Here is a 72,089-nt window from a genome sequence, read left to right on the forward strand (position 1 = left end):
TTGAAGGGGGACAATCTGCTGGTTTTCTGTTTTATTTGAAGTGCTCATTCTTCTGAGAAATGGGATCTTTGTAACAAGCACTATTTAATATAAGGGATAGCTGAGTAAACTAGACTGTTGTCCAAGACCTGAAACTCTAAAAAAAACATTAAAATGCAATTAAAATCCAACTTGATATAAAATGGGAAATTATGTAGTGATCTACTAGTACAATAATGGTCTCATTCAATACAGGAGGAAACAGTAATGAAGAATTTTGGGTAAATTGGACTTAAATTTCCCTTACCAATCTGTTGTAAGCATTTGCTGAGCTCTGATTTAAACATTGCTTGCACTGTGTTCTTGCTGTCTGCTGACAGAGTGCACAAGTAGCACTAGAGAAAAGTTCTTTGCTCGCCTCGGGTAGGCACTGGTATGAAAACTAGATATATATTTTAAATTTACTGCTCTAAGATCCTATTTTATAATTCAAAGTACCAATGTAAATGCTGTGCTTAAAAGCAGACCATTTGATTGCAGTGTTGTTTAGCCCACAGGTCATACAGGACTGTGCTGCCCTGGTCAGTCTGGGTGAAGAGCACATCTTGAGCAGTCCAGATGTGTGCTTTGTGGTCCTAAACTGCTCAAAGTCTACCTCAGTTCAGTGCTATGCTCTGCAATATGACCTCCTTTGTTGTCTGCCCTACAGATAATGGGTATTTTGTTTACTTTAGGGACCCAGTGGGTAGATCTGGACTGCACTGAGTGTGCATTGCTGCACAAATCCCTTCCCTCTGGCTGGCAGGGATCTCCCTGCACACCCTCCTGAGTCCTTTTACCTCTTCAAAAGCAAGTTGCTTTAGAAAAGCCATGTGTTGGTATTACTGCTCGTGCAGCTTAGTGACAAATTCAGGCTCTGGTACTAAATACTGTGATGTGACCTGTGATTACCCACAGTCTGTTGTCAGCTGCTTTAATTCTGGGCTTCAAATGGCCTGTTTTGTGTGTACAGATCAGAGAGAAAGTGATGTTTAACACTTTCCTCCAGCTTAGGGGGAGAAATCAAAGATGTACAATGCAAAGGAAAGCTGGGGAAGAGGGAGAACAGCAGCTACTATGGGCTTGTCTCAGAGAGGGAGAAAGACACTGGATGTGGAACACGGTCCAAGGAATGAAAGACCAGAATTCTAGCCTTCAGCTCTGGTTTTCCTGCTACACTGACCTGAAACTTTGTGTTCCTCAGTTTCCTCTTACATAAAAAGAGGGTGACACTGACCTACCTCACAGGGATGTTGTGAGGGCTAATTCAGCATTGGTTGGGATGTGAGATTCTTACACACCAGATGCTCAAAGCAACAGGAAATCCTTACAAGCTGCAATGGTTTTAGCTGTTATGAATGTAACTTTGCTAGTAATGCAAACTGGTGTTGCAGAAAATCTATTTAATGTATCTTATTTCTTTAACAAATGAAATAAATGAGACTTTAAAACCAAGTGTGAATATCTTAATCCTTTATTTTCAGTAGACTCACTTTTGCCTACTTACTCTTTTTCTTGGACTTCCATGAAGAGAAATGATGTTTGATATTTTCAACTGATGCATCTGTTTTGTATCAAAGAATGTTTGATTGTTCACCTTCAGTTCCATAGAAACCTTAAGTTATAGTAGAATGGTCTAAGTACAGATAAGTCCCTCCTAAGTTTCTGGACATTTTCTTTAAATTCTAGAAACAACTATTTTTAGTCTATGTTGCAGTTCTTCCCATCTTTTTGGATTAACAGCTTCTGCTTCAGCTTAATCCTCTCACTTAAATTCTAACATATTGTATATCTTGGATGGCTTCTTGCCCACTCAGAGTTAAATTATTGTCATTAATTTTATATCCCAGTTAAAATTAAGAAAAAATAATTACATGAAGAGATATTTTAAAATGTAGAAGGTCTTTCAAAAGAACCTTACACATCTAATAGCCTGAATACATTTTATTAGGGACAAATTTCAAATACCTTCCTGCTTAAAATGTAATGAATATTAATTACCATATCAAGCTACCCCTGTACTGCTGCATTAATATTAGTGCTCATGTTCACAGAGCAGGTCACTGAGGGCTATTTGCAGTGTTTTTTCTCATTTGAGGCATGTAAGTAGGCCTCTGTTCACTCAGTCTCTCACACTTTGGACTTGTACACCAAAACTCTGTCCAGTTTTTCCCCAGCTAGAACCACTTAGTCTAATAAAATAAAGTTTATTTAACCCCCAAAAGTGTCCCTTCTGTGACCTCAAACACAGTACTTAAGCTTCTTTGAGGGTGGTTTAGTCATGAGCAACAGAAGGATAATGTTTAGCTCACAAGGCTATTGTAAAAGCTTAGCTATTGTAAAGAGCTTTAAATGCTGAACTACCCCAAGGTGTTCAGTTCCAAGGGGAAACTGAACTATACCTTCCTTCAGAAATAAATTTTATTTTACTTACAGGGGTTTTTTTTCAGTTGTTGGAATGAAGAACATGATCTAATTTTGACCACGGTGAAGGAAAATGTAAAAGGAGGCATTTTATATTCTTTGCTGTTTCTTAAGACCCTGATCATCCAATAAAAAAAGCACAAATATTTCAGTTCTGTATGGTTTTAAAGCTATAAACTCCTATTTAATGCTATTTACTGCTTTTTATTTTGAGATTGAGCAATTCTAGAACATGTGCTGTGCTTACCTTTTACCAACTGTGTTGAAGGAGAACGAGGGTTGACTGTAACTACACCAGCAAGGCTTGGCTTAGCAAGGGATGGCAGCTCATGACTGAGGGAACAGGAGCTCTCACATTTAGGACAGTGACTGAACTTACCCAGCTGTAAAAACCAGATTAAAAATGCCACCTAGTGGCTCTCTGTGTCCATTTATTGCCACAATGCTTCAAATTAATTTTGAGGCAAATTCAGTCAAAATACAACAGATGAGAGAATTTAACTTTAATGATAATAATTTTTTGAGATAGGAGTGTAATTGAAAACCTTGTGCTGGCCCTATGTATGTAGTCCTTGAAACTCCTCTGTCAGATAAAAATCAATCTTACAAAAGAAACTCGATAAACCAGTTATAATTTTTTGTTCCTTATTTCCCTTCTCTATCCTCTGCTTGGTAAACTGCACACTACCTTAATTTTAGCTTTCAAAATTTAATAGCTGTAGTTACAGTTCAATTTATGGGTTTTTTCCGCATCCTCTTGCAAGCAAAAGGATTTTTAGGCAGTTTCAGTATGATCTAGCAATTATTTATAATGATAAATTCCATTATGAGTGTTAATTAATCCAAATATAAGCATCAGGGGAAAGGTTTTGCAAGGTACCTCAACACCAGCTGGTGCATTTGGAGGAGTTCAAAGGTCAGAAAGGTAAAAAAAGGGGCATTTCAGGAAAAAACAGAGATAAGCCTGAAGAAAATAGGCTGTTATACCTCAGGTTATCTGTATCCCTCTCTGAATTCCTTATGCATGCACAAGGGACCATTTAGTAGTGGCAGGTTGCTCTACACTGGTGCAAGAGCGGGGGGCTCATGGTTTTTCTCACTTACCCTGAGGCAAGTAGAGTAGATGATGAAGCCTGACTGACTGGAACAGAACTCTTCCCAACTTGCATGGCTGTAAGGCAGAGAATGTTCATTCCTCTGATGTTCCATTCCTACTGGTACTTGCATTACATTTGAAAGTTAGTCAAATTTCAGTGCCTTCCTCCAACACAGCAATGCAAATCACCATTTCATTTCATATTAATATAGTGGAGTATTAAATCATAGAATCATAGAATCAACCAGGTTGGAAAAGACCTCTGAGATCATCCAGTCCAATCCTTGATCCAACCCCGCTGTGGTTCCCAGCCCATGGCACTGATGCCACATCCAGTCTCACCTTCAACACCTCCAGGGATGGTGAATCCACCCCTCCCTGGGCAGCCCATTCCAAAGGGAGCAATTCAGACCCTGTTCATCTGTTGGAGGAGAAGAAGGTGGAAGGAGGAGAGGGAGGAAAGAAATATATTTACTTTTTTACACATGAGCACTTCTTACCAAGCCAGAAGACTTTCCTGCTAATGAAAGCTGTCCCCAAGGAATTTGAACTTACTTTTACAGTGGTGCAGAGCCTTAATAAACACGTATTTCTGTTTAAATCAAACCAATTTGTAAGCAACATCCAGTAAAAATTATGTATGTGGAGTTCAGATCCCATTACAGCAACTAGAGAGACCTTTGCACCAGTGCAATTCCATGAACTCAAACTGGGCCATCAGATTAACCCCTGCAACCACAGACACCCTGCTCAGCCTCTGCTGCAGCAGCAGGAGGGAAATGGAGCTACAGGGTTGAATGGCATTTGTCCTACAGTTGTTTGTTGTGTTTACCTCTGTTCCATGATGTTTCTTGCAGCTTGTTTTCTTTCCTAGCATTTATTTTAGACTGGATAGGAAGATCATGGACTGGAATTTACTGTACGCAAACTAGGAAATACAATTACTTTAACAGACCTAGAGTCTCCTTTTTTGTTGTTGTTGGTTTTGGTTTTTTAGGGTATTTTGTGCATTTTTGGTAGTTTTTGGTTGGTTGGTTGGTTGGTTGTTTTGGTTTTGTTTTTGTTTGGGGTTTGTTGTTTGTATATAATCAGAGATCTCAGAGATCTAAGGTGCCGGTTTGCCCTTTGTGAAAATGTAAAAGTGATGTAGAGGCAATGGAATGTATGTCACTATTCACAGGGCAAGGTACTCCAGGGAGCAGCTGACATTCCCAAAGGCTCTCAGCAGGAAGGTATCCAAGGGTTTTGTGCACTGGAGTTGTGTTTCCTGGTTAGTTGGACTGTTGTGCTTTCAGTGCAAAGGTAAGTTTGACTCAGTGTTCTCTAAGATGGGCCAGAGAGATGATTCATTCAAAGAACCCTCCTTTGCCTGATGGCCATTCCCAAGTTCCCAAAGGGTTTGGATCTATGGCTATTCTCTAACCTGTGTCACTAAACTGAGTCTTTCTCTATATTTCACAAAAACCTCTAGTAAGCTACTTTTAGCAGTAGTTTACTATTTTCTTTGGATTCAAATCTTTTGTTACTAGCCAGCTTTTTTGACAAAGGATTAGTTATGTATTAGAAATACTATTCTGATTTTTAACTTGCTTTCTTTAGGAATATCAGGCTTATTTAGTGGTTCTAACCTTTGTGTGTCCCCATAACAAGAAATGTTTACAAAGCATCAGGAGTATCAGGCCTTTCAAGAATATCAGGGAGTTAGTGGAAAGCCACTAACAGCACCTGCTCTGGGGCATCTGTCTGCAGCTTCTGGGAGCAGAAACTGTTTAAACTGCACCAGAGCAGACACAGTCAGTTGTCCAAATGAACAAGTGAGGGAAAAACAAAAATGTTCCATGGGAAAGAGGGAACCCCCAATAGTGCAGTCTGGCCTAAACAAGCAACATGGAAATAAGTACAAGAATATACTTCCAAAGAAAACCAGAGTTGCTGACTGTACAAGTCAGCAGACAAAATTATACCTTGAAAAAAATCTAAATATAGGATTTGCTACGTTTTAATTTATCACTCTGCCTTAATACAGTACCTGGAATACCAATAAGAACTTTCTTCTGGTGCAGGACATTTGATTCTGAACTTTAGCTCACCTGTAACGAGCAAAGTGAAATCTTAGTTTTATTCAAAGGAACTCAAGTTATAATTTTTTCAATGCAAATTAAGAAGATAGAGTGAGATAGAGCACTATGGCAAACAAGCCACTGTTGCTACAGAAATTTGCCATTTTTATTAGATATTCCTAAAATCAAAGCATTTTTATTGGATATTCGTAAAGGAAAAGCAGAGCAATACTGTTTCTTTCCCCAGCTCATATCAGAGAGTAGCATTTTGACTTTATTTTAACTTTAATTATATATCTCTTTGGTTCACCAGCATAACCAAACACTCCAAAGCAGAATCTAAATCTCAATTCAATTTAATATCCAGTCCTGTCAAGTACCTTCAATGTGGTATTCCTTCTTGTGTTTAGAAATCATGGAATGAAAGCACCACCTTCTTCTGCAGGGCTGGTAATTGATCCACATTATTTTACATGGTTCCTAAATCACTTTAGCTTACGCATATGAGTTTATGAAATGACTGCAGAACAAATGAGCAGTTTTCAGGGTGCTCTATGAGGTTTTTATTTTTTCCACGTCTTGATTTTTTGTTTGTTTGTTTGTTTGCCCTTCCATTCAACATGAAACTGCGTTTCATCGTGCTAATAAAAACAACAAACAAGCGAGAGCTCAGACTCAGGAAGATGATCTCACACCTTTCCACATGAGATAACCCGGGAACACGTTTATCTCATCTAGGACACCCGCACCACATTATTCAAACAACAAAGAAGCCAGGACAATAAAAAATGCACTGTTAATATCAAAGCCTCTTGTGACCTGTTTTTCAAAAACGACTGTTACAAGTTAAAGCAGAGACTACTCAGTAACCACTCCGTTAACTGCAGTCAGCACTCATTAACCGCCGTGCACTTTGGGCCCGTTCCTTCCTGCTGTTACAGGGCTTAAAACCACTCAGTAGAAATTTTAACCAAGTCACACAGAGATCTGAAACCCCCGAAACGGGAAGTCAGCAAAACGAGCCTTTTTGTTCTCCACAATTTAATGGCCTATCGGTTTCCAAAGGGCTTTGCTATTTGAGCCTCATCAGCTGATGTCCCCCGCACTGCAGTGCAGAGTCGCACTGAAAAGAAACGAAGAAGCGACGGACAGTCCCTCAAGGGAATAACGAATTTGAACGTTATTAACAGAAATAAACCCTTGCTGTGCTTCTTTATTAACGTGTCACTTGCTTCCTTTACCGCTCGCGCTCTAACCGAGCCCAGCGCCGCGCGGGGCCGGGCCCGGCCGTCCCTCGGCGCCTCAGGGGCGGCGGCCGGGGCTGCGGGGGGTGCCGGTCCCTCACCCGGGGTTCGGCCCGGCCGGGGCTGCGGGGGGTGCCGGTCCCTCAGCCCGGGGTTCGGCCCGGCCGGGGCTGGGCGGGGTGCCGGTCCCTCAGCCCGCGGTTCCGCTCACCCGCCGCGCCTGGGGGGGGCACACGGAACATGGCGGAGGGGCCAGGCCGCGCCCGCCCCGCCGTGTCCTGACGGGAACCCGGCGGGCCCGGGGCGGGGCGCCGAGGGCGGGTTGGGCGGCGGGGCTGTCGGTCAGCGTCGTTCGCGTGTCCGTCCGTCCGCGCCCACCGGGCGGCCAGCGCGGAACTGCAGGCGGCGTGTGGCGGTGCTCGGCCGGTGGGTGCGCCTGGGACGGGCAGAGCGCTGCGGGGAGCCGAGCCGCGGGCTGAGGGAGCGGGGCCGGGCCTGGCTTGGCGAGGCCGCGGAGGGGAGGCAGGAGCAGGGAGGTGGGAGTTGCGCGAGGTAGGGGTTGGTGTCTGGGTAATGGTTGGGTGTGCGGGGAGTGTGGGAGGGGGGGCAAAGGGAGGGTGTGCGGGGCACGGGATGTGCGGGCAGGGGGTGTATGGGTCGGTGTGTGAGGCGGGATGTGTGTGGGGCTGGGGCGGTGGGCAGGTGGTGAGGTAAGGGTTGGTTTGTGGTGGGTGTGTGTGGGGTAAGGATTGGGTGTGCGGGCAGGGGTTGTGTGGGGGGCAGCACGAGGGGGGTGTCGGTGTGTGGTGGCTGTGTATGAGGGGTCACAGGGAGTGTGGGGGGGCAGAGGGTGTGTAGAGGGGCACAGGGGGTGTGTAGAGGGGCACAAGGTGTGTATGTGGGGGCACAAGGTGTGTATGTGGGGGCACAAGGTGTGTATGTGGGGGTACAAAGTGTGTATGTGGGGGTACAAGGTGTGTGTGGGGGGGGGCACAGGGTGTGTGTGGGGGGGTGGCACAGGATGTGTGTCAGGCGGCACAGTGGCTGTGTGGGGCGGAAAGGGGTAGGGGTGTGTGGGACATGGTGTGTGTAGGGGCACAGGGGCTGTGTGGGGCGGAAAGGGGGGGTGGGACGCAGGGTGTGTGGAGGGGCACAGGGGCTGTGTGGGGCAGAAGGGGGGTGGGTGTGTGTCGGTGTGTGGAGCAGGGGCTGGGGCGGTGCGGAGGCGGTGAGATAGGGGTCGGTGTGTGTTGGTGTGTGTGGAGTAAGGGGCACGGGGTGTGTGGGGGTAGCAGGGGTGTGTTGGTGTGTGGTGGGTGTGTGAGGGGACACGGGGTGTGGGGCGGCAGGGGAGTGTGTCGGTGTGCGGGGCAGGGGCGGTGCGGAGGTGGTGGGGTGGGTGTCGGTGTGTGCTGGGGGTGTGTGGGCAGTGTCGGGAACATGAGTGAGGGAATATGGGGTTGTGGGGGTCCCGGAGGGGCTGTAAATCCAAATATAACGGATATCTGCTATTTTATTGGGAGAAGTGGACACTCCTGGTCTGAGTGCCCCAGCGAGCACTCCGACAGCTCCGGGCTCAGACCGGGCTCAGGCGGGGCTTAGGCCGGGCTCCAGCGGGACACCGGCTCCCCGGGGAGGCAGTGCCAGGTGCTGGAGCGGGAGCGCGTTTATGTAATTGGCTCTTACATAATGGTCTTTAGCACATCGCTTTAATTAGCACCGCTACCGGGGGTGTCCGGGGCAGCAGCCCCTGCAGCCTGCGGGAGGACCCCGAAGGTGTGAGCTCTGCAGTCCCGGGCAGGGAGTGGGGACGGTGCAGAGTGTGCTCCGGGGCTGAGCAGGGCTACCTGACCTTGGGAAGCACGTGTCTGAATGGTATTGGCAACTCTGCTGCCAGGAGAAAACCACATTGCCTCACTCTGTAGGCCAGCTGGTGGGAACAGGGGAGGTTTGTTTAAAACACTGTTTCAATCGGCTTTTTGATCAAGAATGTGAAAGTCGTCATTGTTTCAATCTTGTATGGTTCACAGGGGCAGGAAGAGGAAGAAGGAAAAACAGGACAGGGAATGGCCTGGAGAAGGTTGGCAAAAAACACAAGGACTTCTGCTGTTGGTGCTTTTTGGGTTTAGCTGTTGCTGGAGTTGGGTGTTGGCAGCTGCCTTCCTATTATTTTGGTTGTGCTCTCTGCAGTACAACAAAAGGCATGGGTTGTGTTGGGAGGTGCCAGTGGCCCAGGAGACTGCAGGCAGAGCCTCAGCAGTGAACTGGTATTGCCTTTTCCATCTGCTCTCCTGACATCGGCTGTAACATTCCTGTCTTTGCCTGTCCTCAGAGGGTCCCCAGAATTATAGTAGTGAGATCTGCTGGAATGCTTGTCCACTCTTTTCTGTGTTAAGCATGGGTAGCACATGTCAGAAATGTTTTGTGACATGTTGCTTTGGTTTTCCAAATGGGATTTCAGTAGTCCTTGGCTTGTATCAGTAGGCCTTCTGTTTAGAATAGCTCAAGTTCAGTTTTAGCTCCTGCTGATTTCTTGGAAAGATTTTCATGCGTCTGATCTGGCTGGTTTCTTGTTATTCCTTGCGAGGTGCTCTGCTAAAAAAACCAATACTGCAGTAGCATGAAGGGTCTTTGTTTTGAGACCCAGAGCACGTGGTGCTACAAGCCCACCTGAAAGTCACTGAGAGCTCACAGAAAACTGTTGTTCTGTGTGGCTGCTGGTGGGATCTTTTGGGAGTAATTGTGCTTGCAGTGCTACCACACAGTGAATTTTTGAAATCCATGGGGCAAAATTCTGTTGTGAGTAAGCATCTGGTTGTACTTAACAATATCCCACAGCCTGAATACCTTATTGAAAGTAGGAGACAATGCATGAACCTCCCCCTGGCAACTGAAGAACTCCAGCTGTTCAAGTGCCCTTGGTTTCAGTGCTGTTGGCAGCAGAGCTCCTCACAGCTGCTGGTTCTAACTGCACCCAAATGAACAAGCCAAATTGTGAACTGTAAAAGTTGTCAATGTGACTGTGTTATAACTGTCACTGCATCAAAGTGCACAATGCCATGATAAATGCATTGATGAACCTGCTGTAGAATCTGCCTTCAGCTGAGTTAAAGATCCTGCCTGCTGAAGGTTGGGTAAGACCTTGAGGGTAAAAAAAGAAGAACAGCTGAGCTTATAAGCTGTAACAGAATTGGAAAGGTAGACTAGTCTGTTCCAGTTGTGAGGATCATGGTAATTCATATAAATCATTAACTAGCCACATCCTTCAGTCTTTCCATAGGGTTTAAGTCCTGATCTTCTCTTGGGTTAGATGCTTAGAGTCTATTAATAGAGTTGTACTCTAGCAGCTTTTTTGAAAGTGGTGCATTAATTGTCAGTTAAGTTCCTGTTTTCCAGCTCGTTGGATCTGTTTGCTCTGTGTCATGTTAGATGAGGCTTTTCACTGTGCAGTTTCCCATAACATTTCTTGTAATGTTGCCATTTCTTCTTAGCCTTGCCACAAGGAGGAAAAACCTGGAAAGTAAAAATTTTCTTTTCTGGTGAGTTAACTGGAGAGGGGCAGTCATATCCTCAAGTGATGGAAATTATATCACTGTTAAGATGCCTTTATAGAGATATCTTTTGGAAAAAAGTTCTGAATGATTCTGAGAGCTCTGGATGTGCTTTTGTATTGCAATATAGAAAGTTTCTTGTGAGCCTTCTAAACCTTATTCCTTTCCTACACTTATATTGCAGGCAGAAAGGACATTCTGCATTACTGGAGGCAGGTGCTCTGTTTGCGGAGTGACTTATGATGTCAAGAACTGTCTCATCCTGGATCTTAAGCTCAGCAAGAAACAGCATTGTTTGCCAAGGGAAAGGACGTTGGTACTCCATCTGTATCCCAAACAGAAACAAGACAAAATGGAAGCTTGTTGTCTCCAAAACACACCCCTTCCCTGCTGGGGGCTGCGGCTTAGACAATCCTTTCCCCTTACAAAGAGCATTCCGACACACTTCCACCGAAGAGGAGCATTTTTCTTTCCAGTTGTCTCCATCACAAATCAACGACATCCTCCGAGCAGGTGAATTATCCCATAAAACACTGGATCTGAACGGCAAAGCCACCAGTTCTGTGTTGAGGTTTGAGAGTAACCAGCTGGCGTCCAACAGCCCCATCGAGGACCGGCGGAGCGCGGCCACGTGCCTGCAGACGGCGGGGATGATGTTCGGGGTGTTCGACGGCCACGCGGGCTCCGCCTGCGCCCAGGCCGTGAGCGAGAGGCTCCTGCACTACATCGCCGTGTCCCTCATGTCCCGGCAGAGCCTGGAGGAGATCGAGCTGGCCGTGGAGTCCATGAAGCCGGTCCGACCCATCCTGCAGTGGCACAGGCACCCAAACGATGTGGAGTATCGAGAAATCACCTCCCAGTACTTTGAAAACCTCCGGGTGTACTGGCAGCATCTGTTGGACCTGGACACCGAGCTAGGGTTTAGTTTAGAAGAAGCCATGGTGTGTGCATTCAAAAGGTTAGACTCAGACATATCACTGGAAGTTCAGGCTCCTCAGGAAAATGAACTGATGAGAAATATTGCCCTCCAAGTAGCTTTTTCTGGTGCAACAGCCTGTGTAGCTCACGTTGATGGTGTTCACCTACATGTTGCAAATACCGGTGACTGCAGAGCAGTTTTAGGGGTTCGTGAAGAAGATGGAACATGGTCTACTCTCCCTCTAACCCGAGACCACAATGCCTGTGATGAATTTGAAATCAGAAGATTGAAGAGAGAACATCCTAGATCTGAGGAGAAAACTCTCTTTGTGAATGACAGATTACTGGGCATCCTCATGCCCTCCAGAGCCTTTGGAGATGTGCAATTAAAATGGAGTAAAGAATTGCAGCACAGTGTTCTCGAGAATAGCTGTGATGTTGAGGCTTTGAACATTTATCAGTATGTTCCTCCAAACTACCATACACCCCCTTATTTAACTGCAGAGCCTGAAGTCACATACCACAAATTGAGGAGCAAGGATAAGTTTCTAGTTATTGCTTCGGACGGGCTGTGGGAGATGTTGAGTAACGAGAAGGTTGTCAAACTTGTTGCTGGACACCTCACAGAGCTGAACGTGCAGAAACCACAACTGACTTTTAAGAAACCAGTTAATTTGGGTTATATGCACAACTTGCTGCTGCAGAGGAAGAGCAGAGGCCTGGCCTCCCTGGACCAGAACATCGCCACCCACCTGATCAGACACGCGATCGGCAGCAACGAGTACGGCGAGGTGGACCCCGAGAAACTGGCGGCCATGCTCACCCTGCCCGAGGACCTGGCCAGGATGTACAGGGATGACATCACAGTCACTGTGGTGTACTTCAACTCAGAAACCATCGAGAACTACTACAGGGACCACGAGTGACCTTGCACTGCTGCTCTGCAATACCAGTAGCAAACTTTGATATTGGAACCATTCCTCTCGTTCTCTCATAGTCGAGCTGTTACCAGTGTTATAATCTGCAGGTTTCTAGATTTTTTTGTTACTTGCTAGTAAAACAACTTTGGTGAAAGTTCCCTGGGTTTCCAGGTCTGTGTACTCTGAAGGAAAATGGTTTCATAAAACTTCACCGAGATGTAACTGAACTAAAGATTCTGATTCCATGAGAGCCTCTGGTAAAAATTTTCAAAAGAACAAAGGAGACAAATTTCACTGAGCCTGCTACAATTTAACAGAGAGCTGGATAATAGGTGTAGCTGCATGGCCTGTCAGAAAGGCTCTGCTCTTGTGGCAAACAAGTAGCATCCTACTGAAGCACTGTAACTGAATTAAATAAATTAACTACCAAAACTTTCTTTGATGTAAGTGTCAAATATTTTAACCAATTGCCTCATGCTTATGAAACAATGTGAAAGAAGGCTGTTCAAAGAGCCCTGGGATTGTCAGATGTCTTTTTTCCTAATTCTCTTCCTTAAGCTAGGAAAAAATTGTATTTTCAGCTGCAATGATTTTGAAGTGTGATTGCATATTCTCTTAACTTTGTGTGAACTTGTGTTACAACTTTCAGCTCAAACACATATGAGGGTCTTCACAATTCCCTGTTTAGATTTTAACAGTACTAGACTTAGGCATTTAAGTGTTTTGCTTAAAAAATATGCCCTTTATTAAGTATTGATCTATGGAGTGCTCTGCCTCAAATCCACCAACTCTAATTTAAATAAAATTTGTCTGATCCAGAAGTTCAAAAATTCATCTAAATGTAAATACAGCAAAGGAGGGAGCACCTTTCTCTTCAGATTTAACTTAGAGGAAATAACAGTGCTGATATTTCACTGAAAGATGTTTAATCTTTTATTCTTGCTTTTGGACATCAGCTTTTCCTTATAGGTACAGGGTTATTTTCTCTAGTGAATGTATGTCCTAGTCTCTGAACATACATTTGTGTGTGTTTTGTTTTATGCTGTGCTTTCTGGAGTGCCATCCAAGCTTGCAAATTAGCTTTTACAGATGGTGTTCTCTGGTGACTGCTCTGCCTTGTTTACACACAACAGTAACTGTTTCCCACAAGAACATGGATCCTGGAAATACAGGACTGTTTACTGTTGTTGCTGCTGAATAAGAACTTATGAGGGTGCAGCAGAGCAGATAAAAATATTGCTTTTCTATTTTCCCTGAACTTCCCTTAAAAAAAAAGCTCTATCCTTTTGCAGTTTAGCAGATGAAAAAGTACTTAGTTTTTTCTCAAGATCTTAAGTAGATGAGGCCTTAGGGCTTAAACTGGTAGCCCTTGTGGATTTGGGGTTTTTTGTATACTTCCACATAAAAATTATTACTGCTTTTTTCAGGCATTTAAATCTGTTTTGAAGATGGGATTAGAAGGAAGGTAAAACTGTTTTAAAAATGTTCATGCTTTTGACTATTCAGGATTGGCTGTAATTCAGTTCTACAACTGCAGTCACTGAATGCATCCTTAAAAAACCTCTGTTCTGGAAAACTAATTTACTGTTCGTTTTTTTTTCATCTAGTACATACTGGAGCACATCCAGCAACTCAACGTGGAAGCAGATTAAATGAGGAGATCTGTTGCCCTTGATATCAACCAAACAGGATGTCCTCAAGCAGTCTGACCCTGGGATCTCTGTGATAAGGACTGCAGACTTCAGGGATGTGCAGGATGTTGCAGAGGTTGCTGAAATTCTTAGTGCTGGGCTCCAACTTGCTTTAAAGTGTGCCCTGCCCTCATCCTCGAGGCTGGTGCTGTGCTGACGGAGCTTTCATCTGCCACAGAAGGGCAAACAGTGAAGGTCAGGCCCTGTGTCACCCTCGAGGGGGCTGGGCTGCCTGCAAGGAGAGGGGAGCACTCCTCAGCAGCATTCCTAAACCCTTCTGGCTTTAGGTGATCTGTTCCCTTACAAATCCTTGTGTGTCATAGTTCCGTGCTCCATTGCTTAAAATTTAGCCTTAAAGCAGTAAAAACAAAGCATCTCTAGACTGCCTCTTAATAGAGAAATTACTTTGCCATGTAGCTGGAGAAACAGAGGGGGCAAACCACATCAGAGTGATGTGAAGTGACACACGTTTCATGAAGGTAATCTAGAAAATGTTCAGTGTAGAGCAAACCTGCTGCTGCAAAAGTAGTGTAGCAAACCAGCTTGTGTACAGGCATAAAATAAACCCAAGCTGTGGTTCTTTTCACCACAGTGGTGAAATCCAGGTCACCTTTTGAGGGTCACTATGGTACTGTGTCATCTAAGTGTAAATCCTGGGCACATTATTCTGGGTAGGTTGTACCCACACCTGCAAATTGATAGATTATTTTGGGAATGTATCTGAAAATAAGCAAGGCAGCATTTCCCATTTCATGCTAGAATTGCTCAGCTTAACATGCAATGCTATAACCGTGCTACAGTGGAAAAGGGTAATGTTAAACTAGTTAGAGGTTTGTTTGGATTTTTTTGTTCGGTTGGTTTTTTTAAGTGCAAATTATGGATTTACCTGGATACTCCCTGGAATTTGCTGCATGTCAGTGAAAGCAACCTGTCCATACTTAGAATCATTTAGGCTGGAAAAGATCTCTGAGATGGAATGCAGCCATTGACCCAGCACTGCCAATACCACCACTAACCCATGTCCCTGAGCACCACCTGCACACACCCACATCTCCAGGGATGGTGGCTCCACCACTGCCCTGGGTGAGCACAGGGCACATTGCAGGGAAAGACCTGAATCCCACACAAACATCTCCCCTCTCCATCAAGTGAGTGTGTCACTGGAACTAAGAGGGATGAGAAAACCAAAGGGTGAAAAGCCCAGACGTGTGTGAGATGTCTCCAAACCCACAGCTGCTTCAGGCCTGGCTCTGAGATCCCCAGCACATGGCAAAGACAGCACCCAGGTAAGTGTTCTCTGAACCCTCAGGGTTTGACATTCTTGGGTTATGAGCATCCTGGGACTGGGACATTACAGAGCTTACCAGGGAACCCTGGAAATCCACTCTCTTCTCTCGCTGTGACTGTCACCAAGTCACCACCCCGCTGGAGGTGACACCCCTCAATCGATCCCTGTGGCACCCACTTTCCATCCAATAAAACAGGTGAGCAACTGGATCCATCTCGTCACTTAGAATCATTTATAGTCACATGCTCACAGAAAGAACAGGATGAAAACACTCTCCTCCCTCATTTCACAATCTCTGAAAGCTGGAAGGTGACCAAAATGAGGGGGTTTCTCTCAACAAGCCTGAGGGATCTTCAGCTCTAAAGAGCTGCTGAAACGGAGTAAGTTGACAAACTTTCATACCCCAATGTGCTGAGATATTGCTATGGCACTTTTCTTTCAATTCATTGCAGTCTCAGTTCTCTACAGTACTAGGTGGGCATATTTATTCAGAAAAAAAAATCACGTTTCAAAGTCCCTACAGACATTAAAGGTTGTACTGAACTGTGGCAGTGTCCACACAGTGAAACATTTCCTGATGAATTCATCCATTACAACCATGGGAAATTGCAGGAGTTCAACAATATCCTGCACCCTGAAATCAGCTGAATTGACAGCAATTCAATTTTGACTTCTATCAAATGTATTTAAAAGAAGTTTTAGATTTAAGTCAATCTAAATTCTCAGTAATATGTATACCTTATATTTGTGGTGGGGAAAATAGGGATTCTGCTTGTTTGAACTGGGTCATAGGCATTTTCATCTCAAACTGTAATCAAAGGCATTAATAAAAGTATTTTGTGACTTGGAGAATCAACGTTTAAGTGAACTAAATGCATTGACCTGCTCCTGCAAGCACACTGATGTGAAGATTTGATAAGAACATTCAGATGCAAGTCCTGCAATATTGAAAAAGTTTTGGAACAAACATGTCTGTCTGGTTTAGGTTAAACAGTTCTGCCTGCTGTTTGTGTTCTTTATTTCCACACCAGTCAGAGAATTAATAGTCAAAAGCAGTCACACAAATCCTGTGTCTCTGACTCTTAAGTAAAACATCTGAGGTTAAGCACTGGTGTAAATACTAGAAAAAAATATTATTTTCTTCCCTAAAACTTAAACCTTGAGTTGAAATACAACTTTGTCACTTTTTTCTCCAGAAATCCTAAATTATGGTGCATATAAATATTTAAGTATTCAGTCCTCCATAACATAGTTGGAATTTGGGAGGTGTCTTTTTTTAACTTCTTTGTAATTAGTGAGGGGAATAACTGTTTTTGTAAGTAAAAATATTCATTTCACACTTAAAATTAATCTTTATTAAATGGATGGAAGGGAGACAATGTTTTGATTGCTGTACTGGAATGTGGAGTTCTTTCTGCTGAATGTTCCTAGGAAAAGATGCTCCAGATTCCAGGTCAGAGAGCACAAATGTTCCAGCTGGGATAGAAGTAAATTGTTTAAGTAGGTGTGAGTTTGCTGGAGTGTTTGTAGCTCTGTGGGTTTCCCACAATGGAAATAATTGTCACTACATGAAAGTAAGGACATCTTGATGCTACTGAGGTTCCACCAAATTATCCAGTCAGCAGAAGGGGCATGAGCTCACTGGCCAAAACATCCAAATTGTGCCTTAGTTCATCTGACAATTACAGAAAGATATTGTAACTTTGATAGGCTGACATGTACATATGTGTTCAGCAGCAGCTAAAACATCATTGTAACATTCAAAATGTTGTCGTATTAAAACACTGCAAAAAACCCCTACAAATACATCTGCAGAAACATTAAATCCTTAAATTACAGTAGACCAGTAGCAAGGCAAGTATTCATGTACTTAGTCTTTGAGGCTTAACTTTATTTCCATTAATTCCAAGTATATATCTGGTTTGGGGGGGGGGTAAAGAGAAAAGAAAATTATTTGGGACAGATTTTTTTTTCTTCCAAAAGAAGATACTTGTCTAAACTTTGATGAAGAGTTTTTTGTTATTGTTGAACAGGTTCTCTGTTCAGAGCTGTAGTTGCAATGAGAACTGAAGGCAGAGCTGTGGTTTTGTCAGGTATCAATTGGTCACACTGGTGGTGTGTGCTCTTCACTACCACAGGTTTAATGCTTCAGCACAAATACAAAAGTAAGAATCCAAGGTGTGTGTTTCTCTCAGGGATACAAAACATGGTGTGACGTGGAGAAAAACGTTTCCTTCTTTGTGTCTGTGACAGATTAACCTTCAAAGGAGTGTTACTGTCAAATAAAACACTCGATGTTTTACTAGATCTTTGTATTTATCCTGAAAAACTGGTTCCAACTGTTCCTGTTGGATCTCTCCACTTGTCAGTCAGGTAGGAGTCTTATTTCTGTGTTAGATGCTCAGGGACTTTATGGCCCACACTGACAAGGGGGGAACATCTGCTTGAGCTTGGCTTCTCTGAGCCCTGCTCTCAGACTCTCAGGATGCTTTGCCTGAAGCTCTTTACTTGAAGGAATAATGACTGGGAGCAAAGCAATTGAGGAAACGGAGCATAATTATAGTTTCTCTTTGGGTTAAGCAAACTTAACTGAGCCCTTTTCTGAAAGAGAAAACCAGTCTGGTTCTTCCCCCTGGTGAGCTTTTTGAACTGGAAACAAGGCAGAAGGGGAAATGTCGATGTGCAATGCTTGGAAGGGCCCTGGCAGTCCAGGCAGCAGGTAAGTGGGTCACAAAGCACACTGCTCATGCCTCCCTGCGGGAATCCTGGAGCCAATCCTACAGCAACTTGTTCTAGAGAGGGTTGGTCAGTTCAGGCTGACTTTGTACTTCTCTCAAATCAGCCCAAAGGTGCTGCCTGCGGAAACAGTTCTTCCGTTGGAAATATTTCTTCCTGTGGAAATAGTTCCTCCTGTGGCAACAGTTCTTCCTGCCTCCAGTGCCTCAGAAACCAGCCCCCTGCTCTCAGCTCCCGCGGGGGAGCCTTTCATGTGCTCTTTTCTCTTTTGTCCTCTCTGACTCAGACTTTGCTGCTCTGAGGTGGCTCTTACATCACTCCTTCGTTCTCCACAGCTCTGCGGCGTTTTTCTCAACAAACAGAATTTCCATTTCAGCGCGTTACCGGATAATCTTTGAATCTGTACCTGCAGGACCGGGCTTGGCCAGACGATGTCACCTGAGTTTTGCAAAAGGGTTGCTGTGTTATAACCAGCCTCTCCTCGCTCTTATGCCCGCGTTCATAACATAAGTTTCAGGTGCTGTTGAAAAATGGAGAAAACCCACCTTCAATCACCTACACGCATCTTAAAAACTCTATGTGATTTATTAGTACTTCCAGCTTATGAACTGGGCAATCAGAGCAAGAGTTTGATTAACTTTAATTCTTTTTCAAAAGCAAGTTTCAGTGGCCCAAGTAGCCCAAGTGGTTAAGCTTTGTGGAAAACCCTCTCCTTGTCCTGGCACTGCTGGGTACAAGGACATGCAAGTGAACCAGGAGGGACCTCCCTGTGTTTTCTGAGGAGTCTTCAGGTGCACAAGAAGAAAAGATGCTTCCAAAGCTGAGGACATCTTTGCTCAGCCATAACCTCAGTGTCTGGCTCCTGCTGTTGTTGTGCAGCTCAGGCTGCAGGTGCCACAGCTGCCCAATGGCCACCCTGTGGCTTGGGTTCAAATGTTTTCATTTGGACAAACTTCCAGCCTGGCAATGGCCCTGGAATCCTCCTGGAGGAGCTTGCTGCTGGGAGGAGGGGGAGATAAACTGTTGGTCTGGTGTTCACAGAGATGTTGCTTCAACCTTGTTGTCAGATGGCACTCTTTAATAAGACAAGGATTTAAGAAATAAATCAGTCTTTGGTTTGTTTGGTGGTAGAGGTTTTTGGTTTGCCTCCTCCCCCTCACCCCCCCATTTTTTTTCTCTTTTCTTTAATCTGCAGGTCTTTTTTTTCTGGACATAGTTGCCTGCACTGCAGTGTATCAAAACTTACATCTCTTATGTATTCTTGCTGTTGCTTTTTCCACACCCCACCACTTCCTTTTCCCATTACTCCACAGTGTTTAATTTTCTATTGGTTGTTCTGGGCAAGTGCTTCAAGAAAAAGGGGCCACGTTGCATTTTCAGAGCAATATGGGAAGGGGGATGTGACTTTGTTCCACACACAGCAGGTGAGGGAATTCTAGGGTGTGACAGGACGTGCTTTCAGGCAGGTGCCAAGGTGGGTGATCCCACAATCCCACAGAAAACCTGCTGCTACAGCAAGGTGGTAAAGCACAGCAAATAACACCAATCTGGAGTGCTGGGGGGTAGAGAAGTCACCTTGTCCTCTTTATTGTCACAGATCCTCTTCGTAGACCAACTTCTGTGTAATCCCAACTTCAGCCTGGGATTTGTCTGAATCTCTGTTTCCAAGCACTTACCATGAAAAATAAAATAAAATAAAATACTGGTGACTCAACTGAAAGATGAAGGTGATGGGCAGTAGTGGGGCAGGGCAAAGCTGTGGTGTCTGGGTTACAGAGCTGGTCCTGCATGGACTTGCTCCACACATGGCCTCGGGTCAGGTTCTGAGCTCAAACTCACCTGATGTACTTGCTAATCAGAACTTTTCTGTGCTCCCACTATTAAAAGTGAAATCTAGTCATTTGGCTGGATTTTCAGAGAAACAAGGCCGTGATTAAAATCTTCAGCTTTGGGGCTCGTGTTGCATCACCTTATTTTTAACAAAACAGAATAGTTTTCTCTTACTGTTTGCAGGCATATGTAAAACAAGTAAACCAGTTCATCCCTCCCTAATTCTGATTTTGCCATGCATTCAGAGCCTTGCTGTTTGCCAGGGGTTTGCTTTGCTGTGATATCCCCTGTGAATTCCCAGGGGAACCTTCCTAAGAGCTTTCATTTGCAGAGCTCAGTGGATAAATAAGAGATGATTGCTGTATTTTGTAAACTATGATAACAGCAAACAGTAAAATCCTTACACTGCTGGAAACATTATTGATTTATTTTTATTGTGACTGTTTATAGTAAGCCCTGTGTCTTTGAAGTCTTTGGCTGCAGTAGAAGAGATGGCAGCAGTCAATAATCTGAGTTTCTCTGGTGATGTTACGGGGAAGAAAGTGTAGAACCCTCTGTAAAACCCACAGGAACAGTGTGTTGTTCCACAGGAACACGTTGCTGCCCTTCTGTGGCCGTGATACAGAAAGGAAAAGGGCCTTCAATTTGGGCTTCAATTTCATTTTGATTCCAATTTCTATGTGGTTTTCCAAAAGTCAGTGTACTTGGTTATCTTCATTTCCTGTTCTGGAGTGCAAGTTAATTTTTAAATGGCTTTTTCATTTTTCTTTTCTTCTTTTTTTTTTTTTTTCCCCAGGCAGGCTTTTAGAGGCATCTTTGTGTCATTCTAGTAATAAATATTTCTACCTGATTCACCTGCCAACTCATCTTTTATTCATCCCGCTGATGAAAACAATCTCCCAGGAAACTTCTGTTGCTGAGAGAGTTCAAAAACTTTCCGGTTATGGATGTAACTGATCCTTTTTCTTCAGCTTAGTGTCAGAATTTTGTATTACTTTTTAACCCATTTTTGAAGAAGTTAGCAAGTTCTGATGTTAATTAGAGCAAGAGGAAGAATTCAACCCAGTAAATGTAGCAACAGGTGAACCTGTTCTTATTTTATGTTCTTATTTCAAAGTGCCCAGGTGGTACCTCTTTATTAAAAACCAGCAAATAGCTGAAATCAAACAGCTCTCATCAAGTTGTGTTCTGCAAATATGTTTTGTAAAAACTGTCAATTGTTGCAGGAGCCTACACATCTAGATAAAAATATAACAAAATGATGGAATACATTTGAAACAGTTTGAACTATTCACCAGACCAACTGATTTATGCAGCTGTATATATTATATATGTATATTATAGATATGTGTAGCTATAAAAGAGCCGGAACTGTAGGCAAGCTGGTACCTGGGCAGTCATGAGCTCAAGGATCTTCCTGTTTAAATACATTTTTGTGATTTGACAGTGTGATTTTTATGCTCTGTGAAGAAAAAGGAGAGATATAATGTGCATCCATTTAAACTTTCATTTTTATCTATGGAGGTTTTCTGTACCTGACTAGGTGAACTTTTAGCTGCTTTAAGAGTTTTCCCATGGACTTAGAGGTGTGACTCTGTCTCTGACTTGTTCCTTAGGGACATATCAAGGGCTGCTCTGATTTTCAAGGTGGTGTTGAATTAAAACAAAACATGTCAATGATGCAGGTATTGCACTGCTCAGTGGGACTGTCCTACCAGCAGAGGAGAAACAAAGTAAATGCCCACCTCTAAAAATATCACAGGATTTTTGGTTCCCTGGCCTGGAGTAGAAAATGCACTGTTGTGCTCTCCTTCAGGATCAAAAGAGATTTCACTGCCACAAATCCTGGACTTGGTCAGAGCTGATTGACCTCTCCTTGGAAAACTTGGGAGGAGTGGAAGTGTGACCCCCTGGAGTGCCCATTCTGAACAATTTGGTTTTAGATGTGAGATCCCTGTGACTCTGATAGTTACAAGTCTATATTTTCATATCTGTATAGGAGTATTTTGGTTATTGGCTGAGAGGGGGTATTTTTGGTTATTGCTGACCAGTTTTTGAACTTTGCTTTTTTTTTTTTTGTACAGAAATAGGTTGGATCAATAACCTATTAATAAACTATTCAAGCCCAAATTCTATTCATGTGCACTCTCCAAACAAGAGGTTTTTCCATTGTTCATTATTATGTGCCACTTCCATTTCAACCCTGAACTCATAAATCATAAATGAGCTTGAAGTATTCATTTCCCTCTTTCAGCACTACCTTTATCTAGTATTTGCTGACATGGCTCATTATAAGTTATTTTTGAGCACAGTCAGACCTTGTTTTCTGAACAGATGAATTCATTGTTGGAAAAGCCTCTATAAATAGAATTTAGAAGCCACCAAAATGAGGAATTCTAGCTCGTTAGGATCTCGGCTGGAACAGTGTGATCAGATACACAGAAATTTTGAGCTGATGAAATGAAAGCAAAGACTTCCCTAATTGGTCCTAAACCTTTAAACAACACATGGGCAATTTTTGTATTACTGTGAAGGGTGATAGAAACCATCTGGAAAAAGAGAACCAAGGCAGCATACATTGGAGGGAGAGAAAGGAGAAAAGATGTGGGTAGTTGATATTAAGGAAAACAAATGAAGTGTATACAGTGAGACAAATAAATGACTCTTGGCATCTTCTGCTATTCTGAGCTATCTTCAGGTGAGGCCTGCATGAATTTAAAGTTTTCTTAACCTCTGCCAGTCTTCCTCCTATGTAAGAGGCAGATATGTCTCCTCTATCAACACCTGGTGCTGAAGTGGTGAGGTAAATTTATGGATATGTGACTGTATTTCACTATCTCAAGTAGGATTACTAATGGAAAATGCATGAATCCTCTAAACTGTCTCCAGCCTCATGCAAGACTAAAGACTTACTGCATCATCCCAGAAATATGTCCTCTGGGAACACCACAGATAACTGTGGGCACAGAGCTGGAACCCTGGGCTTGGGGTGTGCAGGAAGGCTGTGCTCTAATTCTTCCCTTCCCAGCAAGTTTCAAACATGGCTTGGTGCCTGTCTTAGTTTAATGAGATCACAACTTAGATATTAAGAAACTTCAGGTGGAAGCGTGGAAAAGAACAGCTTTTTATTAACAAAATCTGAAGAAACAGAACAAAGTCCCAGTTCCCCAGATGTGTGTGTGGGGAAAAACCTGCGGCAACCCAGGGTGGGAGGAAGGGTTCAAACCTGTGACAGTGCCAAACTAAGTCAGTTTATTATAATGAAATAATACCCCAGCTAATGCCTTTACTCCTCTTTCCTTACTGAGGAACAAAGCACACGGTGCAGGGTGAACTCCCTGTGATCCTGAGACCCGGGAAGGGGCTGAGGAGGAGTGGAGACCACTTTTCTGGGATATCTACATTTGCTATTTAAGGATTACGTTATCATAGGATCAGGGAATAGTATGGGTTGGAAGGCACTTTAAAGCTCATTTATTTCCACCCCCTGCCATGGGCAGGGACACCTTCCACCAGCCCAGGTTGCTCCAAGCCCCGTCCAGGGATCCAGGGGCAGCCACAGCTTCTCTGGGCAACCTGGGCCAGGGCTTCACCAGCCTCACAGACAAGAATTTATTCCCCATATCCCATCTAACCCTGCCCTCTGGCAGTGGGAAGCCATTCCCCCTGTCCTGTCACTCCAGCCCTTGTCAATAGTCTCTCTCCATCTTTCTTTAGTCTCCCTTCAGGCCCTGCAAGGCCACAATCAGGTCACCCCAAAGCTTCTCTTCTCCAGGCTGAACAATCCCAACTCTCCCAACCTTTCCTCATACACAACATACAAGTACATATATTGTAAATGCAAAAAAAAAAAAAAAAAGGAATAAAGGGTAGAAAGGGAAAGCAGTGATGTGAGAAAGTTTGCTGAGGTCAGAGCATCTTTGAGCCCTGGCAGTGTCCTGCCCCTGCACAGCCCTCAGCTCTCGCTCAGCCTGCACAACCTTGTTGAAGTCCTGGAATAATGAAATGTCTTTGACATCAAGTGTTTTTCTTGTTCACATCCAGAACTCCAAAGTTAATCCACTTCTACCAAGACTTCGACCTTTGGAGAGGACTATTTGAATAGATACTTTTAGCTTCAAAAATTTTTTTGTTGGTTACAAGACCTTTTTTAAAAATTAAACATCTAACATTTGTGTCTGGAAAATCAAGAAAACTTTGCTGTGCTCACAGCAGTGCATTAAGAACAGAAGCAGGGATGATGGCAAGACATGGGGTTAATGTTCCCAACTTTTTCACATGTCTATTGGTCCATCAGGGTGATTGTTGGATTTAGTTCTTGCAGATTCATTTACACAAACATGATGGGAAGGACATGGGAAGTACCTGAAATCCCTGCAAGGGGTTCTATATAACTGATAGATAATCCTAAGAAGACCTTTTATTTTCCAGTAAGCAAGAACAGCCATTAAGGGGAAAAAAAATAATTGAGAAGTCATATTCTTATTCTGTTTTATCTCAGTTCAAATGGCAAGAAGAATGAGTGCATCAATCCCACCTACCTTTTTTCCTGTGTTTGTCGTTTCTATTGTTAACACACAGAACTTCAAAGGGATGTCTGTCTTTTCTCCTGTGTTTTTTGACACTTATTTTAGAAATCTGTCTTTCACTTCCCTAAACCAGGAAATTTCTGATGTAGCTGTGTAGATATATTTGACTAAGCATTTTGTGGCAGAATTAGAGTTATTAAAATAGTAACTAGTGTATTAAGAAGTCAGAAGAAGGAAAGCTAAGGCTCACTGCATCCTCCTTTGAATTGTGCCATGTTACGATTTTCTGTCCCTTCTCCAAAAACTAAAATATAAATAACCCCAACTTCCATGAAAAACCACCATCCTCTCAAAACCAAGCAAGCATGAAGTCTTTCTAAGCAGATTTTTTAGTGTTTGTGAAGCTCAGAGGACTTGGAGACTGTAGCAAAAACCCACCACAGTTCAAACCCCCCACGCTGACACTCAGCTGTGCATGTGGGAGCCAAGCTGAAGGCTCAAAGTGACTTTTAAAAATCTATTTTAATTTTAGATTAAATTACTGATCTTAATTACATTAGAGGTAGTGTAAGCCAGGAGTGATTATGGAAAACAAAGTAGTGGAAAATCATGCAGTGACCTGGAAAATAAATTTGCTATGCTCTTCTCAAAATTGCTGGAGTATTCCTTGCACGCTTGTCTTTTGCCTTTGGTCTCTGTGGATTTGTAAACCTTATGCTCCCTCTTGCAAAGGATGTGTTGACTTACATCACATACAACGCTTATGAAAGCAGGAGGTTAAAAATAATGTATTGCCTAATTTTTTGGGGGGGGCATAACCACCAGATACATGAGGGCAAGTCTCAGCAAAATGAGTGAGGAAAGGAAGTAAAATAATCCTGAAGTACAAAACATTAGTAAGAAAAATAAATTTGGGTTATTTAGTATGAAAGTCTGCATGGTGTATCTTGCCTTCTTATTTTAGGGGCTTAAATACACATCCTTAAAACATACAGACTGTTATATGTATATACATATAATATATATATATATATATGCTGAGAGTGGCTGCCTCTAATCAAAGTTGCCAGTCCCCATTACTTCACTAATTAGCTCCATTTATCAGTGCTGACCTGCCTCATTAGTCACCAGCAGCCAATATAGGATGTGCCCATCTGACTCACAGCCCATTAATTGGAAGCTGATGGATGAGGGAATTGTTTCCCATAAAATCAGCAGCTGCTCAGGGATGTGGTGCTGCAGGAGCCCCTTTGCCTTGCTCAGGGGTCTCAAGTTTTATGGCCCAGGGGAGAGCAGGGGCCTTTCCCAATGTGCCAGGGGAAGGATGGGACCCTGGGAGCTGCCCCTGTTCAAACCTGGCCCAGGCTGTGGCAAAGCTCAGCTTAACTCCAGGTCAGCCTAAACTCCAGCTGGTCCTTACCCATCACCCAGACAAGCCAAGGAGCCAATTTTAAGAAGCTGTTACATTTCATAGCCTTAAATCTTTTAAAGATGATGATTCACGATCTTTATTCATTAATGGGCATCTGATTCATTGCTGGTTAGAGGGGAAATAGACTTTTATATTGCAGTATAATTGTTCAGATTGCTCTATAAAGACTGTGCAATTATTTCTATTATTGATGTCTATTTGGGAGATTTATCACTTGTCTGTAAAACCTGTAATGTGCCAAGTTACAGCATTAGGGCAATCTCTATCTGAAGTGATATAATGTGGTAATTTTTAATTTTTGAAAAGGTTTTTCTTCAAAAAAAAAAGTTTTAAAGCACTCACAGCCTTTTCAGTAGCACATAGAACTCTAATTTTCATTTTAAAATGAGAAGTACAATAATTTTCTGTTGGTTTAACTAAACTGAAACGTTCAGTCACACATTCCACAGGATTTTCACAGGGTAAAAATTGGAATGTTTGGAGGTAATCAACAAAATATTACAGGGAAATAAATGGCCATTATTTTTCTCCCCTCAATTGGGGGGGAAAACCCCTCAATTTTCTGTATAAAGTCAACTCACAAGTTCCATCTGCACTTTCTAGAGTTAAATAGCTCATTCAGGAGCGGCTTAGATAAAACCAAGGTATTAATTTTTAAAGTTTCACTGTCTGTGACTTGAGCAGCCCAACTGAGATGGAATCATGACAATACAGGGCCATCAGTCCTTAAGGCCACAGTTGTTTCATCTTAGCTTGGGAAGAAACTCGATATTTGTGCCAGAACAGGACTGGAAAGGGGCTGATTTTTGCATCATTCCTTATTGAAAGCTTGTCCTTTTCAAACCTCACTAACCCCACTAACCAGAGGCTGACTTGTGTTACTGGTCATGGCATGATTTGGGGTTTGGTTTTTTTAGTGTTAGTGCACATTTTCCCAATTTTCCCAGGAATTCCAGGGATTTAGCTGGAGTTGGGAGAGCTGAGCTGTTGAACAGCACCAACTTGTGCATGTTCTTTGGCATCTCAGGATTAAAGAAACTCACTCATTTGGGGATAATTTTCTTCATAATAATAATTTAAAAAAAATAAGGGGGAAAGCAGATCTGACATGTAACATTTATTATTCCAATAATTCGGCCCCAAATACTTTGTTCTGCTTTCAGAAAGTCTTTGGTAGCAGTAAGTGTTAGTTCTCCCTTGCTGGACATGCCTGACTCAGAGCCTGTCAGAGCTTTGGGTGTTCTGAGCTGACGGAGTTTATGCCAATGACACTGCAAACTAAGAATCTGGGAACAGATCTGTCCTGGCCATGGGGACACAAAGCTTTCCCTGTTGTTATGAAATGATTGCCAGAAATCACTGCCCCTCCTTAGCTGCAAAATGTGTGGGGAGTGGGTGAAAACACCATGTTCAGACTGGAGTATTTGTGAGTAAAAGGAGATCCAGGAGAAGGTTTCAGACTGTCTTTAAGACCTGTTTCTGTCCCAAAGCCATAGAGTCAAGCTCAAACAGATGCTAACCAGAAGCTTCTAGAGAATGGAGCAGTCTTTAAGCCAAATGATTCTTTGATGGACCTGTTGGTTATGGCATCCCCTTTCAGATACAAAACCTGTGTAACACTGAATGTAACTGGTGTAACATCTCGCTCTGAAACACTGAAAACTTCAACCAGGTGAGAAAATCCACTTGTATCAGGTGAGGACTGATGGGCTGTGGTATCGTGGTCGGTGTGGAAGTTTTATTTCTGTCACCTTTGACAGGTTCTCCCTGAAGTTTCCACCTCTGGCATTGAATCCTCGTATCTATTGGACACTGGATTTTCACAATGTGTTTCTTTACAGTTTTGATGACAACTCTATTTCTACTTCATGTGTTTCTTTTTACTCTCCAGGATTTGTTATTTCTTTCCTATGATTATCATTCAGGTTTTGTAAGGAAAGAGTTCATTCAGTGAGAAGGCAAAACTCCCACAAAACTGGGAGCAAAACTTCTCCCTGAGTTACGTTCAGAAGATAAGACTGACTAAAGCTCTGTTTATGTGGGCAGAAACCAGCTGAAGGCCTCTGAACATCCAAAATACCACTGAGTCTCTTCACAGTGTTCTCTTCCTTTTCCTGGAGACTGACTGAAATATGGCATTTTCCAACTTTGCAGAGTTCCCACTACTTTAACAATAACTGTGGAAATGTAGCCTACGTAATTTTATCTTTATTTGCATTTACGACAATTTTCTATGCACGAATTGTTTCATATAAATACAGCTGATTGATATGAGAGGTTTCATCTTTCGTTATTGTCTTCTGAACTAGTAATTGATGTCAAAATGGAAGAATTAGGAGGGTGGGAAAGAAATATCATATAGGTTTAAAAGGTAGCTAAAAGTATATTTATATAGCTAAACAGATATATTTCATAAATACAACAATAAAAGATATATATATATCTTTCATATATATGTATATAAAAGTATATATAGTATATATATATATAGTTGTATTTCTTTGAATTGGGAGAAAAATGCTCTCTTTTGTCACAATTTGCTCTGAGGCTTTGAAGGCTGTGAATTGTTTAAAGGCAAAATTAGAGAGTAACTGCAGCCTTGAATGAAACATGACTGTTTTCTACCACACTTTAGGCTGGTCAAAAATAACTGCTTTTTTGTTTGTGTCTGGGTGGGAGATGAAGGATATGAAGATCCCTAGTTTAAATTTGGACTTTTTCAGATGCTTTCATAGCCTTGCTCTGATACTCCAGCATCAGATACCACTGATCAACTGCTTTATTTCTGTGTTCTTCTGTCTGGTGTTTCACCTCCTCAGAGGGAGCACAACAGGATTAATGAGAGAATTTTATCTTTTACAAGGCATTGGAAATGGCAAGGAATAGGATATATTAATCCTGCCTTTAACCCAATGTACAAAGGATTTTAAACATTGATTCTATGACAGGTTTTGTCTTGTTATATTTAACTCCAAACTCAGTTTCAAGGCAACAGTTGTCCACAAAAAACAGAGAAAGGGAACAAATGGAACATAAGAGGCATGTTTTGAGTTAACAGCACAACTGGGTGTGTATGAACTCATGTTAATACACAGCTGTCAAGTGACTGCTGGTTCTGCCTGAGCACTGGGTGCTTTGGCATTGCCAGAGGAACAGGGCCATGATCTCAGCCAAGGACACAAATATGGACTTAGGTGCTGGTGAGGGCTCTTGTGTGGCATCCAAAGTACCTCTGTTTTCCTGGGAATGGAGGGATATGAGCTGTGGCTGCTGTTTGGGCTCACTTGCCTGTCTGTCTGGGAAGAGCAGCGATGACAGGATTTTTGGCACTCTGTGCATCCCTGTCACTCGGGATTTTCCTTTGCTGTAGCTGTGGCTGAGCACTTCCATACTCTGGGAGTGTGTGGGGGGACTCTTTGCACGCAAAGGTACCGGGTAAAGTTCTGTCCCTTCAGACAGTCTGTCTGTCACTGACCAATTTGCATAGAGTTTTTCTTGCATATGTTTTCAAAATTGCAGCTGAAAATGACTGGATGGTATCAGGCCTAGGCTGACTGAGTGGAATGAAAGCTTCCATTTCAGTGGGAATTTCCTGTTACCCATCTTTGCACTGACTTCACCTTTTGAAGAGAAGAAACAAATGCTGTGCTACCATAAATGTCTGAAATTCTGCTCAAGTCTCCAAGCCATTTTACAGAAGGGCACCCATCCCTCTCAGAGCAAGGGAGACATGAATAAACTCTGTGGCTGCTACAGTCTATTTTTTGAAGCTAATTTCACAGTGAACTCTCCTCATATTTTTGAAAAACACTAAGACTGCATTGAAGACTGAAGTGTTTTGTGGTGGTTTTTTTTTAAACTATGGATATTCTAAAATTATCTCCTCTTGAGTATGAAAATAGTAGTGCTTCAGTACTCTGCTGAAACTATTAACCAGGCTTCCCAAAGAGTTTTTTAAAGCATCAAATAGCATCAAAGGCATAAAATATGAAACAGCACTTATCATACCAACCTTTAGAGTGGCTGATAACTGGTTTATGGATTATATCCAAATGAGATTCTGGTTCCAGGGTCATTTTATGCACAGCAAGATTTTCCAGCTCTACAGCAAAGTCTTATATTACAGCATCACATTGTTGTGTTGCAATATAAAGGCACATTTATGAATTTGCCTGCTAAAGAAGAGGCATTCCCATGACTTGAACACATAGAAATGGGGAATCAGAGACTGATCCACCAGAGACAGCAGTGTTGGGACTGGAGGTATGGAAACACACAGGCTGTTTGCTCAGGTGGTGAAAAACAAGTTACAGAAGCAGCATTCAGCTGTGTCCCCTTGGGCCACTGTGTCCCCACTGCAAGAACAGTCAGGCTGGAGCCAAAGCACTGGGATAGAAAAAGAGCAGAAGTAGTAGCTGTTCAAATGTAATTAGGTTTCAAAATTTGGCCAGAATGCTCAAGTAACAGGTCTGACTAGAACTAGAACAATTCTATTTTAGTGGTGTGACTGCACATAAAAGCAAACTAGGTACCTCGTTTCACTACAATCTAAATTAAATCATTTCTCTATTTTGGGTAACTTTTTGTGTCAGTTCTGCATCTCATAGGCTGGCAGCCTACATCTGAACAAGGAGCAGGAGTGTATTCTTCCTTACACTTCCACTTAGGCAAAAGATGGCTCCTCATAAGTCTCTTTACAATTTTTTTTCCAACTATGTGGTGGAAATGGAAGAGCTGAACTAAATACCAGTAGGACCCGTGTTAATTGTGGGGAGAATATCTAAATGTCTAAACTCTCTTTGTTAATCAAAGGAACAAAGGTATCCTTCCGGATTTTTGCTTCAGGAAATGAACAGGTTCCTTTGCCTCCCAACTCCTTGCACGTGGGCAAGGCAGGTTGTTTGGAACTGCTGCTCTGCAGGAGAAATATCCCAGCTCTCAGAACAGGGGCAGTAAATCTGCTGTTGAGTCTGTGGGTAAGGGGAGCAGAGGAACCATGTTCAGGTGTTCAGAAATGCTTGTCTTCAAGGAAAGGGAAATTGTTGAGGTTTTGCACCCTTTGCTGTGAGTAGATGGGGCTTCACCTCCAGGACTGCTCTTGATCTCCAGCAAGGGAAAACAGGGAAGGAACCTTAACCTTGTACCACGAATGTGTTTCCAGTGTATCTACTTTTTAGTGCAGATTCTTTAGGCTTTTATAGTTCTAACTATGGAAGTACTTTAAACTATGTCATTTCCTGTGACTGAAATCCTTATCCTGTGTGTTCAGAAATTTGCCAACCTACACTGCATTCACATCTGCTGAGACCTGCTGGAACCCCCAGTCCCAACACTGCTGTCTCTGGTGGATCAGCCTCTTTAATTCCCCATTTCCATGTGCACAAGTAGTTGGAATGCTTGTTCCTTAGCAGGCAAATTCTGGCTGTGATTCTTCATAAATGTGCCTTTATATTACACCACACACCCATGCCTTGCTGGCCATGCTTTGTTGCTGCTGTAGAGCTGTGGGCAAACCTTGCTGGGCATGAACCAGCCTGTTTCTGTGTGTTTCTGGAGAGGGAGGGCTCTTCCTCTGGGAGCTGAGAAAAGGTGAAGACACATTTCTGCCAGCGTGGACCTCAGCTCTGCCTGAGAGCTGGTGCACATGGCACAGACAAATAGAATTACTCAGTCCTGGTGACCCACCCAGGGAGCACAATGTGCCTCTCACTTCCAGATGTTCCTGACACCAGTGTCTGCCTCCATCAGGTGTAAATGCTCGGACTGGGGAGCATTTGTCTCAATGCTGGATGTGCACTTTAGCAGAGTCTTCCTTTCCCCAGCACATCAAACTGGGGATGACAAAAGCCTCCCTGAAGATCTCACAATTTGTGTGGGATCTACTCAAACAATGGTACTCACATCTGACACCAAGTTTTTTCAAAAATCTTGGAAATAAACTGATAACACTTAAACGTAGAAACAACGGTCTGGCACTGCTTTTTGATCTTTAATTGATAGCTTTGTCCTGATTCTTGCCCTTTAAAGGCTAAATTACAGGGGTATTTCAGACATTAATTATGAGTTGTCTGTAGCTTGCATAATGGTCTTCACCTTTTTTTGGCATTATTTCATGCTGAAATGAAGAGAATTCCGAATTATTTCCCTCTGCTTGCCAATCTGCTGTCAGCTGTAGGTTGTGTGCGTTGCTCCATGAATGCCTATTGCTCATTGCTCTGAGTAATGTAATCATAAAATAAGACATATAAATAGTGTTTCCAGATAAAAACAGACAACCAAGCCAGCAGAAACAGAAAAAAATCAAGGTTTTGACCTGTTATTTGGGCATCAGTCTGGATAAATTCTGGTTCCATTGGGGTCACACAAGTGTAATGTGCTTGGGTATTTATAATGTATCAGACAGTCCTAAGCACCATCCTTTGAAGGGAGTATGTAAGATGAGCAGTCAGTGGTAAGATGAGCAGTGGTCTGAACCAGAGGTTGTTTACCCAGTGAATTAGTGCACATGGGTGCTGTGAACTGTGTGTGGCTGGTTTGCAGGAGCTCTCTGTGCTGTGCAGTGGGTGCAGTGCCATCCTCTGAGCAATGTGTACGGTGTAGAGCAGGGCTGTGGCTCCGAGGAGGGACAGCTTTGGGTCCAAAGGCTCCCAGTGGCCCTTGGGGTGGAATGTTTCTCTGTCCAGGCTGTGTTGCTGTGGCTGCTTCACCTCCTTCTGGTCCCAGGCTGCTGAAGGAGGTTTGCCCCATCAGCTCAGAGCCTCCTTGTGCCAGTGGGCTGCTTTTCTTTCGGAGGTGTTTGCACACAGGAGGTTGTGTAAAATAGATAATAAGTGGTATTTCCTTGCCCTGACTTGCTGGCCATGCTGTAAACAAACCTTATGTCTCCTCGGTAAAGACACCCTGCCCCAGAAAAGTTCACAAAACAGGTTTCTTCCATTTTCATTTTCTAACCTTCAGATTTTACAACATTAATAAAAATCAGAGAAAGCTGGTGTGTGACAATGCAGCTCCTCTCTGATAATGACTGCATCTCTGAAGCTTTGGTTCTTAGCAGTATTTTAGTATGTTCTCTGACAAATGTCAGAATTAAAAATCACTGCTGAATTTCTGAGGTAAAGGAAGGGAACTTTCTCCTACCCAAACCAGCTCACTGTATTACAATATATTTTTGTGATGCCTGTGCTCCATTTGACAGTGTCAGTTATGACTCTCTACGAATTTGGGTTCACCCTGTTTTCTGTTGTTTTCCCAAATAAAGCAGTTCTGGCAGATACAGCACAACAAGTTACATGGTCTTCTATGGGCTGTTCCCTGGAGCCAGTCTGGCTGTGAAGACCTGAAAAAGGGAAAGAAATCTGCTAAAGCATGGGGATATACAGATATATGCATATACACTGTATATCAGCTTTTAGAAATTAAAGTCGATTTTTTCCCACTTACCTTAACCAAAAGCAGAGTAACCTTCCAATCCTTTTGTTTTCTTTAGCTCACTTTAGTGTCTACATGAAAAGCTTTCTAGTGGAAGTTATAGCCTTTCTTCCAGGATTTTAAATGGTCAAATGCTAAAGGAGAGGGAGATTATGTCCCGAGGGAGAGAACGATTTCCTAGGTGAGTTAACAGCCATGAATAAATTCATTAGCATGCCCTAGGGGAGAAAGGCTAAAGGACTGAGTTTTTACTGAGTGACCAGTGGATTTTAACCTCAGCCAAGAGCTGAAATGGGGAGGTACATGAAGCTTTGTGTTCAGCTGTAGCAATTGCTGCCCGGACTTTGAATCTAATCTGGTCAGATTTTCAATCCTTTCAAAGTAATTGTGAAATGAATTTCATTCAGTGGTCTTGAAGAATACCTTGACTATACCCTGTTAAATAGGACAAGTTGGAATTGTCCTACTTTCAGCCTTAAGCAGCCTTAATGCACTGGCATTTAGGACCACATTTATTTACAAAAGAAACAAGACCTTATTCACAGACTTCTTGTGAAATTAACTTTGAAAATTATTTCAAATATTGGTAAAGTGTCCATAACACTGATTTTTTTTTTCCCCACTTTGTACATTTGTTGCCTGGATTGGCTGTCAAGTCATATTGAAAGGTAACATGAGCAAGAAACTTCAAGGAAAAAAAGTTTTCAGTTGGGAGCTGGGGACCTGTTCCAGTTTTTCTGATGATGAGCCATGGATTTGTTTATACTGCATTTCTTTACCTGCCCATTTGTCTGTCCTGCATAATGTATAGAGCCTGCTCTCTGTTCTGTGTGTGGTGCCAGATGCAAGGACTGTGTGAGCTGCAGGTGCCAAGGAACAGCAAACCCCCCCAGTAACCAGAAGCAGAGCTGCTGAGTCTGAGGCCAAGGGGAAAGCAAATCTTCAGGCTCACAGAACCAATAATTATCATAAAACTAATAATTCCTACCCCAGTTTCTAGTATTTGTTGGAAGTCATCAAGCTGGGCACTCAACAGCTTCCAATGATAAACCACTCCCTTAACTCTCCAGGGTGCTGTGGGTCCTTGCCAGCTGAATCCACGGCCTCTGCCCTTGGAGATCTTCAGAGGTCTCAATTAATCTGTTACTTTTCTCAACCACACACGTTATAAAGATTGGTTTAGTGTTATAAAGACCGTTTTTCTTAAGCCATTCCCTTGTTGTAACTTGTGACTACAGATCTTTGTGCTCCTGTGACATCCCTTTGAGAACAGTCTGTTGCTGCCTTCTCCCTAAGCCCCACCTTTAGGAGGCAGAAGACAACACTCAAATTCCCATTCTCTTCTCCAGGCTAAACAATCCCCCTTCCCTCACTCTCCTCCATCTGCAGCAGAGAGACTTGGGACACCCAAAACCAGGCATGGTGTTCCAGATGTGGCACCTTACACAGCCCCTTCTCTCCTTTAAAATTGTCCTTCCAGAGCATTTGCTTGTTTCTGTCTCCTGGTACAAGATTTCCCAGGTAAATGTGGATTTACTAGTGTGGACTATTATTTAGTCAGCTGCAAATGACACAGCTGTCACAAAAATTATAATCTTTATTTGAAAAGCCTTACCAGTGATATTAGGATTTAAAAGGATGGGAAAATTAAATTCCATTCCAGATTCTGTCCATACTTTGGAAAACTAGGTCTAATCTGGCAAGCATTTCTCAAGTCACGGAACATTTAGTAGCAATACACATTTCCTTGAGATTTGGCTCTGACTATAATAGTGAATATCAGAGATATGACTCCCCAGAATGTTGATAGCAATGACTAAACCAGGTGGTGCTGCCAAAGTGGTGCTATTCTGTTACCCAGAGGTACTGAACTGATGTAACATAGCAAGAGCTCTGCCTACACAGGAGATTCTAGTGCTGTTTAGGACTGGAGGAGTTGTACTAGAGGTAAATTCTGTTTTAAAAATACGTGTTTGGATAAGGACATGTTTGATCTGCACTATGAATAAATAGTGAACTTGCCAGAAGGGTGAATTTGGCATCTGCCTTTAGTACCACCTTCTCTTACTAATATGTATACAGAAATATCCGCTGTTGGTCATTAAATGAGGATATTCTTTGTAGGTCCCTTCCAACTCAGGATACTCTGTGATGACATCAGTCATCCCATGGTTACATTTCACTTCTAGTTAACTCAATTCAAAATTATTCTTTTCAGTTACATTGAGTATCAAACCATCAGACATCTGAGGACTTCTTGAAGTGACAAGTCCTTAACACCCCAGCAACAATTTGGAAAACCTTGTGGGGTAGTACGGTGTCCATTTTCTAGGTCAGCTGTTCCTCTAGTGAATACAAACATCCAGAAGGATAAATATATTCCTTATCTTCCAGGAGAGCCACAAGTGCTGTGACAGCACCTGAGCTGTGTGCAGAAGCAGTCATGTAAGCTAAAGATCATGAAAGTCCCCCCAAGCCTCTGTGCCAAAAATAACACACATTTGGTATCTGAAATCAAAGGGTTGCTATAAAAAGATGCCTGTATGCCTGTGGAGCATCCATGCCATTCATCAGGAGGGGTTATTTTTGGCAGGAGCGTTGACACAACCACTCAGGATCAAGGCAGACGGTTCCCGAGCCGGGAGCTGCGGGAGCGGAGCCGCACAGGGAGCACTGTGACTCTCACGTGAGGAGAGCCAGGGAGCTGCTGTCTGAGAGCTCTGTCTGAGAGCAGAAATGATGATTATATAACACAGAACTCTGCTGAAGCCTTCCCAGATCTGCATTTCCCAGAGCAGGTCCAAGCCCTCCGTGTGGTGACCCCTTCTGTAGGCCAGGAGGGCAAGACGCTGCCCTGTTTATCAGTCAGCAGGGGCTGTGCAAGTGTCACAAGACATGTTCATTACCCAGGAGCAGAGTTTGGAGGCTCTCTCTTATCACAGCCTTTTTTGACCCCCGTACTTGAACTCTGGTGCAGTTGGGGTTTTTTTTTTTGATAGTTGAAGTAGAAAGCTGTGTTTCCAAAAAAAGTTTCTCCGCTTTTCTGGCCCTCAGTGCTGTTGTATTTGAGGACTTTGCAATCTTATCCTCAGGAATCTCTGCAAATATTTTTCACGCAGCAAACTGAGGCACAGACAAGCCAATTACTTGTTCAAGGTCACAGAAGCAGGATGTGAATGCAAGTTGCCTGAGCATGGCTGTCCTGTGCATGGCTGCCAACTTCTGACAAATGGCATCCTTGGGTAAAAGAAATTATTCTGACACACAGGCTGGGACAATTTATTTTCAAAGAATCACAGAATCCCAGAATGTGCTGAGTTGGAAGGGACCCACAAGGATCATCCAGTCCAACCCCTGGCCCTGCACAGGAACATCCCCAAGAGTCACCCCCTGTGCCCCAGAGGATCATCCAAACCCTCCTGGAGCTCTGGCAGCCTTGGGGCTGTGCCCACTGCCCTGGGGAGCCTGGGCAGTGCCCAACCAGCCTCTGGGGGAAGAACCTTTGCCTGAGATCCAACCTGAGCCTGCCCTGACACAGCTCCAGCCATTCCCTGGCTGCTGTCCCTGGTCCCCCCAGAGCAGAGCTCAGTCCCTGCCCCTCCTCTGCCCCTGCCCAGGCATTGGAACTGCAGGGAGGTCTCCCCTCAGTCTCCTCTGCTCCAGCTGAACACACCAAGTGCCCTCAGTGTCCTCACCCGGCTTCAAATCAAGGCCCTTCCTCATCTCCGTGTCCCTCCTTTGGACACTCTCCAATGGCTCAATCCCTTCCCTCCATTGTGTCCCCCCAAACTGCCCCAATGTTGAGGTGAGGCCGCCCCAGGGCAGAGCAGAGCGGGACAATCCCCTCCCTGATGCCCCAGGACAGGGATGTCCCTCCTGGCTGCCAGGGCACTGCTGACTCAGGGACAACTGGCACCACCAGCACCCCCAGGGCCCTTTCCCGGCTCTGCTCTCCAGCCTCTCATTCCCAGTCTGTCTGTCCATCCGGGGTTGCCCCATCCCAGGGGCAGAATCCGGCACTTCCCCTTGTTGAAATTCCTATGGCTGGTGATTCCCAGCCCTCAGATCTGTCCAGGTCTCTGCTGGACTTGCAGGGTGTGGTTTTATCCAAATGCCATCTTCTGGCCAGAATGTTCTGCAGTTCCAAGGTGCTCCCCAGGGTGCTGGGGAAGAGGCACAACCCCGGAGATCAGAGGATGGGGTGGCACCCGGCCAGGGGTTCTCCTGAGCACTGTCCCTGCTGGGACCCGTGTGCTCCTGCCACCTGTGTGCTCCTGCCTGCCCAGGGAGGGCTCCTGCTGACCCTCAGGCCTTAACTGCACAGTACCAGCCAGTATCTAGGCCTTAGTCCTTTTTCTATTGATTGAAACTAATAAATTATCCAGCTTCAATTTCAAATTTCTCACTGGGGCTGAGGAAGCTGAGTTGGCCTCAGTGCGTAACAAATGGGCAAAACCCACCTGATGATGTCCCAGCAAACATTTTGTATTGTATATTAGAAGGAAATATTCTGCTTTCAGGATACACAGTTGAATGTAATATTTGCTAAGATTCACAACTTGTTTTTATATCCATTCTTGCATTCTCAGACTGATCTGAGCCCAAGATTCATTAACTGTAGCTTTATTCAGCTTTTGGGAATGATAGTAACTAACCCTGTTCCTGCTCTTCTTTTTTTCCTTTTAATAAGTTTTCTAATAAAGACTATTCCTAAGCCAGCATATCACATCTTTTTCCACTGGCTGCATTGTGATGAGTTATTTACTACAGGACACACAGTTTGCTCTGGTTTGGCAGCAGCACTTGAAGAGCCTCCTGTGATACACAGAGGGCCTGAGAGCTCTGCAATGATCTTCAGTCCTTGGTTGTGCTCAAGCTCCACCTCACTCTCTCTGGCATCATGCTCACCATGCACAGGCACTTAATAGAGCACAGAGACTGAGAAAAATGTCAAAAAAATTACAAGAAACAAAGTCTGAGGGGAATTTTTCTCTTTCCCACGGAGTTCTGACCAAGTTCTGCCTGCAGAGTTCTGTTTTCATTTAGAGCCACCCTTCTATTGCTTCTGTTTCTCTGGTTTGCATACAATCCTCTTTAAACACTGAAAATATTTGCATCCAGTCCTTGGATGTATCACTCTGTGTTTGCCTTGGTGTTATCATCTTTAAAATCATGTAAAAAGATCACTTTTCTTCCTTATGAAATTATGAAATAGACTAAAATAAATCTTAGTAGTGTGAATGAAACCTCCTTCTAGTGCAAACGTGAAGCAACTCAAAAATTAGTGAATTAAATTAATTCCAAATTAATTTCATCAAAGAAAATTAGCCTTTGAATGCTACTGACAACAAATTTTCTGTTATAGGTTGATAATACAAATCTCTTTCTGCACAAACACTGGAAAATTTAAATAAGGATAAAACCAAGACCATGAATTTGCCCCTGAATTCTTGTAAAATGAAACCCCTGCCAAGTTTCCAGGGAATGTGTTTGATAAGGACTAGGCATCCTTGTGACCTTACTAAATACTCTCCTAGTGTGGGAATCTATCTTACACACTGTGCCCTGTAAGAATAGTAACATTGCTAACTTTGTCCTGGATAACTAAAAATGGGACACTTCACACCTTGGGTGAATTATTCCAGTATCTAGAGGAGGATGGGAGAGAAATAACGTGTGAGATTCAAAACGGGTTTGATTCAAAACTGAAAGGGGACGAAAAGAAAGGGCTCAAATAACGACTCCCGGGTAATTAAAACTGACTAATGTGGCTCCTTTTGAGTCTGAAGTTACACAAGAAGGTTTGAATTGCAACTCAGCCCATTAATGAGGAATAATTGGATGGGCAGCTGAGGAGTTCAAGCACCTTCTATAGTTTGCTGATAGAAAAACAGCACATCAGAGATTGAAATTGGAGTGACACAAAAAGTGTAGGTGATGTCACTAAACAAAAGTACCACAAAGAAGCCCTTCCACGTTCTGTTGGGGTGCAGAGACACCCCCTTTTCTTCTCTCCCCTCTTCCCACTTATTTTATATTTCTAATGGACTGAAACATTGCAGGATCTGATATGTGGGTACAGAGGTCTGAATTGCTGGGTTAACTAAGAGTTTGTTAGGAAACTGTTTACTCCCACTTTCTAAATCAAGCACAAAAGGTGGGGGTTTAAGTTCTAGTTGTATAAAACTCCGTTTTGTAACAAATTAAACACACTTCATAAAATTTTACAGTTAAGCCTAGGTATATTGCTAATTTAGCCTATTATTAAGGATAACTTTGCAGACTTTCTGTGGCTATATTTTATTGTTAGACTACAAAGTTCACTTCATTAGAGGGCTTGGCAATTGTGTAGTAAAATTAAAAAAAATTGAAATTTGTTCTTGGATTGATTAACTAGCCAGCAAACCAGAGTTTAGAGTGAATCTGCTGTCTAAAACACACTGGGACATCCCATCAATACATCCATTTTATAAATTATGGAAGACTGTGAAGTTTGATGGAATACACTGGCATGAAAAGGGACGTTGTTGTTTCTTTTTTCGAATAGACTTGACCCAAAGCTGTGTCTGTATTTGGCATTTCAGTGAAAAGCTGTGTTGACTCAGTGATAATAAACTTCATAATAGAATTATAATCTTTTCTGTTTCCAACAAAACTCAGCCAAATTTTCACTGTTATTGAATCTGACTTTCAGAAATTCCTGCCTCACCCTTCAGGAGTGATAAGTCCATTTGAAAATTCAGAATAAACTCTGCCAGTTGACCTATTTCAAAGCACGTGGGTGTTTCAAGTTTTACATGACATAAAAGTTTTGGGAAAAGAAATAGACGCAGGTGTTTACAGTGTATTTGCACTGAAAACACGTCTGTTGAGTGAAATATGTATTTTACGTTTATATCTGTGTGACTCCCCTGTTAAGCTGATTTTCTTGTGGATTATTAAGTTTTTAAATGTCACTGAAATAGTTTAAGTCCCAGCTTTACTATTTGGTATTTTCAACATGAAAGTTTAAGAAATTTACACTATTTGCAACACAAAACAAACTTCCACTGAAAGTTCCTATCCCATGGCTGAATGGGTAGTAAGATACTGCACTTGTCAGAACTTTGAAAGCACATTGGCATTAAAATATTGGAATTCAGATATTCTTGTCCAAATCATTCCCATTCTCTCATATTTTCTAAAATGCATGTGCTCTCAAACATCAGAAAAATCTCACTTTTCAATCAAATGAGTGATTTATGTTGGCCTTTCAGGCTTTTTTAAATGCAACTAATGTTTGGGATTTTTTTTAAAGATATAAATGATCAACATTATTTGTCGAAAAAAATTAAAATTGACTATAACTTCTCTTCATTACTATACAGAATCTTTCCATATACATATATATGTGTATATATATATGCACTTCTGTATCTGTAACTGTGAGATGCTCATTCTGCTAATAAAGGGATTTTAAAAATATTGCTTGATATACTCCAGGCTATGCAGATATAATTTTCAGCTGGAGTCTGCAGTGTTCTGGGAATCCTTGCATAATCTGGGATGTGCTATAAATAGCAGCTGCACTCCATGGAAGGGAAGCGTGACTCGTTAAAGGAACTCTGTGCTTGCCACAGCTCCAGGCTCCTCCAAAGTCAGGCTGCTCTTGTCAGGGCTGCCAAGTTGTCAGGCACAGAAGCTCTGCAGTCTGCAAGGTGACTTTTCAGACTGAAGGGAGAGGGGGAGGAAGGAGGTTTCCCTTGTGCCGAGTAACTGGTTCCAGTCCTTTTCCTCAGCTGTTTGTACCTCCAGTTTGGGATATCCCCCAGCAGGAGCAGCCCGGCTGCTCAGGAAGGGCTGCAGGACTCTCTCCTCAGCTCTGGGGAGTCCCTGCTGCTCCCAGGCCTGTGCAACTCTGGCTGGAGCTGTGCCAGGGCAGGCTCAGGTTGGATCTCAGGCAAAGGTTCTTCCCCCAGAGGCTGGTTGGGCACTGCCCAGGCTCCCCAGGGCAGTGGGCACAGCCCCAAGGCTGCCAGAGCTCCAGGAGGGTTTGGCTGATCCTCTGGGGCACAGGGGGTGACTCTTGGGGCTGGGCCTGTGCAGGGCCAGGGGTTGGACTGGATGATCCTTGTGGGTCCCTTCCAGCCCAGCCCTTTCTGTGATTCTGTGAACTCAGAGGGTAATGAGGACATAAGAAGTGGGTGATTCCACTTTCCCCCTATTTCTGTGTCCCGCTCACAGGAGAGGTGTCAGAGCTGCCACAGGAAGGGGCCCTGTGGAGACCCCACAGCCCTTTTAGCCCCCAGTGCCTAAGGGGAGGTGCAGCTCCCAGCAAGGAGGATTCCACCCCTCTCCAGGCTTCTCATCCCAATCTTTCCAGACCTGGTGGCAGGAACAGGGAGAGGAGGCAACAGCAATGCAAGAATCAGTGTCTGAGTCCAGATTTCTGCCTGGTTGATGGCTTGCTTGTTTATTTTGTATTTATGTGCCAATGTTTGAAGGGCATTTTGGAAGAAGAAGGTGGGTCTTTTCCACTTTCTCAGATCTGTGATCTGCCTTCCTTAGGTCTGTTCTTTTGAATATTTCTGAATCCTTAGGAATGACTTGCTTTTGCTGTTACTATGGAAATCTCTGAAATACAACTCTATTTTGTGTCTCTTTTCTCACTCTCTCTGTGAAAGACAGTTCCCTCTTTTCATTCACTTCTCTGAACGCTACTCAGGTCATCAAATAATTGCAAAGTATTCATATATGAAATGAAATGTATAAAATGAAAAAAATCAGCCTTTCTATTTTCTCCAAAACTCCAGTGTATCACAAGACCTACCCTTAAACATTGCTGAAGTATAAATCAAATTGGAGGCTGAAGGGGAGGTGGACAAACAGAAACCCATTCTCATATCCTGGCTTTCTGAACATGTCACTGAAATGATTGGATTTTGAAAGTAAGGAAAGAGCAGAAGGAGGTAATTTGGGGTTTCTTTCATCCTCACTGAACAAGGGATAATGTCATTTGTAGCTAAACCTTTACTCAAGGCAACCCTTCCTGATGATTTAGGGAGTTACAGTGGGATCACCACCGTGAGGGGAATCCTCATGAGCCTGAAATTTCTGTCACAGTTCCAGTGCACCCCTTTTCTTTCCTGCCAGGAAAATTTTGTGTGGCTGCACCACTTGTCTCAACTGTTTCTATTTTAATAAGGCCTCTTGAGTTTCCTGGCAGTCAGCATTAGTGAAAGCAGACCTTGTCCCACTGCACCTTGTGGTGGGTGCCTTTGGGCACATGCCCAGCTCGAGTGGGAACAGAAGATCTTTCCTGCAAAACTCCTCAGAGCTGAGCTGGACTACAGTGGCACCTTGGAATGGTGTTACAAGATACCTGCAAACTCCAAAAATAAGTTTCCCAACACTTGGTTGCAACTGGGAGGAATTTTGGTATTTGTCACAGCTCAGTGCTGTTTTGATCACATGCAAAGGGAGTCAGCCACCAATTTCAAATGAGTCCTGTAAAAATCCTGCCTCTAGAAAGCAGAGCTTGGATGTAAAGCACAATTCTAAGCTGCAAGGAAAGAGTCATTAGAGTAAAAGAGATGTAAAAGTTTGCCTCCTGAGTATGATTTACAATTTTAAAAAAAGAAATCCAATAAATACTTCATCTGTTTGGGGTTTGGAAGTGCCAATAACATATCAGAGCCATTATTGGCACTGGCCAAATGTGCTGAGCCCTTAAGTGTGAACTGTCAGCCCTTCTCCTTAGATCTACTCTGTCCAAATCAGAAAATCCTGGTGATGCTGTGTTATCCCAGTTTGGGTGGACATAAAGTTAGCATAAAATACACCCTCAAGGAAACTATGTTACTGGAACTTCTTATTATCCTTTTCTTACTGATTCTAATTTTATACCTATGGGATAATTTCATCAAAAAATGACCAAAAATATAGAAGTCTAATTCATACTGAAGTTCCAATAAAACTGAAGGCTGTTTAGAAGAGAAAATCTGAGGTGAGCAGGGGCACACCCTGAGTGCCACACTCTGCTCAGCAGAGCCCAGCTGAGCCCAACCCACAGGCAAGGACAGTTTAGAACATCCCAGGAGAGAAATGTGTCAGTATGACGGGGTAGGTGAGCATTTGTGGAGGTAAAGAACACAGATTGATACAAAGCAGCCCTCTCCTTATTTCCAGGGCTTACAGAAGAACTTCTCTTCCAGCAGTAGATTTTTTAGAAGGTTGGAGACCTGCAAAGATGCTGGAATTCTTACCCAGAATTACATTTTGCCTCTTAGCAATAAACCATTTTGGTCAAGCAGTAAAATGAAAAGCTGCTTTTGAGAATTTGACCCAGATGTTTATCCTCAGTAATTCAGGTTTTACTTCAGCAAGGCACATACCTATATCCTGGAATATATACTAGCAGTAAACAGCTGTTTAAATACCTTGCTGAAATACATCCAAATATCATAAAAGGTGCTTGTAACATTCTCCACTACAGAATAATTAATCTCCTGGATTACTAGAATCTTGATTCAAGTAGCTTTACAGTAATAGTTGTTTTAAGCTCTTGGTAGAAAACTCAAAGTCCTTATAAACTCAAATGAGGATCTATCCTTGACAGAAGCCAATATCTGGGCTTGACGTACAGTATTGGAAGTGTGACTCCCAAAATAGTGTGTGGCTGCCACCAGGCTGATATCTAAGTAGAACACAAGCTTTTCCATTTGATCATGCATATGAGTTTTCAAAGAAGGTCAGGCAGGAGCTGTAACCACAAGAAAGATTTCCCTCTTGAAGCAGGAACGGGCACTAAAAATCCATTAGTGCTACAAGAGGCCAGGGTTAACCAGGGTTACTGGATCCAAGTCCCTCTTTTTGATGTTATTATACCCAGCTTGGGATGTTTCCATCACATTTATAGTACATGGAGCCTTTCTGTGTTTTGCTGAGTCTCTTTAGTGATGGTGACAGCAAAGATTGCCCATGGCCTCTGTCAGTCCTGGCTGTGCCCACACTGTGCTTCACCCAGGTTATATTTGTAGCAAGGCCCAAGCCAGAGTGAATTTCTTGTTTCACTTGATGAGCCATGATTGTAAGAAGCTCCTCTTCTCTTCAGAGTATTGTGTGGCTACTACTCAGAAAGAAAGCCCCAGGATTTCCTCCAGTTGCCTGTGCTTAGACCCAGGATTAGACCATAAAAAACCACTTCATTTGATTTTTCAGAAAAAAGAATTTGTGGGCTGACAGACATCTCTAATGGGCACGAGTATTCAAAAGCAAAATCCTATGTATTTTAGCAGTATTGATTTGTATATTGGTTTTTCTCATCACATTTATTTGACTTTTATATGTTCTACTGTCAAACTTTGGGAAGCAGGTATGGGAAGTGTTTACTTGCATGACACTAGCAGTGATATTTGTGATATTTGTCCCACAGCTGAGGCAGCAGTTCAGGAGGAAAGGCAGATCTCTCATTTCTGCACACGTATGCTGTTCAACCAAAGTGAGAGTCCCAGGGCTTGGCGCACACAGGAGATGGTTTGTGGTGGAGCTGATCAATTGCCCATAATTTTGGGATTGTCTATCACTTGAAAATGTCAATATTTCGGTATTATACAGAGAACAAAACTCGTTGGGAGCTCAGTTACTCTAATTGAGTAACTTTAAAACAGACTTAAGTGAAAAGTACTTTCAATAAATTCCCCTGAAATGAACAACAGTGAAGTGAGGTGGGACTTGCTTCCTGAATTTTTCCTTATTTCTTCAGAATCCTGAAGAATGTATCTTCTAGGGGCCAATATATTTGTGGAATACTGGGGAAGGGAATCTTTGTGGCTGTAACTGTGTGCACAGGCACTGAGTGCAGCCTCAGGCACCTCACTGCTTTCAATCCAACTGAAACCTTTCCCCGAGTATTTAGTGGGAAAATCCAGATGAATGGGCTGTTTATGGGACCCTCAGCTGTGACAGGGATATACATACTATAAACACATAAATAGACCATCATATAATCAATAGGTTTCTGGTTTTTCCTAAAGTTTCCTTTAAAAAAATGTAACAATACAGAGTTTACTTTGTTAAGTCAGTGTTTCTTGATGTATAGGATAACTTCACAGTGGAAATGGGAGATTTGTTAAGGTATTATTTGGTTCATTTACACATAGACATGTCACTGTTTATTGCAGATTCTTAACTGATTAGAAAGAGCAAAAGAAATAATTTTAGGCTCAGGTATCCAACACACAGAGAGATGTTTCTTGAGGGGATTGTACCAGCATAAACCTTTTCAACTTTGGTGTTTTGCTTTTTTTAATGGTGTTATTTAGAAGTGGAGTTTTCAAATAAAGTTTTGTGAAGCTGCAATGCTGCTTTTATCTGTTCTGATTGAGATAAGGAGAAATTGCCACTTTTGACTTCAAGGAAAAGCTCTGGCACTAGAGGCTTAATCCATATATGAGATTATTAGTTCAAGGAGAATCTGTTTCAGGTAAGGTCACTCACAACATAAACAAACATGTTGCAGTATTTTTCTTTTCACCTAAATAGTAAGGATTTGTTGCTTGAGCACATGTATGCAGCTTGCTCATTGTGTCTGTTTAAACTCCAGAGCATATTTATGTCCAAGTATCTTCACACACATCTCTATTGAGTTTATATCCCCTTTGCTGCATTATGAAAGATAATTTAGGTTTTGTAAAAGCAATATATTGGATAATTTTTATCCATATCCATATCCTGAATAAAGATAAACATTGTTACTGAAAGATAATATATTTTAAATAAAGCCATTACAGAATTTGTCTTTAATTAAGTGTTAAGGAATGGTAGATGGGTAAAACTCTGTATTTTACAACAGCACTGAAGTCAGGTGCTGGAGGGAAGCTGGAAGTGGTGTTCCATGTTTCTTGTGAAGGCACAGAGATGATGCTCATTGACCATGGCAGGTCATGCTGTTCTTCCAGGGTGGCCCAACAACACCACCAAGGCCAAGCTCCCTGACCCTGCCAATGCTCAGCCCACGAGCACGTTCTGGAGAGGCACAGAAAACTGTTCCAGAAAGCCTCAGCTCCTCCTCAGGGTCATCCCTCAACCACACCACAGGAAAATCACGTGCCCCACCAGAATCCTTAATCACTTTCAGTGCTGGGGACTAAAACATTCCAAGGTCAACTGTTCTGGAGTGTCAGTATGATCCCTGGAAAGCTTTTCTATTGTCTAACCTGAACACTGGGGTTTTGTTGCCCTGATTTGTGCTTTTGCTTCTTGTCCCATCCATCTGGGCACCATTTCATTGTTTTCCCAGTTTTCAATGCTGTAAGCAACACAATCCCATTTTGTTCATTCTTGAACAGAATTTCAAAGATCCCTCGTTGTAGCTCTCCTCTGAATTTTCCTCATTTCAGAAAAGCTTTCTTGAAGAATGGCTCCCAAAACTGGGCCCCAAATGTATTCCAGCCAAAGCTGCACCACTAAGTGGAATAAAAGGTGACTTCATGTAAGTCTTCTAGACTGCACTTTCATTTCAACCTCTCAGCAGGCCATCTTCCTTTTTTGTGACTGCATTAACAGCGTTGACTCACATCCAGCTTGTGAGTCACCAAGACTCCCAGGTTCAGCATTAACGTTCCCTTGTCATTTATTCCCCATCTTTTATTTTTGCAGTTGACTGTTTCTGTTTGGACCAGTATAGCACTTCTCCTATCGACCAGCCTTCCTTTCCAGGCATTTATTTTCCAAATTTATCCCCTGCACTTGCAGGCTCAGCTTGCTGGCATTTGCAAATTTAATAAGGACACTCTCTATTCCATCTCCCCAGTCACCACTGAGAACAGAAACAACCCTTGGCTGGGACAGACTGCTGAGGAATCCACGTGGAACTCACCGGGAATCACTGAACATTCAACCTCAACATCATTTCCAAACAGCCCTGCACCCACCCTGCAGTAACTCCATCTAGAGGATCCTTCCCTCTGGGTAGGTTGTATGAGACAACAGCCAAAGCTTTCCTGGAGCCCAGACATTTGACTCCTGCTGCTTCTTCCTCATTCCCAGGGCCAGTTGTCTTTGACAGAAGGGAATTAGATCATCTTGACAGAATTTGTTCTCAGTAAATCTATGAAGTCTGTGAATCTTTGGGCTTTCCCACATGCTTTTATAAAATCTGTTTGAAAATATGTCAGTATTTTCCCAGGAATTTTAATTAATGGGTATGATTTATAATTTCCCAGCTGCTATCTGCTTCACTTTTTCTTAGAATAGGAACCATTTTTCTTCTTTTTCCACTGGGTACCCTCATGTAACAGTTTTGAAAGAGAACTATTGTGAGCAGCAGAACTGCTTTAGTTACTTCATTAAATACCCTGGGATGACAAAGTTCACCAAGCCCAGGTGGTATGAAAACTCCCTAATCTATATTTTTCCTCTTCCATGGTAAGATCTTATCCCTTCCTCACTGGTACTAGTTTTGTTAGGCTCATGTTTTTGCAACCAGTCTTTCTTAAAAGGGTGATGACAAAAGCTGGTAAACACTTCAGCCTTTTCCAGAGCTGCCATTTGTTGATCTGCTCCAAGTGAAGTACCAAGATTTTCCTTAGACTCTCTTTTTGCAAGCAGTGTCTGGGTCACACAACACAGTGATCTAAAGAACTGGGAGATTCTGCACTGGGAAATGTTTTTACTGCTCTTGTTCAGATTTCTTACAATGCAAATATGCAAAGGGCTTCGTTTTTGTCCTACAGAGCCCAAAGCAATAAGATTTTGAAAATCTCTTTTGCCCATCCTAACAAAAATCTTAACCTTGAAAAGAAAACATAATTCAATAGGTACCATTTGTATAATTTCCAAAAAGTGGCTTTACTTTAAGCTACATACACTCAATTGTATGGTTTTCAGGTTACATGCAGACATAATTTTTCAGAGAAAACAAGCAAACAGAAATTAGGGGATTATCTTCACAGGGATCATGAATTTAATCACAGGATTGCTCACGAGAACACAGATGCTCAAACAGGAGTCACATGGAGGATGGAAACATACTCATCACTAATGGCATCTTTAATTGCTTTCCTGACTTACAAACAAAATTGAATCAGTGGAGGGAATTACAATTTAGCTCTGTTTATACCGTGAACAAATGTGGATCATATTTGAGCTATTTTGATCAAGACAAGCTCCTAGGAGCATATCTCCTATATTTCCTTATATCCTGGGAAACATATCCTATATTATTCTGTAGATTATAAACTGCAATTATATCCTGTGTGGGACAGGGAATGGCTCACTTGGATCTGTGTCTCTTGACTTCCATGCAAGTGCAGCATTATGGGATAAGTACGTGGGTAATCCAAGAACCATTTGCCTCATTTGGACAATCCCCTTGTCCCTGACCTCTGCCCTCCAGTAACAGCAGAAATGGAGGGGCTGGAGCACAACCTGAGGGGCTGCTCCTTTCTGCTGAATCTAATCCCACTCCTTGGGAAGCCTGACACAAACCTGTGAGCACATTATCCATTGGCAGGACTTTATCAGTTATTCAGAGCTTCAGCTTCAAGGCCAGATTCAGGAAGAGATCTATTCCTACCATTCAGACACTTGCTCTCAGGAGTAGGCTTCATAATCCAGTGCTGTGGGATGATTTGGAAGAGAAGCAGCAGGGATCTGGAGGGGCTCGTGCTGAGCAGGGAGCTGTGGGCTGGTTTTTAGGGAAGTAGTGGGGACAAGCTGGATCTTACACACGGAGTTGCAAGTGATTTTATTCCCTACAGTCAGGAAGAATCTTCTGTCCATTCAGATTCCACAGCTCTGATTCCTCTTCCAAACGATGCCTCTTCTGCCTGTTCACTCCCAGAACAGAGCAGGGTTTCCATTTTTGTCTGGAGAGGTTCCTTGAGAGGAAAGGTGTTGGTGGTGTGTCTTTTCTGGTAAAGGCAGCTGCTCAGGAAGGAGGTATGGAAATGTGTGTTATACATACTTTTTGCTTAAAATATATCAGAGTGAAAGAGCTCAAGACAGATTTCCATATTCCCTATGCTACAGTTATTCTATCTTTATGCCTCTCTCAGAAAAACAGGGAAAACTATAAATGTCAGGCATGTCCAGATGGTTAAAAATAATTCAGAAATGCTTTTTTGGTGTTGGTTTTCAAATTGAACCCAGGTTTTATTTTAGGTACCAAAGGCCTGGATTGTCAGAGGTTTATCCTCCTAAACCCCGTTTGACTTCCATGGGAGTTTAAGGAGAGTTAAGTGCCAAGATCCTCTCATAATTCTGGGCAAGTGAAGTCTCACTCTGGCCCTCAGTTTTGAGCAAAATACACTTGGCATTTTGCAATAACATTCCTGGAGTGGGAGGGAAGGGACAGAAATACGTGTTTTTTCTCCCCTATTAGATTGATTGCCTCTCACAATTTTTCTTCAGGTAGGTGAGTTCATGTTCTTGGTTGTACGAGAACCTCCTGCCTCTGGAACTTACTGTTTCCAAGTACCCTGGATGAGCTGAGGTGACTGGTTCCCTCCTGAGTTGTTTATATGTTGTTCCCTTGTCTTTGCTGTTGGGCAAATGCTAAAAATAAGAATTTGCTTATCTAATTTATATGGATCTTTACAGTGTATGTGATTTCAGCCTCCTTTCCCCTCGAGCAGTGGACAGATTTTCCAGGCCTTATGACTGAGGACTCTGCATTCATTGCTGTCATAAGTCAGAGGATTTTTGTTTTCAATACTGACATGTCAAAATAAGACATCCTAAATTTTTCCATGGGGAACAGTTAGAGATTACAATTTTTTGTTTGTTCTGGATCTAGAACTACTAACTCTGTTCTGATTATATTTATTTCCCGTTCTGGAAATCTAATTAACACCTTGTAAAATTGTTTACTGGAAATGTGCCTAAAAATCTGCTTATACCTATGAACTGATACTTTGTTTTTCATTGGACTAGGTGGGTAAATTTTATTTGGTGTCAGATTAATAACTGGCATGGCAGAAAAAGAATCAGGGTAAGTTTCTCTTTGCTGGCAGCCTCTGTGCAAAAAGCTTTGCTAGAGATGCCCCCTCAGAGAAAGATCAGGTTATTCTGCCTTCAAGCCTGTCCTATCACTGCCTATTCTACCAAAACAGCTCAAAGAAGTTCCTCTTTGTCAACTGCAACGTTGCTTTTTGAAAAAGCAGCTGCAGTACAAAGGTCACCAAATGGGCTTTTTCTGGTCTGGTTTGGATTTAATCAGAACAGGGACGAATTTCAATTATCTCTCTCATGAATCAATAGGAAGTTTTAAAAGGATGGCAGTTTGAGACACAGAGATGGTCATTTAAATTTACCAGACACAGTTCTTTCTGTACCCTTGCAGATGCCCCAAATATGCAGCCAGTTCAATTCCTATTTCAAAAGGTCTAATGCAAATTATTTTTCACAGCAGGAAGGATGATAGTCAATGCTGGTGTTTACAGTGCTGAGTGTAAGTCTTAGGACTCCCTTTTCTGTATATCTCTTATGGACTCTGATCAGTAAAAAAAGCCAGATACCCTCAGAAGCTACAGCTGGTAGGAAGCATTAAAAATGCACTCTCTCTTCTTCCTGTATGCATCATTCTTTTTGAATTTACCTGGAGAAATAATAATTAAAAACCCCAGAACAGTAAGTTATATCTTGACAGTTTGAAATTTCTTTGCAGGATCAGTGACAGTGCAGGTATTCTGGGTTTTTTGAGAGCTGTGTTGTTAGGTGACTTAACAAATATACATGTGGACCTACTTACTTCCATGACGATGTCCTCTCATGGTTGGAATTTTGCCTGTGGAGGAGCAGAGCTGGCACAGTGTTTGAATAACAAGCTTTTGCTCAGCAAAATGTCATGAACACCTACACACACACACACACACACACTTATCTGGAGCCCACCTGGGCCAAAAGCCTTGTAAGAGCCTAGGAAGGACTCAGTTCAGCATCCCATTTAGGAACCAGCTGGCAAAACTCTTAGAGAGCAGATCTTTAGCCACTTTCTGACCCCTATAAAAACATTAATTTCTAAGACTGAATTTTTCCGGGGAGCTCATTGTCCCTGAAAACAGAATTTGGTCCTTCTTGTGCTATCTCAGTTTTATTCTAGGATAGGTCAGATTCCTCGAGGGAATAATGAAACATGGAAGACATCTGGCAAATCTCCTCTCTGACAATGATACAGTGGTAAAATAGGTCAGCGTAGGTTAGGGCTGATTTTGAATCTATGAGATAGGAGACAAGGAGTCTTTTCTAATACAGCAGACTGAATCCTGGGGACAGTGAGGTCAGTTATAACAGGGAAGATGTAGAGAGATATAAGAGAGCTCTGAAAAAAGATATCCAAGAGAATTTAAGGCTGCAAAACCAGACTAAACAAATTAAATACAGTGTTGGCTGCTCTTTACAATTCTCAAGAGGTAGTACAATTCTGATGAAACAGTAGAGAATACAGCATATATGCTAGAATATATATGCTTACACATATCTTTGGACACATCAGTGTACTAAAATGTAAGAATAACCAAAGGAAAGTTAAAAAAAGGAAAGAAGCAAAGGAAGTAATTTTTTCAAAAAATTAAACCTAAGAGTCATGTCCTGTCAATAACATTTGGAGTTGTCTGCAAGCAGATGTAGCTTGTAGCATTTAAAAGATAGATAAATCACTATTTTCAACAACATGAGTTTTTCTCTTTATATAGTGAATTAAATCCTGGTTCCATGAAATTTAGTGGCAATTCTTGAGGCCAGCTAAAATTATCCATAGCTTTCAAGATAATTTCTGAAGGTATATATGCCTAAAGGAAGTGTCTGGCCTATTCTCATAACAGACCCAGATCTTTTCAAGGATCTGTGTAATGAAAATGTACATAAAAAATAATGAGTAGCTGGAGTTAGGTCAGGACCTACAACAGAATATTTAATTTGGCTTCAATGAAGGGGCTTGGATTTACCATTTGTTGTTAATCTGGGCCCTCTGCTTGTCCTCATTTATCTTCCCTTCAGAGCTACTGAGAAGAGCTTCAGAAACACATTTCAGCACATTGTGCTATGTTCACAGCTAGTAATGAAGAAATAATGTAATTAATTGCTGTTATGTAATGGCACTTGGCAAATTAATGTAGACTGCTACCCAGTAAATAAAGCCTAGTGCTATGTCTGGAATACACTTAGAAATATCTTGACCAAAGACCTGGAGCATCCAGACATTGGACTGATGGTTTTTTTACACAGAAAACATTGACATCAATGGCTGTTAGTTAAAGGTGCTGTAAGCAGGACTCTGCAGATCAAGAGCTGAGTAAGGCCAGTGTGCTGTACCCAGCTGCCTCTGTGCCAGTCCTGCAGCTCCTGAGTTCCTGCCACCTCATCCCTCTGAGCTGGCAGGGCCATCTGCTCATCCACAGCTCCTGAAGATGGAGTGATGTGTCTGGAATGAGGCCACCCAGAGCTGCACAGGGACCCTTGAAATACAAAATGCCACTTTCCACTGAGGTGTGTTCCCAGCCAGAGCCGCAAAGCTCTTGTGCATGGATATCAGGAGTGGTCCTTTGGAGGTAATAATTTAGGATTTTTTAGTGTGTGCTCCTTTCAGAGAACATGCTGAGTTGGAAGGGACACACAAGGAGCATCCAGTCTAACTCCTGGTCCTGCACAGGAACATCCCCAAGAGTCACCCCCTGTGCTCCAGAGGATCATCCAAACCCTCCTGGAGCTCTGGCAGCCTTGGGGCTGTGCCCACTGCCCTGGGGAGCCTGGGCAGTGCCCAACCAGCCTCTGGGGGAAGAACCTTGGCCTGAGATCCAACCTGAGCCTGCCCTGACACAGCTCCAGCCATTCCCTGGCTGCTGTCCCTGGTCCCCCCAGAGCAGAGCTCAGTCCCTGCCCCTCCTCTGCCCCTGCCCAGGCATTGGAACTGCAGGGAGGTCTCCCCTCAGTCTCCTCTGCTCCAGCTGAACACCCCAAGTGCCCTCAGTGTCCTCACACGGCTTCAAATCAAGGTCCTTCCCCATCTCTTTGCCCTCCTTTGGACACTCTCCAATGGCTCAATCCCTTCCTTCCATTGTGTCCCAAACTGCCCCAATGTTGAGGTGAGGCTGCCCCAGGGCAGAGCAGAGCGGGACAGGTTCCTCCCACCTTCATTCCCTCAGCCTGAACAGTCTGTCAGGGCTGAGCTCCCACGGGCAGAGCTGGGCATTCCCTGGAGCATTCCCTGGAGCATTCCCTGGGTGAGGCCACACTCCCACGGAGGCACCGGGGCTGCAGGAAAGCTCCGACAGCTGTGCCTGGGAAAGGGGCTGCTCAGGGAGAGCTCCCTGTGACAGGAGCTGTGGGTGGGATAAATCAGGAAGGGTGCCAGGCTCCCCTGTGACTCAGAGGGAACTCCCACCTACGTGGGGGGAACTCAGAGCCAGCAGGCAGAAAAGCTGAGGCACAACTTTGTGGGTGGCTTAACTGGCTTCTGTCACATCCTTTGGAGCTCTGATCCTGTAGAAGCAGAGGATGGTGACATTAGTCAGCCCTTGCTTGTTATCATCCCCATTTTTGTCCTAAAATTGAAACCAAAATTATTTTTTTCAAAACAGTATCTCTCTACCCTCAGAGGTAGAGGTAACCTCTTTGCCTTTATTGGGAAATTTTAGAGTAGATTAAATTATTGTTGCTGTTACTGCACACTTGCACCACACACATGATGAAAGTATTTTGAGGGGATGGCTTTTTTTTTTCTAATTAAGGCTCTTATAAGATTTCTAATACACTCCTTTAAATTTTTTCATCTCCCCATTTATACTGATTTTTAAATTTTTTCTTCCTTTCCCATTTGTATAACAAACCCAGACAACGAATTTAAACTGATACTTATAAAATGCAGTGGGTGAGTTGGGGCTTTTGCTGATTACAATTTAAAATTTACTCAGTTTTGAACCTCCACATTTAACCAGTAATTGTTTCTTTCCTGCTAATCCCATTGTGAAAAACCAGCTACATTCATAAGAAAAGCAATTGGGTAAATCTGATTTTACACTGGGGATCCACTAACTTGTAATTTGCTCTCTGATTATTTGCTTTTGAATGCTGATAACTCCTTGCATTTGGGACCCTTAGATTGCTCACCAGAAATCTCATGGAATACCTCATAAAGCCATAACACCAGAATACTGACTGGCATCCCAACTCATTGGGATGCTGGAGGATGGGACCTGCCAAGGGCTGCTCTCCTTGTCCCTGTGCCCTGAGGGAGGAGGGACTCAAGGATGTGCTGCCACCCCTGGGAAGTTCCTGCTGAGCAGGGACACCCTGGCCTGGGGCAGTGGCACAGAGCCCCTCAGAGGGGCCAGGGGTGCCCAGGCAGGAGGTTGATGCACAACTTGGACCCCCAAATGTGAAGACCTCACCTGGACAAAGGCTGCCTTCTGCCTCCCCTCCAACTGCGCCCCTCGAGGAGCTGTTTGTGTGCAGGGATGTTGCTGTCCAGGAGAAGGGTTCGGCAAGTGGAGGGGATCAAAGGGCAGGGATTGAAAAAGCCCTTGGCAGGAATGCTGCCTCTGCTTTTCCACAGCTCTGCTGCCCTTTCTGGGAGTGACAGGGAGCCCTGGCCAGATGGAAGGGAACCTCACAGTTACCTTTGCAATGCCTTCCCAATTCAGCTTTCTTTTTTAAACCCACACTGTGTGTGCACTTGGCCAAAGGACAGGAGAAAGGGAAGGGCTAAGAGAAGGAATAAGGGCAGTTTTTCCTACTAAGGGTTTGCTGACAGTGTCAGCTGTGGACTGGTCTTTTTATTACAAAAGAGGGTCTACTCAGACTAGTTGATTGCCCAATTTTAGAGACATACCTCACTTGGTAACTTTAAACACAGATGCAGGTTTTTTCCTTAGTCTTTGAAACTGAGGATTTTTTCCTAAATTTGGGTGTATTAGTGAATCCAGCTCTTGGTTCCTGTAGCAGTGGTGCTATGACTTGTATGTTAACATTTGAAAGCACGCAATGTAGAGACTCTGATTAATTTTTTTCATTCAAATGTCATGCAAATGATATGTAAATGTGTGTGTCAAGCACATCAATATGTAAATGTATCAATTTTTGCAGAGAATTTCTTACAGAGGCAGTTGAGGCCACAAGAAAACTTTGCTTCAATAACCAGAGTAAATCTGCCCCTCCTCTGGTGCCTTGCACACAATATTTATATATTTTACCAATTAGTTTATAGTTGTCAAGTGGTGTGGAATTATGACTTTGTCTCAGGGAATGTTTCAAAATGTTTTCAGTTGTGGGGTTTTTTTCCAAAAAGATGACTTTGACCTATTGAGGATGTGCTGGTTCTAAGAATGTATGTTGAGGCTTCAGTCTTTGCTCCTGCACTGTCTCTATTCATGTTGTGGCTGTCAGGACCCCAGCTATAATCCAGGATTCCCACTGTGCCAGGCACACAGTGAGGTGCACTCCCAGCCTCAAAGTGCAAGGTATCTTAGTGACTTTGCACTTTCACTTTACTGGATTCCTATTCTTGCTATTTTTGTACATTCTTACTCTTTCTACTTCTGCTTTGCTTGCTAAATATGGGCTTTTTACTAATCTTTTTATCCAAGAATTCCTGAGCTCTAATTCCATGTGTGATATTCACTCAGTGCAGGCAGAGCTTCTGACTCATCACAGTCTAGGGAACTGTTTCATCTTTCAAAACCTGTTACTTGTTACCATGTTAAGTGGACAGAAGTGAAGGTGTCCTTTGGAATAGACTAAATTTTGAGGGGATTCCTAAAATAGGAATTTTAGACTTTGGAATCTAAAACACTTAAGGATTTGGTTTTTACGTTATTTTGAGATGATCTTGTGTGCTGCTTTAGGATGTACATAATGAATGTTGGATTTTTTTCATTGAAATAAATAGTGAGTGCTCTTTGTTTTCAAACCAGGTATGTGCAAAATATTCTCCTTCCCAGGGACTGGGTGAGACAAGACTGTAATAAAGATACCTTATACTTGAAGGAAAATATTTGAGTAAAATGTAATGCAGGTCATCTAAAAAGATCTTCAGGAGAAACGAAATCTCAGTCCCACTGGAAGACATTGATGTAACTTGGTTGACTAACAATTTGCTTCCTGTAGTTGATGAATTTTTAGTGAGTTATAGAAGGCTGAAAATTGATATGAATCCACATTATTTGGTGGGGAAATAAGAAATGACACAGGAAAAGCTGAATGTGCACTTGGAAAAGCTGCAGCTGGAGTGTGCCCTTATAGGACATCAGAAAATCTACATGGGAGATGAATGCAGACAAGGGGTTATTTGATGCTGAACAAAGTGAGTTCTAACTGAAAAGTCTCCCTCCTGTGCTTGTAGAATGAGGGTTTTCTTCTGTCCTTTCCCTGCTTTTCTGCTCTTTACCTGAACCCTGCAGCGCATGGGCTGAGTCACAGCTGGGGAGGCCAAAACCCATCAGTTTATAAACACAAACCCTCCTCATTTCATCAGACCATCTTCAGCTCTCCCACATCCCCCATCACCTGACTGCTCTTCCCCAGATCCTTCCAATGGGATTCCTGGGGTTTCTGGGATTCTCTGCTACCCTTCACTGCCTTTTCACTGAGTCCACCCCACTGTCCCATGTGTCCCCCTGTGTGTCCCTGGCCAGCTGAGTTCCACACAGAGCACTGGAGCTCATCTGAAGCCTTACAGACAGTGACTGAACACTGCCCAGGGGTCACGTGCTTTTCCTATTCTGTTGGACACAGGCCTCATAACTTTAATTTATTAAAATTATTAGATTTTGCAATTTATGTGACATTGTCCACTAGATTCAAAATATGCTTTGAGACTACCAGATGTGTAGGTGATTATACATCAATGTGTAATACAGACTACATGGGACTTAAGCTGCTTCATTTTAACTCAGAGCAAGATCTGATGTGATGGGGTGGTTCTACAGGCTTAGTTAAGTACTATATCAGAAGTAGTAGAAATATTGTTATATTAGTTTCCCATCAAATGGCCCAACTGGCAATGTAAGCCTTGTGGGGTCCCCAACTCTTCAACCAAAAAGAAGAATCCTTGATCCAAACAGGTGACCAAAAGATTGGGGTACATTTGAATTAACTGACTTTTAGCTTTGACTCAGGTGACAGGTTTGTCAGAGGAGTTGAGAATTCATTTTCTTACCACTGATTTCGACCAGGCCAACTTGTCATGTCTTTGTGAAATGGGAACTCGGATATGTATTTTTGGGCACATACAAAATGGAAATGTGTATCCATGTGTACACCTGGGAGTACATTCCAACTCCCCAAATAGGATGTTAGTGGATCATTACTGGTTTACTGAGCAGATGAGTAAAAGAAATTTTTCAGTACAAACACATTTGTACATTAATTGAAAAGATCAATATGGAGCTTGCAAACCTCTGTTTCGGTTCCAGAGCAAACATTTGCCTCATTTAAGGTGTTGCACCATTAGGGGGATGGAAAAAAGTTAAAAAATAAGCTTCATGTTTGCATTCCTTGTGCACTGGTGGCTCCATTCTCATTTTTGGTTCATTTATTTAGTCACTCATTGCTCATTTTTTAAGCTGCTTTTGGACTGGAAACTTGTCTCATTTGGCCCCTCAGGAGTGGGTGTTATTTCTGGGTCTGAGTAAGCATTGCACATTTCCTCCATGAAAGTAAAAATTATGTACTGGAGATCAAGGCAACTTGCCAAAATCATCAGCATGTCACTATAAACGTCTGACATCTGAACTGTCAGGGTTTAGATTGTAACAAATGCAGTTTCAGCTCCCCTAACTGCTGGAATGCTGAGGTAATTCTGGCAGAATATGCTTTCTGGCCTGCTAAAAATAGGAAGTTCATCTTAATGACTTCAGTAGAATGGTGATGTCCTGGGGACACGCTGGTGAAGCAGTTTAGGCAACTCTTGTTACTTTGGAATAAAGAACACCTGTCTGCCCAAAGCAAATGTCACAGGACTGATTAGTGTGCTTTACTTAATTAGATAATATCATCAGAATTCTCAGCTGAGGACCTGTGGTACAGTTGGTTACATTTTGTGTAGAAAGGATCTTTGTTTGGGGAATGATAAGGACATAATTTGCTTCTTACCTACCATTAACCTCTTATATCACTCAGACTTCTTTGATCTTTCATGCCATACTAGAGATTGTTGCTCCTTCCCTGTTTGTTTAATCCAAGCTGAGCAATTTAATAATTTTAATATTTTTTAATAAATTTAATACTTTTTAATATTTTTTTTTTTACTGTGAGTAAATAACAGCCTTGCAGTGATGCTCCTTGCAAGGAAGGGAGTCCTCCCAAGACTAGAAGGAACAGTGGACCTGAATAACTCCTGAGGGTGCTTCTGAAATGGCACTAAGTTCTCCCAGATTCTGTCTAAACAAAACAAGGTTCTCCACAGAGCTCCACTGAAAATATGAGCCAAATATCAACAAGAGTTCTGGTCCATTTGCAAGTATTATCACTGTAAGGAAATGAATACGTGTAAGAAAAAGGGAATCTCTGAATATATGTTAGGAGAAGTTTTATCCAACTGCATCCAAACTGTTGATTTAGTACATTAGTGGTAATTTTGCTGGGAAACACATAATTTTCCTGGAACAAATTGGAAACCAAACTGTAGTCTGCCTGATTAGCTCCCTTAATTGCCTGACCGAGCATATTCAGAATCCTGTGCCATGAAAAATGCTAATATTTGCTCCTTTCTCCTGAACATTTTACATGTACTTGGCAGACACATAAGCCAGAATAAAAGCTAAAACTGTCTTTAAGTCACTAAAAAGGACATAAGATATAGGTTGTTTTTCCAAAGAGTAGGAATCCCTGGATAAGGAGGGGGAGTGTCCCTCTTGCTCTGAATGCTCTTCATTTAAATTAAACTTGGGCCTTTTCTCAGTAAGCAAAATGTAATTTTCATCACAGTTTTCTCTGCAAGATTATATCTGCTTTGCAGAACCTTTTTATTCCTTCTGTCCCTAAAAGGCTCATTATATTAACCTAAAGGAGTTCCTACCTATTAGTTCATTTTAGCATTTTTTGTCCGGAAACCTCTAGGGACAGAGCATCCCACAGGCTTCCACAGGTTTATAAAATTAGCTCTCACAATATTTCTACTTGATTTCAGTGATTTTTTTTTTCTAGATGGGATTTTTCAGTCCCAAAATGGACTGGAAATTTTTCCTTTCGATTTATGTGGGTTTTTTTTGTTTCCAGTTTGATTTCTCTGCAGGGTTCAGTACCAAGCCTGAACAGAACATGCTGTACCACTTGTCCCTGGTGCACATCCACTGTCTCCCTGCCTGAAGCTGCTGTGTCTCAGCTGTATTTACAGGTAGAAGTTACAAAAAATATGTCCAAACATATAGGTAGTGGACTCAATTATTTTACAAGCTCAAAACTATGAGATCAGCCTCAATCACAAGAAAGATTCTTCCCTGCCTGCCCCCCCAAACAAGGGAAATTCCCTCACAGAAAATTCCCTTCCTTGTTACAAAACTACTCTTTTAATCCACTCAGGGTGGGTATTTATTTTCTATGAATTATAAATCAGAATTGTCAAAAGCAGCCTCAGCTGACAGGCTGTGTTTCAGTTGCCAAAGAGCAGCCCACTGAAGAGGAGCTGAATTTTCACTCTGCTGCTCTGAAGTGCCACTACAAGCACAGGCTGCATTTGTTGAAAGTAATTTCCATCAGGCAGTAAACCCAACTTTGCTGCTAAAAATGTATAGTTCCACAGAAAGCTGTTGATCATGTTCAACTTTAGGATTAGCTAATGAGAAGATATTTATTGCTACCAGGGCAAAATTGGGTGTTTGAATTCCCGCTGCTTGACTCTACATGAGTTCTCACTGTTCATTTTCCTCTTCCATTGTGAGTTTGGCTGGTTTCTGGCACAGAAACAGAATCACAGGATCACAGAATATGCTGAGGTGGAAGGGATCCACGAGGATCACTGAGTCCAACTCCTGTTTCTTCACAGGACCATCACCAGGTTCGCTCCAATTGATCCTCAACATATTTCCTACCTTGGACTGGGGTTGCCTGCTCTTATTTGATTAAGAAAGGTGTCGGTACCAAGTGACCAAAGCAGAATAATTTTAGTTGATACAGGAGGAAGGAGTTGACAGAATATAAACAAAGAAATCAATTCACAGATGTTTAGAGTGGGAGGGAACAGGAAGACTGGCACATGAACCTGTTCACCTCTTTGCCATGGCAGTGAGTGTGTGAGACCCTCTGTTGTTGCACCTCCAGAAACAGTGACAGTTCCTGCTGGCTTATGAAACTCTCCCCTTTCATAGCCAGGTTCCTGCATGTGCAGCTCAAAAACTGACCTCCCAGTCACTGGAGTCTGTTTAAGGGTCTGTGCTAGAGATGTTTCAGAAATAGGTACACTCACTTTTCCCACCAAAACACGAGTTTTTCCTTGGATCCAGAGATCTCCAGGATCCTTTGCTGTCATGTTAATAACAGCAAAGCCACGTTTTGTTAAAAGCCCTTCTGTGAATTCCTCCTCTGCTAAATTGGCTGTATAGATCCAGTTACACAGTCAAGAATTGGTTTTGTCTGCCCTGAGGGGTTACCATCCTGCAGCTGACATGCACCACGACCACCCCAAAGCACCCCAAACCACCCCACTACACAGAGAGTGGCTTGTTTGACCCTGCTGGCTTTCCTGGGCAGTTAGGGCTCACCATGCATTGATGTTGTTCCAGAGGAGAGGCACAGTCTTTGAAGATAAAGCATGAACAAACCTGTGGAAGTCTGACACCAGCAGAGGTTTCAAGTACAGAAGAGATTCCTTGGCCACTTAAACCTTTGGATCAGTCTGTGGCCCAAGTTAATTCATATTTTCATGCTTTTAGTGGTTTGTTTGCTGATGTTTTATAGCTCTACAGAACAATGTACAACAACAGTACTTCTTACTGAATTTCACCTTTGAAGAATGGAGATTCAAAATGAGTGTTAATGTTACTGCCTTAATTTCTTATGATGCTTATCCATTGACTGACATGCCATGGGTACAGTTTAGGAGTAACCAGGGAGTCACTTTAGGGAACAGTTTAGTTTAGAGATCACTTTGCTTATTGAATAAAAACAAAAGGTCATTTCATTGCAATATTGAGAAAACCATTTTTGATTTATACAGTTTATAAAACAATAAATCTCATAAGCTCTAATCACTGATTAGAGTTCTGCTGATTTCCTTTGTGGTCCATAAATTCATGGTGGGTATAAAGTCGTTAAAAAGCTTCCCAGACAAATGTGCAGCTCTCCAATGTAGTTCTTTATTAAAGCAAATATCCTCATTTCCCACTTGTATTGGACTATGGAGCATAAAGAACAGAAGAGTATTTTCTAAACTTTAGAACTTGTTAATGGATAACCAGGAGCAAGAAGTTAGGGGTAGGAAGGAGAAATTCCTGTTTGAGGAAACTTTTTGAGCTGTTTAAGATCATAGTCTGTCATACAGTGATAAAATGGGGTGAGTTATCTATGGCCAGTGTGATCAGGGTGTTCTATTGTACTGCCACAATTTAATGCTACTTTTCTCATCAGGGGCACAAGGCTATTTTCTAATAATAGGTACCTCATGTGGGAAAAGGGGGAACAAATTCTACCTAATTAGGCTGCCATGGAGACCACACCAACTCTCCTGTGAGCCTGTCAGGAGCAAACACAGCACAAGAACAAACTGCCTCATTGTGTTCAGCTCTGGGACCCCCAGCACCAGAAGGACATGGACCTGTTGGAAGCCATGGAGATGCCCCAGGGGCTGGAGCCCCTCTGCTCTGGAGCCAGGCTGGGAGAGCTGGAGGGGTTCCCCTGGAGAAGAGAAGGCTCCAGGGAGACCTGAGAGCCCCTTGCAGGGCCTGAAGGGGCTCCAGGAGAACTGGAGAGGAACTGGGGACAAGGGATGGAGGGACAGGACACAGGGAATGGTTTCCCACTGAAAAAAGGGTGAATTTTTAATAGATGTAAGGAAAAAATTCCTGGCTGTGAGGGTGGGGAGGCCCTGGCACAGGTTTCCCAGAGAAGCTGTGGCTGCCCCATCCCTGGAAGTGTCCAAGGCCAGGTTGGACAGGGCTTGGAGCAACCTGGGCTGGTGGAAAGTGTCCCTGCACATGGCAGGGGGTGGGACTGGATGAGCTTTAAGGTCCTTTCCAACACAAACCATTCTGTGATTCTATGTGGAAGCACATTCTTGTCTGAAAACCTGGAGATTAAATTCCAGTTCTGCAATGAGACCCACATGGAGCTGGAGCTCTTAACAGAAACAGGTCCCACTTGAAAAGGTCTTAATACTAATAAATATTAATATTCACCAAAACTTTCTAGCCCTTTTTAGTCATTATTAACACACAGCAAGACAGTTATTTATACCTCCTTTTCTAATTCTGGAATGGAGTGGAAGAAAATATGTGGAAGTATATCTGAATATTCACAGAATAGGAAATCCTGAGCTGGGAGCTAAATTCACATTGGCTTTCTTTGCATTCTGGAAGTCCATGGGAAGGATAACCAAGCACAAGTGAAGATCTGAGTACAGAGACCTATTTAGGGGTGGACTCAGCAGTGCAAGGCTAACAGACTCTGTCCTAAAGGTCTCCTCCAGCTTAAAAGACTTTGTTTCTATTAAGAGCTGTAGACAGATCAAGCTCTAAAGGACAGGTAAAGGCTAGGTGAGGTTGTATCCTAGTACAAGGAGGAGGAGGAGAAAAAGAGGAGGAAGGAAGTAGCTGCCATGTCTGAGGTCACACCAGGTGGTGTGGGTGTATCCCCTTCTTTGGAGGAGAACATACAGCCCTCTCAGTGCTCTAACAGACCTTTATTCACAACTTAGGAGTTTGTTTTCTCTTCTTCTTCGTGGATTATTTTTGCTCATGTTTCTTCACCCAGCCTTGTTCCTAGCCAGGTATGTGGTTGTACACACAGAATGTCAGCTGTGAAAACCCCTGAGCATCCACTGCTCTCACCTACTGCCCTGGGGAGAGCAGTAAAAATACTCCATGTATTTTTAGCTATGACCAGCAATGTGACAGTGAGAGATACAGCAAAGGAATTGCTGGTAAAGTTGCTTTAAAATAGTAAGGAACTTCTTCAGCAATAACAACTTTCCATCCCCACTTAGCACAGTCAGCTGTATAAACTAACATTTTTGAAGCAAGATCTTGGATTAGGCTCAAGTTTATATTTAGCAGCCAACTTTCAGTTCTGAGAATGAAGGTTTAACCCTAATATGGGATACTACTAGACACTGCTAGAATTGGGTGAATGGCATGAAACAATTAAATGATGGATTTTAGTTCATGTATTGTCTGCAAATGTCTGCACTTATAAAATTATTGTCAGTCAAAGAAGTTTGGCAAATGTTTTGCAGCAGCAAAAAATAGCTGTGTTGCACTCCTCAAAACCTACAGGGAAATGATCAATACATGGGTGAACTTCAAATCTAAGCTCACAACTCATCTTTCAGAATTCGGTCAGAGACCCAGGTTATGCCAGAAGCTGAACACTTATTAGAGATTTTACAAATGTACTGATCTGTGCATCTGTGGGAGCTTAATCCAAAATGCTTTTAACAAAGAATCCCTTTGACTGTCCAGCACAGTGGATCCCAGTCCTTGAAACTTAAGGATTGAGAATTTAGACTCAAAAAGGGACTAGTTCTATATATGGGCAACACATAAATTTATCCTGGTTGACACCAAGACAATTTTAATTGATGTGTTCATGTCACAGTGCAAGGTTTGGAGTCTCTCCCAGAGGTAGCAGCATCTGACCTGGAGCTGTGGTTGTCACCCAGGGGTCCTTGTGCCACTGCCTGTGGTCCCCATGACCAGTGGCACTGTCAGTTCCTGAGCTGGCACTGGGTGCAGAGCACCTCTGATTTGGTAAAACATGCACAGTCATAGCCAGAGTCTTAATGCTCATAGAATTGAGATCAGCACCTCCCTTGCTCTTTTGTGAGGCCCTGTTTTGACAACAGCCTGATTTCTGCAGCAAAGCCCATTCAGGGAGATTTTGTGCTGTGTTTCGCTGCCCCTTTGTTCTAACACAAGAATCAACTACTAACTTTGTACTGTAAACCCACAAGAAGTTGTGTAGGCGAAATATTGGGGGAACTCTAAACCAGCCCTGCTGCCAGGAGATATGAACTGCACCTTCAGGATGTAGTGGGAGCAGGAGCAAGAGGCTGATGCCCCCCAAAATCATGTTGGATGCAGCTATGGCTGGAGCAAGGACACTGTAAAAGAGTTGCCTGAGGACAGAAGAGTCTTTTCTTTTGTGTTTCTTTATTTAGCATTGTTTCAGCAGATTTTCAGCATCGTGGATGTGCCAGAATTGTACCTCTGAATTGTTTATCATCACTTGTTTTAACAAGTCATTTATTACTACGTTTTATTCCTTTTAGTGTTGTTTTTTTAAAGCAAGAGCTGTAGGATAGTGATCTGGTTTTACGTGACTGAGACGCGTAAATAGCAGAGCATAAATATTAAATGTTTCCATTTATCTTCTCAGAGTGTTCACACTTAGGTTGTTCCACTTAACAAGCCTTAAAATAACCACTCTAAACGGTTCCCTTTCAAACAAAAGAGAAATACATGCAAATTAATCCCTGCAGCAATTTTTATAACAAACATTAAAACATTGCAGGGAGCATAGACTGCAAGCATATACTGAACGATGGGCCCTTAAAAAAAAAGTGCCTACTGACCTTGTAAGATACAATTGGGCTTTTGAAACATCTTAGGGACTCAGCCAAAACACACTGCAGTGCATTAGCTATTAAAAAACCCAAGCTCATTAAACTGGCAAATTGTGTATGAGACCATCAGGCAACTTCAGCAGTTTCCAGCTCATGTAGAACGTGGGATCAGGACCCAACTGCACAAAAATCTCATGAAATAATGACATTTCATGGGAAATACAGCCCCTACAGCTCATGTGTCCTTGGGTAGGCCCTGAGTAACTCCTGTGCTTTCTGCCTGTGTTTTGCATTTACTTTGGTGTCTTATCTGTTGACATCCACAACCAACACTGCCGGGTCACTCCATGGCAGTGCCAGGCAAGGCCCAGGATAAAACCTCTCGTGCTCAGGCCTGTCAGCAAACAGGTCACATCTGGTGCATTGGCCTAGGAAATAAAGAGAGCCATGTCCCTGAAGGCTCCTCTCACAGCCCTGGAACTGCTGTATCTGGGAGCTGCAAACCAAGGGAAGAACTGTTCTTCAAGTTCCACTCGTGTGCTGCCCTGGCTTGAATAGTTACTCCTTGGTCATGCTTATTTTCTTCCTCTTATTCTTGCTGTACAGTGTTACTGGACTGATTTTTCACAGAGGCATTGAAAGCTCAGGCACTTGAGAGGAACCTCTATTTTTATTATGTGCAGTTCAATGTGGTGCAAGAATGGGTGGAGGAGTTGAAGGGCAGCTTTGGTTTTGGCACATTACACACTCACTGAGTAAAGGTGCCCAGGGTGGAGTGGGAGTTCAGTCTGACCTAAAAGATCAGTTCTGGTTCACTGCAGTTACAAGCAGGGGCCATAACACCTTATCTGAAGAGGACAATACTGACTCATTCCAAGAGGAATTCTGCCTCTCCTGAGTAGGCAGTTGGGGTCAGTCTCAGGTGTCCCAGGAGAGCTTTCTTTTGACTTGAGCCCTTCGTGCTGTTGAGGGTCACCAGGCAGAGGGGACTCCACGGCTGGTGCAGTTCTGCAAACTCTCTCACATGTGGAGAAAACAAACACTAATAAGCAGCATTCTGGAAATAAGGACAAAAGAGCATGGAAATGCCATAGAAAATAATGTTTTAAATGGATAATACTCAATTTGCCCTGAACAGCTGTTGTGGCTAGGTAGTACCCTATTCTCCAACTTCAAACTCAAATGAACTCACCCAGCAGCCCTTCTTAATTTTGCACTTACCTTTAATAAAAGCAGATATGAGGTCTTAATCAAGGGCAATCAAGGGAGCTCTGCACAGATGCCAGCTGGCTCACACAAGAGCAAAGCAGGTCACTGCCCTCCTCTCTGCGTGGAAATCATTTTCCTCAGCTGTGCTGCAGCAGTAGCAGTCCTTGGCCTTTCCACACTGGTGAGTAAGGGCCTGCAGAAACTTGTGAGCAATATTTATAAATGGATCTTGTAGGTCACTGACAACAGCAGGGGAAAAAACATGTTGGCAATCTGTTCTTAATTCTATTTTAAGATGCCATGACTTCTTCAATGGCAGGTACAGCAGCCGAGCCCTGCTAGGCCAGAGGCAAAGGTCAGTGCACACTGTAAATCGGAGGCTGTTTTCCTTACACTTGTATGATAAAAATTGGGAAAGCTGCTGTGGTGCAGGTCCAGATGATGACCCTTTGCACACTCCTGCTATGACTCTTTTTTCATATTTTGGTGTTATTTGCTCAGTATTGTCCCCGTTGCTGCCTCCACTTGGCAGCCCACCAGGCTGCAAGGCAAGAGGTGTCTTTTCCTGAGTGTGGATTATGTTATTTCCTGCCTTGTTCAGCCTCCTGTGTCCTCTGCATCAGCCCTGAAATAAATTTCATTAAGTCAAACAAGATTTACTGTTTATGTAGACTTGTTTTTAACAGCTTATATATCTTAGTGTTGTGGTTTCATCTCTTATTCATGTGTCAGTCCAGCCAGCTACAGGGACACAAACTTCTCCTTCTCTGCTTGTTTAGTAACTCATCTGTCTTCTACAATGAATACAACCACTGGAAAGCCTGGACATTATGCCCCCAATTTCTTCCAAAGGCACTTGAGCTGTTTTTCCACCCAGTTATATATATGTATATATATGTACTTGGGTCTGTAGTATGGAAAAAAGCTTTAGGAAACTGCTTTCTAATGGAGTGATTGAGCAGATAAATGCCATAAACAGTTTTTATTATTAAAATATGTTTTTCAATTAAAATGCAGTATCTGAACAGATAATTAGAATGGAGTAATGTTGGGATATTGAATGCACTTAATCCAGATTAGGGGTGCAAGAGAATAGGTAGTCTTGGACAAGCTCTATTCTCTTCAATTATTTCCTACATTACAGGTATAAGACAGAAACAAGGACAAAAAGTAATTTACTGTCTAGATCCTGCTGAAGTTACAGGTAACCCACCAGGCACCTGCTCAGCAGCAGCATAGGAGCTGAAGAGGTTTTGTTGTTGGCACAAGGTGAAAGATAACTTTCATGGCCATGTTGTTAGGTGAACAGAACTGCTTCTCCTAACCCTGTATTTTGGCATGGAGAAAGGTTAGAACAAGAGAATGCAGGGAGCAACCTTAGCATAAGGCTGCTGGGAAGTCAGGGCTATAATATGCAATTCTCTGGAAAATGTGGGTTTGGTTTTTTTATAAATATATAATCACATATAATCCATCCTCTGTTAGGGAATGAAGGGGGAACCCATTTCTTTATTTTTATGTTGTGGCCATTGGAAAATTTAGAGTGAGTTGGCAAGTCATACAACTAGAGAAACATTCACTATGAAGAGCACTCTGGTTTTACAGGTGCAGAGATTATAAAGCCAAGATGCACCATTCTGGTGACTGAGCTGATGTGCCCTAAATCCTCATGAGCAGGTCCAGATTAATCAAGGAAATAAGGGAATAAAATTTGCTAAATTAACAAAGTCTTCTGTGATTAAACTGGCCCAGCTCTGGACAGATGTTATCTATGGTATACACAAATATTTAACTTACCTACTTGTCTCTGCAAGGTGTATAAAGAACAAAGCTGCACAATGGAGAGTTTGTGTGGAGTTGTTCCAAGAACTTCTACCTGTAATTGCAGTTATGGTGAGATCCTAATATGATCACTCACAAGGGAATGCAACAACATGAGTTTTTCCCACTCTTGCCATCCCCTGTGGACCAGAGAATCCCAGGAACTCTCCTGTCCACTTGTGTCACTGTGTGACTCCATCAGTGCATTTCCTAGAGACCCTTTTAGTGTGGGCTTTGCAAAGCAAGATGTTCAACTGATGTTCTTTAATTACTCTAGAACTGTGGATGATGGGCATGCAAATAAGGATGAATTCCTGTGGACTTGTTATTCTGTAAGAGACTGTTGCAGTATTTTTCTTACATGCACGTGATCTACAGTCTTTAATGTCTGATATTTTGTGAGCATACATTTAGAAGCAACAGCTGAAAATGCAGACACTGCTGTGTCATTCCAACATTGCTGAAAAGAACTCTTACAATGTCTATGTGACTCATGTCTCAGGTGATGTCACGGGATGTCTGGAAAACAGATTTTGAAGCAGAAGCAACATAATGCCTTTTTGTGTTGCATTGATTCAACTTTGTTTAAAAAATACATATAATGTATTATATACATGTGATGTATAATGCACCTCCACACACACTTTATTAAATCAGAAAGTAGAAATAAGGGCAGAGAAAGGGTGATCAAAGGACTAAAAGAGAAGTCTGAGTCATGTGAGTCCATGGATTCCACACAATCAGTGTCTATAATTCATATTTGCATTTCTCAAATTACAAATATGAATTATATGTCTAGGAAATCTCTTCCAAAGCTAATGGACAGAAATAGATGCAAAACAAGCCATGAATTCTTCTTATTTGACAACATGAACAAATGAGGGAAGGAGTAATGTGCTGCTTACCTTTGAATCTCAGACTGTGATGGATCTTTCAAGTGAATGGTTTTGGATTAGCAAAAAGAACAGGCCAATATTTGTTAGGCCAAGTGCATAATCCTGCTCCCAGCACCCAAACCTGTGAGTGCACTCCTGGAAAGGAGCTGGGAATGCTGCCTCTCTGACACCAGTGAACCCGATGCTCGGGTGTTAAAGCCTAACAGCAGAAGCCAGGGAGTTTCTCAGATGAGGTGCTCAGCTCCTTCCAGTCCTCATCTTGGAACTGTTCAGGGTTGGGCTTTTGGAATGCTTGGTACTGTTTCTATTTGGGAATGAATCCTGCCATTTCGCTCTCACTGTAAGTGTCTAGAAGGAAATGTGGTCCCAGTGCTGTTGTTGCCCTCACCCTCTGACACATACCCTCGGTGAGTGACATCATCAGTCCTTGCTGGCTTGGGGTGATTTTAGTTCCAGCCTTTGTCCAGCTCTGCCAGCCCAGTGTGCCACAGGCAAGTGTTGGAATTATGGAATTACAGCACATATGGGCCCTTCATTCACAACGGCAGGAGCAGCTTCCCCATCTGCTGTCACAGCGAGGTGTGATTCAGAGGCTGGAAAAAAACATTCATGTCCAACTAACTTGGAGGGTTTTTTTAGGTAAATTGGCTGGTGACATCACCCAAGTGTGAATCACTGCAGAGAAGAAGCTCCTGGAGCAGTAAATGGCTGGTGCCTTTGTGCTGGAGCGAAGAGCTCTGGTCACACAAACACTTGGCTGGTTTTGGGATTCCTTCCTGCTGTCTCTGTAAAGCAGTTTTTGAGGGGGAGGGAAGTCACAAGGAAGTTTTGATGTTTGTGACACTCAGTGTAGTGGGGTTACCTGGTTGCAGCACCCTGGACATGCACAAAACTGAGGCAATTTCTAAGGGTAGCTGCTCCAACCAGGCTGCCATGAGTGTATTTTGGAAGCAGGGGGAACTGCTATTAAGGCTTTAGCCCAGCAAGAGTCATTTATCTTTTCTTTGTGTGCATCCATCCTGTTTTTAATGATATAATGCTGTGACATTAAGAGATACTTTCTCAGTTTGGTTCCAAAACAGAAAAATTCATTTTAAAACAAAGGAAAAGACCACAGAAGAATACTTGTTTTGTGTGGAAGAAAATTCTTTTCATCACATTCCTGTCATAGGTTGCAGCACGTTTTCTCTGTTGTAATCAGGAATAGATTTTTGCAGAATTAAACAACCATATCAAAGGTTTCTAATAATCCTTGCAGGGCCCACAGTGCCACAGAGTGCTCTCCACTGGTCTGAGCAGGCAGATAGCCAGCCTTTCCAGTAATAAATGATGCACAAAGGAGAATTTTATGGGAAAAATATTTCACAGGTGCACTGGTCAAATCTAAGCCCCTTCCAAGGACAAGTGTGGAGGCAGAGGTTACCTGACACAGAGCAGGTCTGTTCTGCCAATCATTTATGCTACTTTACCAACGTGCACCTTATAACCCTGTGCCAACTCAAAATTTGAGGGCTGTCAGGGCTGCTGGCCCTGAAGACAGAGGGGTGGGAAGATGCTGTTTTCTGCTGCTAACCCAAAATCCTTTCTTGCCTCAGTCCTGAGCAATGACCTGCCCTGTCCAGGTCCTGCCCAAGCCCTTCATGGCTTGAACACAGTGCCCAGCAATGGCAAACTGTGTCAGCAACTCCCATTCCCAGGGGCAGCTCAGAGTGAAATACAGTGGGGAATTATATTGAAGTTCATTTACTATCTTCAGAAGTAAAAGCACCTGGCATTCAGCTCTACATCTGTACTGTCATTTATAACTTCATGTTGGGCAATGCCAACTTTCATTTCCCCTTAAGAGGATGAAAGACAGAGTCAAATTAGGCTGCTTTTAAGTTGTCATCAAGCACCAATGGTCACTATATGCTCTTGTGCCACAATAGTTGCAAAGTGATCCAAAGCTGGTTCATCCTCAGTGAAATGTGGTGATTTTACTGAGAGGAATGAGGGGGTAGGACCCAACTGGGGCTCACATGCCACAGACAGGGAGTGGGAAAGACATAAAGGGTTTCCTGATGTCTTCCCTTGCAAGATATGATTTTCAGCTGGTAATAATTTTGCCTGAATTTTAACAAAAAAATTTCTTGGGTTTGTTTTAGTTTTATTGTCCTGTCCATGTATAAATCTGGGCAACTACAATGCTTGGGCTTTGTGTAAGAAATTCCAGCTACCTTTTTCTTGAACTACTTTTGTGTTTTGAAGCCATGATGACTGAAATGGAGCAGGAGCTTGGGAAAAGGGAACACTGGGGGAGGGCCTGGGTAGAATAACATTCTTGGCCATTAACTTTTAGTTGGATTTTTTTTTAAATGTCCCATTTTTTGAAATGATTTTGCACTCTCTGTATTGTGATGTTGAAAGCTGGATGATTGTGTGTAATACATGCTTTAAAACCATCTTAAAAATTATTGTTTGCAGAGGAAATAACTTTTACAATTCTTGGAATTGTTTTGCACCAGGGAATGACAGTAAAGGGCTACAGCAGCTCCATCATAGCAGATTGCTGTGCTGGGTTGGAAGGATGCCCACTTCTTTTACCTGGAATTAGATGTCCAGAATATCTGAAATGGTAGAAAAGAGTAAATCAGTGTCTTAGGTGGGAGGAAGTTGAATTAAGAGGCTTGTAAAGGAAGGAGCTGTACTAACCAGTCTAGGCAAAGAAACATCAGTGCTAACAACCTTTGAGTGTAAGACAGGATACAGATGGGTAAGGTACATAAAAAGGTGTCCTGCTTGCACTGGACAAGAAAATAAAAATTAAGATTTTTTTTTTTAAGTTCCTTTGTATGGTATTCTCTTGTATTCAGTCCTATTAACCAGAGGTTTATCTACTTTGGAAAGAATCTATGCTCTTGTGTTAATGTGGTTTGGGTTCACGTTACCAAAACAAATAAAAAAATCATTTCAGCTGTAGTCTGTGCAGAAAGAAATTGTGCAGTAGCTCATTGATGCTTGTGTGCTTGCTGGTAGGTGCCAGAGCACCCACAAATTAGTTACTGCCTCAGTTTTGGTCAGAATTCTTGGTTGGTGCATTTACAACATAGGCAAAATTTTCACTCCATTTGAGGTTCTGAATTAAAAAGGAAACACCAATGTGCTTTGCTACCAAAAAACCTGTGGGTTTTAAGGTTAACCACAAGTGCCATAAGAGTTTTCAAAGCACCAACCTCTATTTCCTCTTTCCCCAAATGGCAGAATTCGGATGCTACTGTGAACAGCTCAGCCTCTTGTGTTAATGTGACAACCTCTGCAGGATCATTAAG

At 42.7% G+C, this 72,089-nt stretch overlaps 2 protein-coding genes across 4 annotated transcripts in view; both read left to right on the plus strand.

Moving 5' to 3' along the window:
- Window positions 1–1,484, plus strand: part of CA7 (carbonic anhydrase 7) — a 10,651-nt gene extending 9,167 nt beyond the window's left edge. Inside the window, exon 7 of the mRNA XM_027701973.1 lies at window positions 1–1,484. This exon is cut by the window's left edge and continues 246 nt beyond it. The gene's annotated coding sequence lies outside the window, so the exon portion shown is untranslated.
- Window positions 1,485–6,985: 5,501 nt separating this feature from the next.
- Window positions 6,986–12,668, plus strand: PDP2 (pyruvate dehyrogenase phosphatase catalytic subunit 2). Of its 3 annotated transcripts, none has more exons than XM_027701966.1 (2): window positions 6,986–7,268; window positions 10,578–12,668. In XM_027701966.1, exon 2 carries the CDS (start codon window positions 10,633–10,635, stop codon window positions 12,235–12,237), a length of 1,605 nt encoding a protein of 534 aa, XP_027557767.1. In that variant the 5' UTR covers window positions 6,986–7,268; window positions 10,578–10,632; the 3' UTR covers window positions 12,238–12,668. The 3 variants fall into 3 exon arrangements, with proteins under 3 accessions (XP_027557767.1, XP_027557768.1, XP_027557769.1); XM_027701967.1 differs by having other exon boundaries at window positions 10,582–12,668; XM_027701968.1 differs by lacking the exon at window positions 6,986–7,268 and adding an exon at window positions 7,361–7,378.
- Window positions 12,669–72,089: the final 59,421 nt, after the last annotated feature.

The sequence above is a fragment of the Neopelma chrysocephalum genome, unplaced genomic scaffold (assembly GCF_003984885.1).
Source record: "Neopelma chrysocephalum unplaced genomic scaffold, ASM398488v2 Primary Assembly neopelma1_176, whole genome shotgun sequence".
Taxonomy (NCBI): Eukaryota; Metazoa; Chordata; class Aves; order Passeriformes; family Pipridae; genus Neopelma; species Neopelma chrysocephalum.

Bases quoted from the DNA above. Each gene is read 5' to 3' on its own strand.
- PDP2 (XM_027701966.1), top strand. From the start codon at position 10,633: ATGATGTCAAGAACTGTCTCATCCTGGATCTTAAGCTCAGCAAGAAAC.